The following is a 72,089-nucleotide window of genomic DNA, read 5'->3' as shown; positions in this document are numbered from 1 at the left end:
ACATGAGTTAACTTGGTTCAGTGCAATCCGAACCCTGAATTTGCATCCCCCTCCTGCGGACCCACGAATGAGAGAGATCCTCTCCCCATGAATTTGTTCACATCATCAAAACATGTGAATCAATATAAACCAACCAATATGCCAAGAAACTCCCAATGTAGGACTAAAATCTCATTCACAATGGAGTTTCTATATTCTTCCAGCTCTTCTCCATTCACTCATATTCAACAAACAGCGGCAGCAGCGGCGGTTGGTGGCGACGCCCGGAGGCGGTGGCTGACGACAACGGCAGGCAGTGACACTTGGAGGCGGTGGCTGATAGCGGCGGTCGGCCGGTAGCAGTAGCCAACCTACGGCGGGCAGCTGGTGGCGGCGGGCAGTAGGAATTGATTATCCGTAGCTTTATTAGTGATAGAAAATAAATTTCATTCGCTAATTTAGCTAAAAGTCTTACGAAACCTCCCCCGTTTCGCAATCTAAATCCTACTTACATCCATGATACGATGCAATACAACATTCAACATTACACATTCAACATTCAACATTCACAAACTATCACAGACACATCTGTTGGATCGTGAAACGTCGATAGAGGGGGGGGGGGGTGAATATCGATTCGAAAAACAGCGTTAATAAGAGTTAAGCGCAACGGAATAATAAAAAACTTAGACAAACTGAACACGGTGTTTTTTACTTCGTTCGGAGCCTGTGTCGACTCCTACTCGAAGGCCCGTACTTCGTGAGTACTTTCGTTGGGCAATCACTAGCAGTTCGAAAAGATGATTACAATTTAAAGTACAGGAATGCTTAGCAAAATAAAGAAAATACCGACAAGGATTAAAGAAGAGGAAAGAAGCGTATTGTCGGAGCGTCACTGGAGCGTAGAGCAGTAGAGCAAGCAGTAGAAGACTTTCTTTTTTTTTTGTTGTTGTTCTGAAGCTCCCCTCTGACCCTTCTTTTATATGAGGCTCGGGGCGCCCCGGATCCCTTCCGGGTGCCCTGGTGGGACATGGCAGGTCCAACCAGCAAGCTCCACGTGGCGACGCGCAAGTTTGTATAAAACTTACCTCCAGGCGCCCGGATCCCTTCCAGGCGCCTGGACCTCCGGACGCCCGGACCTCCTATTTCCAGGAACTCCTTCTCCTGCAAAATAGAGTTAGTCCGAGGCAAATATAAATCCTGTAAAACAGATTGTTAGCACAGTTAAAGTTCAACAATGTAATAGAAAAGAGTATGACTTAGATTCCGTCTTTCCGAGACCGGAATCTAGTCATGATCTCGACTTAGATATCTGAAATAGATCTAAGTCGGATCGACGCCTAATGTTCCCTTCCCGGGAACGCGTCCTTGCAGTCACTCCCCTTCAGTGACTTACCTCACTTACCTGTCAGACGTCCGGTCAGCCCGTCGACCCGTCTGGACTTCGTGCCAGCTATCCGGTCAGCCCGTCGACCTAGCTGGACTTCGTGCCTAAGCGTCCGGTCAGCCCGTCGACCCGCTTGGACTTCGTGCCAGCTATCCGGTCAACTCGTCGACCTAACTGGGCTTCATGCCAGACATCCGGTCAGCCCGTCGACCTGTTTGGACTTCTCCTGCACACTTGATCAAAGTGTAAGACAACGACAAACTAACTTAACCTGATTTATCATTCATCAAAACCTGGGTTAAATCATTAGTGATAACCGCACCAACAACATCTATGATATATTAAAAACTCATTCACTAATAATAATTGATACATTAAAAATCATCCATGATACATTCACTGTAAGGAACTAGAGTGTTAAACACGCTTATGAGCAATAGAAACCATCTAGTTCCTCCAGGAGATTCATGCGAAGGGAAAGAAAATATACTAAGTTTTATAAAAGAGCATGAAAGGTTATACCTTTGGTGCGTGCACACGGACTCCAGACAGCTTGGATCTCAACACGATCACACGTTCGCGCCTCTACGGTATCCACACAAATAAGTATCTCCATTTGTCTCACAAACTCACAAAAATGGAGAAGAGAATTACCTAAGGTTGTGCTAGCAACCAAGCAAGGTAATTTCGGCCAAGAGGAGTAGAGAAGAGGGAGTATGAAGAAGATATCAAAAATGAGAGAAAAATTGCTTAAGTATTTTTCATCCAATGAAAACACTTAATGAGCATTAATTTAATCAATGAGCATTCACTCTCCATTAAGGACAATACTTGAAACTCCTCATTTTGAATTCAATTTCAAAAATTGAATGGCTCATTGAATTTTGAAAATTCAATGAATTAATCTCCATTAATCCTCACTTGAGTTTAACTTAAGTCTAATTCCCTTGAGTCTAACTCAAGTCTAATTCACTTGAGTCTAACTCAAGTCTAATTCAATCGAGTCTTACTCAATTATTCTCATGCAATTTCAAATTCAATGAATCACTATTTCATTAATTTGAATGGACTCCTTGAGTCTAGTTTGAATTGGACTTAATACAATAATTAGATCCAATTGAGTCTAACTCAATAAGTCCAATTCGGATTAGACTTAATCCAATGATTCATCATATGAACCCATCTCTAAATCTACTTGTTCTTTGTGAGTGACCCAATAGGTTCTCGTAAAGTTGGTAATATATCCAAATCAACATTTAGATACATAAGCAATGAGTAGCATCTAGCAAAGGCATCATTGCTACCCAAGTGACGAGAAAGTCGAGATCCGACCTAACATGTCTGTGGCTATTATCTTATATGACTTGGTCCCTCTATCCTTGATATCTGGATTGATCAATGAGGCATAGACCGTGGCATCCTCTTATCAACCTTTGTGTTTCTTGATCTCTAAGTAGACACACTCAATCAAATAAGCTTAATATCTCATATTGACTCATTTGAGCATGGTCATGCTTTCTTGTGTCCTACTAATCAAGGGCCCCACAGATATCGCTTCCGTCATATGGAAGGGATAGATCCCATCTACATCATTCACATCCCTCTGCATAATTCATTGCATACCCAGTGATCGACTTTATTGTCCACTTTATTACAGGTGACGTTTGTCAATACCAAAGTACACAACTTCTTATGTAGGGAACAGTAGTGACTTCAAGTCTAAGGATTATTCATACCAATAGTCATATGAGAATGTTTAGAACAGTCATATAACGATCCATAAAACATTCTCATGGCGGGTCATTCAGTACATATTCTCTAATATATACCCATGTGTTAACCTGATATCTCATATCCATGACTTGCGAGATTAAGTCATCTGTTGACCTACATGCTAGTTTCAATGCATTAATATTGTCCTTGTATATTAATGCTTGACTAGGAATAGTTAAGAGTAGTGTTCTATGAATATCTACAATATCTCACTATCAATTCAACTAATTGATAAGTTGTAGATAAGAACCTACTACCCAAGGACATTATTATACTTATTCAATCGACACTGAATTGAAATAAATATAATAATCATCTCTGCCTTTATTAATAATGAAATATGATACAAAATGAGTCCTTTACAATCATATCATAATTTGTACTAGGGCTAATACTAACATTCACCAACATACATTCACAGACTCATTCATGTATCAAAAAAAGTATTTTACATGATCAAAAATAATTCCATCACAAAAATAATTTCATCACAAAAACAAACATATATAGTTTAACAAAGACACTTCCTATCTTACTCATAAACTAGTACATTCATTTCATCTCATCCTGCAACAAATAAAATACAACAGATTATTAAAAAAATAAGGGTAAAACTACTCATATATGAATTTTAAGTTAAAATAAATATACACAAAGGCAAAATTACTTATCAAAAAAATACATGAATTGATAAATACAAGTTTTACATATTTTAAAAAAAATATACCTTCATGAGAGTTTGAATATCTACTTATGGTGATAAAATGTACTATTATCTATATTGTTCCTGATAAAATATAATATAATTAGAGATGTATATAATATCAAAAATAATTTAACAATTTTGCATGTTTGATGAATGATAAACAAAAAAGCTAAGTTGAAGGTCAATACACCTCAAAATGAGCTACTTATCAGTAGTGTTTGGGTATTGAATCTCCTGTGAGTCAAATCATGCAATGTTATAAAAGTAGAACTCAGTAATGGCATACGAGCGAAAAATTCTTACATATGCCACTCTACTATCATCTTGACCCAATCATCAATCAACTACTCTACTACTATGACCAAATCCTTTAATTTTTTATTTTCTTTTAATAAGGCTTCCACTTGTATAAAGAAATTGGATGACCTCTGACCTTAATTGCCATCACATTATCATATACAATTTTTTCCTAGGAGCCCAGGCCATAAAGAGAGTTCTTTTTTCTTCTATCGACGACCTCATAATAAATATCATTAATAGCATCAGCGAATAGATTCTATAACTTCTCTCTCTCTCTAGTAGGTTGAGATGTCTATGCAACTCAATTAGTTATTTAATTCTATGTAAAACAAAATATTATAATTATCTAATATACAATTAATTGAGATAATCATTGTTAAATGTGAACTATATATAGTAAAGTTCATATGCTTATATTTTTGGTCATTTTATCGAGGATTGATAAATGCGTCATCCTTTTTTTTTATGTGTTTTGAAAAATATCTCCCAAGAAGTGGAAGGTCTGTAAAGTAGCTTCCTACATATACATTTTTTTTATAAATTAAAATAAGTTCATTAACAATTAAAAAATTATACTTTAAATTTTATTGTAAACTCACCAAATTTATTTCATACTCTATAATTAATCGTGATTCAGTCGTATGCTTTGTCAATCTGATGCTTGGGCCAACAAGCTCAGTACTTCTATTGTTTGAGCAATCATTGAATTTTGTTACCATTTTTCTACAACTTAATCGTTCCTCCATGTATCCCAAATCTCATCTAATATATGAGATGGTCTTGTTCCCTTCTTTCTCCACTTGTATAACAAGTTCCTGTATAATTTGACACAATAATTATTCTATGTATCTTTAAATGCTACCTTGTGTCCTAGCTCCCAAGTATCTTTTTTCTGCAATAATATGGAGAAAATTATTATAAAAAATATTATATTATATAAGATCAATAATATTCAAATTACTTATAAAAATTCTTGATAATAAAAATCTTTCAGATCTTTGTCTATATGTCTCCATGTAGAACCAGAAGTTATACTCATTCTTTAAATTTTTTTAATGATAGACACAGATACAGATGACCATCTAGAATAAAACTGCATGAAAAACTTTCAATATGGAAAAAATAATAAATAAAAGATCATATGAATTGGAATTATTAATAATATCTATACTTACCGACCCTCAATAATCCTCAACCTAATCTGGTCACTATATATTGCTACAATATCTGACAAGATGATGTCTACAAAATAACATTATAACACTTGCACATTCGAAATAATAATCAAACTTGAACAACAATGGCTTATAAGATAGAACTAGTGAGAGTTAGATCTAAAAAGCAATAATATTAAAATTAATGGGAAAGGAGGAAAATACTACTGAGATTTAATAATCTGAATCATTAACATTAATAGCTTATAAGTCTTTATCGTCAGACTCTATTAGTATATCAAACTCCTCACTGTTGAACATCTCTCCATGATCTATTTTCTCTTAAGTGACATTAACATCTACAAGTAATTGAAATGTGGATTGAATTTGTGAATCAACTGAATGTATCTCCACTTTCTCATTTTGAAATGCATCATAGTTTTAGGTCATGTGAAGTTTAGCATTTCTATAGTCCAGTGAGGCTTCATTCGACAAACTATTAATCATTCACTAGATCTTCTTCTCTTCATTAAGTATTCAACATAAAAAACTTGACCAGCTTGTACCATAAAAATGAAGGATTCAAACTTGTTAAATCTTTTATTTTCATGGACCTTAACTTAATGTAGGGTTTGACCTCATCACAATTCAGGAGTATGCATGTTCTTGAAGCATGATATTCTTTCTAATTTAACATATATAAATAAATGCATCCATTGGCCTATCAAAAAACTTAAAAATAGAAAGCATTTCTAGGTTAATTGGCTATGTATCATTAGAATTTCAAGAACACTTGCGATGTTTGATTTTCACAATATTAGCAAAAGAATATGAGTAGAAAGAAGATCCTTCTTTAACCAAATAAGCATTACATATTGACCCCTCAAGTGTTGCTTTGTTATGTACATTATTCTTTAATCTCCCCAAAAATCATTCAAATGGATACATCCATCTGTACTACACAAGACTAACTAGTTGTGCCTCGTAAGGTAAATGAACTGGTAGATGTTGTATTGAATAAAAAAAGCTAGGTGAAAATATGCGCACAAGTTTATATAATATCAAAGGTATTTTTGTTTCTAGCCAAAGCATTTTCATTGTCATGATAACTCTCAATGCCAAATTTCTAAAAAAATAGAATCAATTCTGTAAGTGTTTGCCAAACATTATTTGGAAGTTAGTCATGAAAAATTATTATAATAAGTCTTCGTATAAATATGTGATAGTTATGACTCTTCATTCCAAATATTTTTAATTTGTTCATATCTACACATCGAGCTATATTTGAAGCATACACATCAGGGAATTTAATTTCTTTCAACCAACTACATAAAGCCTGCTTACCTTCTTTATCCAATGTATTATAAGTGTTTGAAAATTTATTGGTTATTTCATTCTTATGTAACTCAGGTTTGCTAACTAATTCTTGTCAATTACTCACATGATTTTACTGTGTCTTTAATTTTTTCAGGAACATTCATCATAGTATTGAAAATATTATCGAAAAATATTTCTCAACATGCATTATATCTAATTTATGTCAAATGAGTAGATACTTCTAATATGATAATGTTAGCTAGAGCCCTAGAGCCAATCATTTGATGATTGTATTTTGGACTTGTTGTATCATATTCTATATAAATAAAAGGCATTTGTTTTGGTTATTATACTTACTTGTATTGGTGTCAGATAAACTAAGTATAATAGCGTCCTTGAGTAGAAGGTTCTCACCTATATCAATCGGTTAGTTGAACCGATAGTGAGATGATATAGGGAACACTACTCTTAATCATTCCTAGTCGAGTATTAACATTCAGGGACAATGTTAATGCAATAAGACTAGCATGTAGGTCAACTCGATGACTTGATCTCACAAGTCATGGATATAGAGATATCAAGTTGACACATGGGTATGCATTAGAGAATGTATACTGAATGACCTGCCATGAGAAAGTATCATGGATCATTATATGAGTGTCATATACTTTCTCATGTGGCTATTAGTATGACTACTAGTTCTTAGACCTGAAGTCACCATGGATCCCTACATAAGGAGTTATGTACTTTGTGTTAGGATCGATGGACGCGGCTAGAGAGGGGGGTGTGAATAGCCGCCCCAAATTCTTCGCGTTTTTCTACAATTAGGGTTAGCGCAGCGGAAATAAAACGAATAGAAACGTAAAAGGAGAAGCAAACCTCAACACGAAGATGTAACGAGGTTCGGAGATGATACTCCTACTCCTCGGCGTGTCCATAAGGTGGACGAGCCCTATCAATCCGTCGGTGGATGAGTCCCCGGAGAACCGGCTAATAAATACTCCTTGTGGGTGGAGAAACCTCGCCACAAACTCTTGCAACAGCAAGATCAGAGTACAAGTACAAGAAGCACAGCAAGATACAAATATAAAGATGAATATAACAACTCCTGCTTGCCTTCTCGTCGCCGACTGAAATCTGTAGATGAAGCACCAACTTCACAGAATCACAGCAGCAGCTGAAACCAGTCGAAGAAGTCGAGGAAGCTCACGCGAAGCTTCGGAAGCGAGCTTAACAAAGCTCTAGCACAGCACTTGCAGAAGCAAGAAGAAGATCAAGAAGAAGCAGAGGCTTCGGAGAAGCAGAAGTGTGAGCGAGAGCCACTGTAGAAGCCCTTGAACTCCTTTTATAACCTGCACTCAACCTGCACTGTACCTGTGAAGAACAGAAGATAGAAGACTAGCCGTTGTGAGCCAACGGCTAGGGCTGGACCGATCAGGATATCTCCTGATCGGTCCAGGATGACCCTGATCGGTCTTGGGGACCGATCAGAGCTTCCTCTGATCGGTCCAGGGACCGATCAACATGCATCCCTTCCTTTTCTCCCGAACTTCTTGCCTTCTGATCGTTGTTTCCTGATCGGTCTACAGACCGATTAGATAACACTCAGTAGGCTACTGTTTGGTTACTGATCGGTCACCAGACCGATCCAGCTACCCAGTGTATCACTGGATCGATCCACTAATCAATCCAGAGCTTGGTTTTTGCCCAAACCAAGTCCCAAACCTTCCAAACCAACATCCAATCAACCTTGACCTATTGGTACATCATGCTTAGCATCCGGTCACTCCCTTGACCTGCTAAGACTCCCCACCAAGTGTCCGATCAATCCCTTTGACCCACTTGGACTTTTCTTTTCGTGTCAAGTATCCGGTCACTCCCTTGACCTACTTGACCTTCTCAACACCAGATGTCCGATCACCCTTGATCCATCTGGATTTTCCCTTGCCCGGTTTCACTCACCAGGACTTTCACCTAGCTTCACTCACTAGGGTTTTCACCTGGCTTCACTCACCAGGATTTCCAATCTGCCCGGCTTCACTCACCAGGACTTTCCAACTGCCTGGCTTCACTCACCAGGACTTTCCAACTGCCTGGCTTCACTCACCAAGACTTTCCCACTGCCTGGCTTCACTCACCAGGACTTATCCGTCTGCCTGGCTTCACTCACCAAGACTTTCCATATCCGGTCTAGAGAACGAGCTCCCGAGCCCTCTCTGACCATAGTCAGAGCTACCGAGCTACCGAGCTACCGAGCTACCGAGCTACCGAGCTACTGAGCTACCGAGCTCTCTCTAACTTCGTCCAGAGAACGAGCTACCGAGCCCTCTCTGACCTAGTCCGGAGAGCTAGCTACCGAGCTACCGAGCTCTCTCTGACTTCCCATGCCAAGCTTCCATACTTGGACTTCTCCCGTGCCAAGCTCCCTGCTTGGACTTCTCCGTGCCAAGTCTCCATACCTGGACTTTTCCCGTGCGAAGCTCCCTGCTTGGACTTTTCCGTGCCAAGTCTCCATACTTGGACTTTTCCGAGTCAGGTCAACTCACCTCGGGTCAACCAGGTCAACCTTGACCAAGGGTTGCACCCACAACCTCCCAAGTTTCTGTTCTTGTCAAACATCAAGATACAACTTGAGTCAGGTCAACCAGGTCAACCTTGACCTAAGGTTGCACCAACAATCTCCCATCAAAATACAACTCTTCTGTTTTCGTCAAACATCAAAATACAACTCGAGTCAGGTCAACTCGAGTCGGGTCAACCAGGTCAACCTTGACCTAAGGTTGCACCAACAATCTCCCCCTTTTTAATGTTTGACAAAACCATAACCTAACTTAGGTTTTCTAATGTTCTTCCTTGAACATTCTCCCCAAACCTGCACTCTCCCCCTTTTTGACACACATCAAAAAGAGTGAATCAAGGTTAAGAGTTTCTTCTTAATGAAAGTCACATACCTTTCATTGAAACTCTTAATTTCCCCCTTGATACTAAGGTCAACAATTAACTTAGTGATAATCCCATATCACTCAAGTCTTTAGAGTAAAAACTCCCCCTAAAAGTCAACTCCCCCTTGACTAATAGGTAAAACTCCCCCTAAAGGTCAACTCCCCCTTGACCATTGCACCAACAATGTCTTGGAGAGTTTCAAACCTTTAGAACTCTAAAAACACCACTTCCATAGCTGCAATTTCAGACAAACAGTCGAAATTCAGCAGGTTGGCATGCCCTGATCGGTCACCGGACCGATCAGGCTCCCTCTGGATCGGTCCAGTGATCGATCCACACAGACCTGGACCGATCAGGGAACCTTCTGATCGGTCCACGACCTCTGATTTCTGAATTTTTCTTCTCCCGAAATTCAGAAACCTCTAGGAAATCACAGAAAATTTCAAAAATTGTAAAATTTTGAGGATACATTCCTCATAACATATACTATCATGGAAAAATAGTTTTCTATGAAAATAGCTTCCATTTTTCAATCTTGATACAAAGTTCAAAGGTCTTTGAAATAGCTCAAAGTTAACTCATCTTTGTACCACTTTGCTCAATGATGAATGCTATCACTAGAAAAGCTTCATCAAGGTTTTTCAAATCAATTTTGAAATGATTTTAAACCATTTAATTTAGGACCACAATCTTTGGGCTAAATGTACATGACTTGTACATAAGCTTTCCCTATGATCCCCAATTTTGAATTAGGCTCATCTAGGTACAAGAACTATGCACCTTGATCCTAACTCACAATCCTAATATCTCACACACATCTAAGGTGTATCAAAAACACATCCAAGTCAATTTTGATGTGAGATATGGGTTTAGGTTATCTTAGGCTAAGGTCTCATGCATTTTCTAAACATCAATTTGATCTCCATATCAAATTGTGTTTTTAACCTTAAATCAATTTCATTGATTATAAATGCAAGAAATGATGACATGATATCATACATAATAACATGTGCCAATGTCATTATGTCATGGCATAAAGTGTGAAACTTAAATAAAGCATGACATTTAAACTAACCTAAGCATTATCATGACATTTCAAATGATCATAGATTAAATATGATATCATGACATGGCATATGACAAACAATATATGGCAAATAACATGTAAAGGTATATAAAATACCTAATTCTAGCCTTAGTTGCTATTTTTGATAATTTCGATCATTTTGCCATAAATTCTATATTCCTAAGTGTGATAGACCTAAAATCATATCTTCAAGACTTTTAGATCACTATGTGCCAACTAGATTGACTCTAGAAAATTCCTCAAATGTGGTTGGCACATCCTAATTATCTTAGGAATAACTTTTCATTTCATTTTCAAGGCTTGATTACACCTTGAAAATTCCTAAAGTGCCACCTTTTGCCATGATTAGGTTAACTACCTATTCAAGTAAGGTTGGCACATCCTAAACCATCTAGCGTGATGGAATCACGCTCCTAGGAACCCAATACCTATTTGAGCTCATTGGGTTCACTAAATATTCACTAGGGATGACTTCCCTAGCAACCCTCCTAATGACCCTTCTAGGCTTTAAAGCCTTGGTCATTTGAGACTCATCAAGATCAACTCTAGGGGTGACTCCCCTTGTGACCTTGGTGATGGTCTTCCTAGCCCTAGGTCTTGTTCCATAATCGAATGGAACATTGTGGTAAGTGGGCTTGACCACTTGAGACTTAGGTTTGTGACTCAAACCTCTCATGTCCTTGGACATTGGTTTTTGACCCTTAAACCCTAGAGATGACTTCTCCAAGTTCTTAAGAGCCTTTTCCAAAGTATCAAGTCTTGACCTCAAGACTTGATTCTCCTTCTCTAATACCTCAATTTTTAATTTTTCATTTTTCTTTGAGGTATCCCTAGGCATGTGTCTAGTTGTTTTGGGGTTTCTACCTAGGTTTTCCTTAGCCTTAGATGGGTTAATTCTAGGGTTGGCTTTCCTAGTGTTATCCTTATCTAGGCTCACGTGTTTAGCACCTAAGCACATATATTGGTTCCTAAAGTTAACATGCTTATCATTATTAACAATTGCAACAAAACTACTAGCATGTGTCTTATTGCAAGAGTGAGACTTAAATGTTACCTTAGGGTTTGCCTTCGCTCCCCCTATTGACGTGCTCGGTCTCTTGTCCTTGTGAGGTTGCCTCCCCCTCGGACATTGACTCCTATAGTGTCCCCTTCGCTTGCATTGGAAGCACACCACGTGCTCCTTGCTCTTGCGTTTCGGGACTCCGGCTTCCTTGACCTTTGGTGCCGGTAGAGTCTTCCTAATCCTCTTTGGACATTTACTCTTGTAATGCCCATATTCCCTACACTCAAAGCACATTATATGTAATTTACTTGAAGTTAAATCACTTGAGTTACCTAGAGTTGAGGATGGATGTAAGCTCTCTTCTTCATCCCTTCCGGAGGTAGAAGCTTCTTCTTGCACCAATCTTGAAGAAGAACTCTCCTCTTCTTCCATAGTTGTTGAGTAACCCTCAACTTCTAATTCCTTACCTCCATGATGTAAGCTACTTGGCTTACTTGACTCCTCTTCATGACTTGAATTGGAGCTCTCTTCATGGAACTTAGCCAAGTTGTTCCACAACTCCTTGGCATTGCTGTATCCACCTATCTTACACAAGATATCACTAGGTAATGAAAATTCAAGGATTTTCGTTACCTCGTCATTGATTGTGGATTGGTGGATTTGTTCTTTCGTCCACTTCTTTTTCTTGAGAGGTTCTCCCTTTCTATCCACCGGAGGAATAAAACCTACTTGTACACAATTCCAATTTGCTAGGTTAGTCATAAGAAAATACTTCCTTCTTACCTTCCAATACGCGAAGTCGCAGCACTCGTAGAAGGGTGGAATCGTGATGTCTTCTCTGAGTCGATCCATTCTCTAGCTTGTGCTCCCTCGGGTGTTAATCCGGCGAAGAGCGACCTCGCTCTGATACCACTTGTTAGGATCGATGGACGCGGCTAGAGAGGGGGGTGTGAATAGCCGCCCCAAATTCTTCGCGTCTTTCTACAATTAGGGTTAGCGCAGCGGAAATAAAACGAATAGAAACGTAAAAGGAGAAGCAAACCTCAACACGAAGATGTAACGAGGTTCGGAGATGATACTCCTACTCCTCGGCGTGTCCGTAAGGTGGACGAGCCCTATCAATCCGTCGGTGGATGAGTCCCCGGAGAATCGGCTAATAAATACTCCTTGTGGGTGGAGAAACCTCGCCACAAACTCTTGCAACAGCAAGATCAGAGTACAAGTACAAGAAGCACAGCAAGATACAAATATAAAGATGAATATAACAACTCCTGCTTGACAGTGAAATCTGTAGATGAAGCACCAACTTCACAGAATCACAGCAGCAGCTGAAACCAGTCGAAGAAGTCGAGGAAGCTCACGCGAAGCTTCGGAAGCGAGCTTAACAAAGCTCTAGCACAGCACTTGCAGAAGTAAGAAGAAGATCAAGAAGAAGCAGAGGCTTCGGAGAAGCAGAAGTGTGAGCGAGAGCCACTGTAGAAGCCCTTGAACTCCTTTTATAACCTGCACTCAACCTGCACTGTACCTGTGAAGAACAGAAGACAGAAGACTAGCCGTTGTGAGCCAACGGCTAGGGCTGGACCGATCAGGATATCTCCTGATCGGTCCAGGATGACCCTGATCGGTCTTGGGGACCGATCAGAGCTTCCTCTGATCGGTCCAGGGACCGATCAGCATGCATCCCTTCCTTTTCTCCCGAACTTCTTGCCTTCTGATCGTTGTTTCCTGATCGGTCTACAGACCGATTAGATAACACTCAGTAGGCTACTGTTTGGTTACTGATCGGTCACCAGACCGATCCAGCTACCCAGTGTATCACTGGATCGATCCACTGATCAATCCAGAGCTTGGTTTTTGCCCAAACCAAGTCCCAAACCTTCCAAACCAACATCCAATCAACCTTGACCTATTGGTACATCATGCTTAGCATCCGGTCACTCCCTTGACCTGCTAAGACTCCCCACCAAGTGTCCGATCAATCCCTTTGACCCACTTGGACTTTTCTTTTCGTGTCAAGTATCCGGTCACTCCCTTGACCTACTTGACCTTCTCAACACCAGATGTCCGATCACCCTTGATCCATCTGGATTTTCCCTTGCCCAGTTTCACTCACCAGGACTTTCACCTAGCTTCACTCACTAGGGTTTTCACCTGGCTTCACTCACCAGGATTTCCAATCTGCCCGGCTTCACTCACCAGGACTTTCCAACTGCCTGGTTTCACTCACCAGGACTTTTCCACTGCCTGGCTTCACTCACCAGGACTTTCCCACTGCTTGGCTTCACTCACCAGGATTTATCCGTCTGCCTGGCTTCACTCACCAGGACTTTTCATATCCGGTCTAGAGAACGAGCTCCCGAGCCCTCTCTGACCATAGTCAGAGCTACCGAGCTAACGAGCTACCGAGCTACCGAGCTACTGAGCTACCGAGCTCTCTCCGACTTCGTCCAGAGAACGAGCTACCGAGCCCTCTCTGACCTAGTCCGGAGAGCGAGCTACCGAGCTACCGAGCTACCGAGCTACCGAGTTACCGAGCTACCGAGCTACCGAGCTCTCTCTGACTTCCCATGCCAAGCTTCCATACTTGGACTTCTCCCGTGCCAAGCTCCCTTCTTGGACTTCTCCGTGCCAAGTCTCCATACGTGGACTTTTCCCGTGCAAAGCTCCCTGCTTGGATTTTCCGTGCCAAGTCTCCATACTTAGACTTTTCCGAGTCAAGTCAACTCATCTCGGGTCAACCAGGTTAACCTTGACCAAGGGTTGCACCCACAACCTCCCAAGTTTCTGTTCTTGTCAAACATCAAGATACAACTTGAGTCAGGTCAACCAGGTCAACCTTGACCTAAGGTTGCACCAACAATCTCCCATCAAAATACAACTCTTCTGTTTTCGTCAAACATCAAAATACAACTTGAGTCAGGTCAACTCGAGTTGGGTCAACAAGGCCAACCTTGACCTAAGGTTGCACCAACACTTTGGTTTCGTCAAACGTCACCCGTAACTGGGTGGACTATAAAGGCGATTACTGGGTATGTAACGAATTATGCAGAGGGATGTGAGTGATGTAGATGGGATCTATCCCTCCTATATGACAGGAGTGACATCGATATTCTTGATAGAGTGAGACCACGAAGTGTATGGCCATACCCAAATGAGTCAATATAAGATATTGAGCTCATTTGATTGAGTGAGTCTACTTGGAGTTCAAGATTTAGATTGGTCAGAGGATAACACGGTCTATGCCTCACATTGATCAATCTAGATGTCTAGGATAGAAGGACACTTGTCATATATTGTGAGGAGTCACAATTAGTAGTCACAAGGTGATGTTGGATCTCAACATTCTTGTAACTTGGGTAGCAATGATGTATTGCTAGATGCCACTCATTGCTTATATTTTTAAAAGAGTTTAGAAACATTGTCAATGTTACAAGAACCTATTGGGTCACACACAAAGAACAAGTGGATGGAGATTAGGTTCATATGATGAACCAATTGGATTAGGTTCATATGATGCACCAAAGATTGGATTCAAATTAGACTTATTGAGTTAGACTCAATTAGATTCAATTGTTGAATGAGTCTAATTTAAATTTGATTCATTAAGTCAATTTATATTAATGAATTGAGATTCATTAAATTGAAATTGACTTGAATCAAAGGTTGGATTTGACTCAACAAGGAAGATAATTGGTCAATTTGACTTGACCAAATGGAAGTTGAAACATCAAGTTTGACTTGATGCATTGCCACATCATGAAGGTTGACTCATCCTACATGGCATGACTAACCTTGCCACATCATCTCCACCTCATGAGGTGTGCCACCTCATGGAGGTTACAACACCTCCCATTCCATTTAATGTGGCCGGCCACATTAAATGAGGGAGTTATGAGTGTGTGGCCGGCCACACTAAAGGGTGAGAATGTTTTCATTTAGTTGCATTGATGTGTGGTAATCGTATCATCTTCTTCCTTGCTTCTTCCTTCTCTTCTCTTGTGGTTGCCGAGAGCTTTTGATGAAAAGAGAAGGTGGTTGAGTGGGTTCCAACAAAAAGGAAGGGTGAAGGTCACAAAGGAGGATACTACTTCTTGAGTGTAAGAGATTCTTTTGCATCCTCTCTTTTTCTTCCTTTCAAATCCTACCCGAGAGCCCTAGAAAGTGCTAGCACACTTGGGGTGCTCTCCTCTCCATCCTTGAGTGTTAGAGAACACATCTTGCTCGTGTGGATATCACTAGAGAGTTGTCTACGTTGACAACTTCGAGATCCGGCGTACCTTGGACTTGCGGGATTGCGAGGGCACGCATAGAAGGTATATAACTCTTATCTACTGTAGATCTGGAGTGTGAAACTCGTATTCATAGTTTTTAGAAATTTTTCTTTGCATGGATCCGTTGGCTTTGGGGCTTTCGGGGTTTCCGCGACGCGAAAACGCGATTTTCGCGGCCCGAAAAACCCAACAGTGGTATCAGAGCCACGCGCAAAGACGAATACGAGTTTATTTTGTGTTTTATGAAAACTTTTCAGTTCTGTAATATTCTGTAAATTTAGGTTTTTTTATAGTTTTTATGGGTAATTTTCTCGTAGAAGCGAAGCACAAGTGTTTCGGCGCTTGTAGGCTTCCGCTACCGGGAAGATTTTTCTAAAACGGCCAAGTTTCGCCCCAAAACTTTTTGGGACAGCGGGCTAAGGCGCTGTTAGATCGCAATGGAACCCTCGCGATGGTTAGATCGCGGGTAGGGGCGCTGCCCCTGGCCCCGCAAGGGGATTCGTTCCGCGATTGCGCCCGAAAATCGCTAAACGGAACTGTCGGGAAATTGTACTCGTAAAAATTGTAAAAATTATAGAAAAATTACATAAAATTATAGAAATATATAATTTTGAATTATATATTATTTTTGTGATAGTCATGGCCCAAAGATCCAATTCGATTGGATTATTCGTGTTGTAATTCATAATACGACCTGCGAGCGGTGATGTGATGTGCGTGTTGTATGTTTTTTATTTTTTCGCGACCTGCGTGTCGTGCTTTTCTCTTTTATTCTTGTTGTAAATTAGATTTAGACTCGAATGTAACTCAAGTTTCAAAATGTAATGTAAATTTTGAAGCGGTGGAAGGTCCACTCGAGACGGAGTTACGAGGAGGGCGCGAGCAACACGAGGTGGTCAAAGGAAGGAGCTTGAGAAGTTGTTGACCTTAGGTTGACCATCCGATCTTCTCATTGGCTTGAGAAGATCGTAGTAGGGCCATGACATAGTCACAAAATATTTGATTAATTATTTAATTAATTGTTATGTGTGTATGTGATGCATGCTAGTTAATTGAGTAATTAATTAGTGCCTTACAATTAGATTATATCTAAGTCGTGCACATGATGCACCCTTCGATTAGATTAGATCTATCGAGTATATGATACGCATCATCATTTAGATTAGATCTAAATCACGTCAACTCGTAATGCCTATCATGCCGTGATACCTACCACTACCTCGATCGCATGTTGTTGTTGAATCTGTCAAAGCAGAGCAACACATACTATCTTGGTAGGGTACGGAGGGACAATCTTGGTCCCGCCTATCAACGCATGGGTGAGTACAACTCAATTAGATTGAGTATTCCTAGTTAACTCGGTTGGATCGAGTATAACTATAGGCATTCATCCAACGGTTGGAAAGATAGGTCAAAATCACATATATATTAACTCTCGGGCGTATTAGCCAAAGCTAACTCGAGTTTTAATATCAATGCGGATCTTGATCCTATAAACAAGAGTTGCATAGAGATGTAATTGGTAATCGTTACCTACCGATCATACTAAAACTTGGGCGTATTAGCCAAAGCTAACTCAAGGGTTAGTATGATATGGATCTTGTCCCTCATGAATTATAGAATTCAGTGGGAGCATCATTTAGTTAAAGACCTAATTAAATGATTAAGAATATGATACTTATTTCTTCATTTATTTCTGTTGTAGATTACCATGACGTCGAATACGAACACCTTCTCCCTGCGATCTGTCCTTAAGAAGGACAAGATCAACAGAGCAAATTTCCTGGACTGGTATAGGAACCTGAGAATAGTTCTCACCCAAGAACGTAAACTGTACGTTCTGGAGCAGCCCATTCCGGAGGCTCCTCCTGCCACTGCCACGCGAGCAGACCGAGATGCTTACAAGAAGCATCAAGATGACGCATTAGATGTGTCTTGTCTTATGCTCGCAACCATGAACTCTGAGCTTCAGAAGCAACATGAGTTGATGGGCACTTACGATATGGTTGAACATCTTTGTCACCTATATCAAGGATAAGCAAGGCACTGGAAGAGGAACTCCAAAGAATACCTAGAAGATCTTAAGAAGAAGAATAAGATTTCTACTTCAGGTATACATGATTATAGAAGTCAACCTCTCTATTTCTTCATTGTGGGTATTAGATACCGGATGTGCTTCGTACATTTGTACTAATGTACAAGCGCTGAGAAATAGCAAGGCATTGACGAAGGGTGAGATAGACCTACGAGTAGGCAATGGAGCACGAGTTGCTGCTATTGCTGTAGGAACTTACCATCTATCTCTACCCTCTGGGCTTGTACTAGAATTAGATGATTGTTGTTATGTGCCTGCCTTGACTAAGAACATAATTTCAGTTTCTTGTTTGGACAAGAAGAGATTTTCGTTTACAATAAAGAATAAATGTTGTTCTGTCTATTTAAACGATATGTTCTATTGTAGTGCACCTCTGATAAACAGACTCTACATTCTAGACCTTGAAAGCCTCATCTATAACGTAAATACCAAGAGGTTCAAGTCAAATGACATGAACCAAACCTATCTCTGGCACTGTCGCTTAGGTCATATAAATGACAAGCGCTTATCCCAGCTCCATAAGGATGGTTTGCTGGACTCATTTGATTTTGAATCATATGAGATATGCGAGTCATGCCTACGAGGCAAGATGACCAAGACTCCCTTTAGTGGGCACAGCGAGAGAGCGACTGATTTGTTAGGACTCATACATAGTGATGTATGTGGCCCTTTCAATGTCGCTGCTAGAGGCGGTTATAGGTACTTCATCACATTTACTGATGACTTCAGTAGATATGGTTATGTGTACTTGATGACACATAAGTCTAAGTCCTTTGAAAAGTTCAAAGAATTCAAGAATGAAGTACAGAACCAGCTTGACAAAAGTATTAAGATACTTCGATCAGATAGAGGTGAAGAATACCTTAGCCATGAGTTTCGTGACTACCTAGCTGAGTGTGGGATTCTATCCCAACTCACTCCTCCTGGAACACCATAGTGGAATGGTGTATCCGAAAGGAGGAATAGTACCCTATTAGATATGGTACGATCTATGATGAGTCACACAGATCTTCCGACATACCTTTGGGGCTATGCTCTAGACACGGAAGCTTTTATACTCAACCGAGTTCCATCCAAGGTCATGATAAAGACACCATATAGGATATGGACTGGGAGAGATGCCCAGGTGTCTTTCATGAGAATTTGGGGTTGTGAGGCTTACGTTAGACGTCAAGTCTCAGACAAATTAGGACCCAAATCTGACAAGTGCTACTTTATTGGATATCCCAAGGAAACTAAGGGATATTACTTCTACATTCCCAGTCAGCACAAGGTAGTTGTGGCAAAGATTGGGGACTTTCTAGAAAGGGACTTTGTTTCTAGAAAGACTAGTGGGAGCGCGTTCGATCTTGAAGAAGTTCAAGATGCGAACAATAGCACTGAAGCCTCGATGGAAATTGAACTGGAACCACAAAGTGTTGTGAATGATGTTGTTCCATAAGGAGTTGAGGAACAACAACCAGTTCAAGTAGACATACCTCTTCGCAGGTCTGATAGGGTACGTCGTCAGCCTGAGAGATACTCATTTCTCTTGTCTGACCATGATGACATTGTGCTCATAGAGGATGAGCCTACCACCTATCAAGAAGCTGTGATGAGACCAGATTCCGAGAAATGGCTAGAGGCCATGAGATCCGAAATGGAATCCATGTACACCAACCAAGTATGGACTTTGGTTGATCCACCTGAAGGGGTAAAACCTATAGGGTGTAAGTGGGTCTTTAAGAGAAAGACTGACATGGATGGACTTATCTATAAGGGTCGCTTGGTAGCTAAAGGTTTCAAGCAGATTCATGGTATTGACTATGATGAAACCTTTTCTCCAGTAGCGATGTTTAAGTCCATTCGGATCATGCTTGCTATTGCAGCTTACCATGATTACGAGATCTGGCAGATGGATGTCAAAACCGCGTTTCTGAATGGAAACCTACTCGAGGATGTGTATATGACACAACCAGAGGGTTTTATAGATCCACAACATACTAGCAGAGTATGCAAGCTGCACAGGTCCATTTATGGACTAAAGCAAGCTTCTCGGAGCTGGAATCTTCGATTCGATGATGCAATCAAACAGTTTAGTTTCATCAAGAACGAAGATGAGCCTTGTGTCTACAGGAAGGTTGTAGGGGATATAGTTATCTTCCTCATATTGTATGTGGATGACATACTACTCATTGGGAAGGACATCCCTATGCTTCAGTCTGTCAAGACCTGGCTAGGGAGTTGCTTCTCAATGAAGGACTTAGGTGAGACATCCCGCATTCTAGGGATACAGATCTATAGAGATAGATTTAAGAGATTGCTTGGCCTAAGTCAGAGTACATACATTGACAAGGTACTCCTTCGGTTTGCCATGCAGAACTCCAAGAAGGGATTTTTGCCGATGTCACATGGCGTGAGTCTTTCGAAGACTCAGGGTCCCTCTTCTAGAGAGGAGAGAGACCGCATGGATCAGATCCCTTATGCTTCAGCCATAGGATCGATCATGTACGCCATGCTATGTACTCGACCTGATGTCTCGTATGCTTTGAGCATGACGAGCAGATACCAGTCAGATCCAGGTGAAAGTCACTGGATAGCGGTCAAGAATATTCTTAAGTACTTAAGAAGGACTAAAGAATATTTCTTGATATATGGAGGCGATGATGAGCTAGCTGTAAAGGGTTACAGTGATGCTAGCTTCCAGACCGACCAGGATAATTATCGATCGCAGTCAGAGTTCGTGTTTAGCATAAATGGTGGTGCTGTGAGCTGGAAGAGTTCGAAGCAGAACACAGTAGCTGATTCTACGACAGAGGCCGAGTATATTGCTGCATCAGAGACAGCAAAGGAGGCAGTTTAGATTCGCAAGTTCATCACTGAACTTGGGGTGGTTCCTAGCATTGCTGACCCTATTGAGCTCTATTATGACAACAATGGAGCTATAGCACAGGCGAAGGAACCTCGCTCACACCAGCGGACCAAACATATACTACGGCGCTTCCATCTCATTCGAGAGATCATCGAGAGAGGAGATGTGAAGATTTGCAGAGTATCTACAGAGGCTAACATCGCAGATCCCTTGACCAAGGCTTTGGCACAGAGGAAGCATGATGGTCACACTAGGTCATTGGGGCTTAAAGCCTACATTGATTGGCACTAGTGCTAGTGGGAGATTGTTAGCTAGAGCCCTAGAGTCAATCATTTGATAATTATATTTTGGACTTGTTGTATCATATTCTATATAAATAAAAGGCATTTGTTTTGGTTATTATACTTACTTGTATTGGTGCCAGATAAACTAAGTATAATAGCGTCCTTGAGTAGAAGGTTCTCACCTATATCAATCGGTTAGTTGAACCGATAGTGAGATGATACAGGGAACACTACTCTTAATCATTCCTAGTCGAGTATTAACATTCAGGGACAATGTTAATGCAATAAGACTAGCATGTAGGTCAACTCGATGACTTGATCTCACAAGTCATGGATATAGAGATATCAAGTTGACACATGGGTATACATTAGAGAATGTATACTGAATGACCTGCCATGAGAAAGTATCATGGATCATTATATGAGTGTCATATACTTTCTCATGTGGCTATTAGTATGACTACTAGTTCTTAGACCTGAAGTCACCATGGATCCCTACATAAGGAGTTATGTACTTTGGTTTCGTCAAACGTCACCCGTAACTGGGTGGACTATAAAGGCTATTACTGGGTATGTAACAAATTATGCAGAGGGATGTGAGTGATGTAGATGGGATCTATCCCTCCTATATGACAGGAGTGACATCGATATTCTTGATAGAGTGAGACCACGAAGTGTATGGCCATACCCAAATGAGTCAATATAAGATATTGAGCTCATTTGATTGAGTGAGTCTACTTGGAGTTCAAGATTTAGATTGGTCAGAGGATAACACGGTCTATGCCTCACATTGATCAATCTAGATGTCTAGGATAGAAGGACACTTGTCATATATTGTGAGGAGTCACAATTAGTAGTCACAAGGTGATGTTGGATCTCAACATTCTTGTAACTTGGGTAGCAATAATGTATTGCTAGATGTCACTCATTGCTTATGTTTTTAAAGGAGTTTAGAAACATTGCCAACATTACAAGAACCTATTGGGTCACACACAAAGAACAAGTGGATGGAGATTAGGTTCATATGATGAACCAATTGGATTAGGTTCATATGATGCACCAAAGATTGGATTCAAATTAGACTTATTGAGTTAGACTCAATTAGATTCAATTGTTGAATGAGTCTAATTTAAATTTTATTCATTAAGTCAATTTATATTAATGAATTGAGATTCATTAAATTGAAATTGACTTGAATCAAAGGTTGGATTTGACTCAACAAGGAAGAGAATTGGTCAATTTGACTTGACCAAATGGAAGTTGAAACATCAAGTTTGACTTGATGCATTGCCACATCATGAAGGTTGACTCATCCTACATGGCATGACTAACCTTGCCACATCATCTCTATCTCATGAGGTGTGCCACCTCATGGAGGTTACAACACCTCCCATTCCATTTAATGTGGCCGGCCACATCAAATGAGGGAGTTATGAGTGTGTGGCCGGCCACACTAAAGGGTGAGAATGTTTTCATTTAGTTGCATTGATGTGTGGTAATTGTATCATCTTTTTCCTTGCTTCTTCCTTCTCTTCTCTTGTGGTTGCCGAGAGCTTTTGATGAAAAGAGAAGGTGGTTGAGTGGGTTCCAACAAAAAGGAAGGGTGAAGGTCACAAAGGAGGATACTACTTCTTGAGTGTAAGAGATTCTTTTGCATCCTCTCTTTTTCTTCCTTTCAAATCCTACCCGAGAGCCCTAGAAAGTGCTAGCACACTTGGGGTGCTCTCCTCTCCATCCTTGAGTGTTAGAGAACACATCTTGTTCGTGTGGATATCACTAGAGAGTTGTCTACGTTGACAACTTCGAGATCCGGCGTACCTTGGACTTGCGGGATTGCGAGGGCACGCATCGAAGGTATATAACTCTTATCTACTGTAGATCTGGAGTGTGAAACTCGTATTCATAGTTTTTAGAATTTTTTCTTTGCACGGATCCGTTGGCTTTGGGGCTTTCGGGGTTTTCGCGACGCGAAAACGCGGTTTTCGCGGCCCAAAAAACCCAACAGATAATTCCCAAAATATGCTTCTTTTCTTCCAACCATACTTGCACACTATAACAATGTATTTATCTATATCATCATAACTAATCTAAGAAACTGATAGAAATCTACAGTTGTCTATTTCATCAATGATTTCTTTACCTGACTTGATTGATGGTGGTAGTTTTGTGATCATTTTATTCTTTATGAAATCTTTCTTATTTCACCTGAAAGGGAACTTAACTAATAAAAATTTATGATAATTATAAAACTAAGATACCTTCTCACTGTAAACTAATAAAAATACATTAGACTCTATCATTCAATATGGGCACGCTAACTTATCAATCGTGCTTCATCCTGACAACATTGAGTATGCTGAAAAATCACTAATTATCCATAATAAAGCAACGTATAAGGTAAAATTAGTTTGACTTATAATATCATAAGTCTCCAATCCTACATTCTATAATTTATTCAGTTCAACAATCAGAGGTTATAAAAAAAATATCTATCTTCTCTTTCAGTTTATTTGGACCTGGAATAAGCACGGTAAGGAATATGAATTCATCTTTCATGGACATCCATAGTAGTAAGTGTAAGATATAGAAAATTTTAACTAATAAGGTTATTTGAGAAATAGCCTTATCATATTTTTCCAGAATTTTTTTATAAATTTTCTGGGAATTTTTTGAATCTCGTATGACGGGTTTTGAGAGGACGAATTTACGGTTCGGATAAAGCCTGTTTGGGATACCCGTTTAAGTGAGGAAATGTTTTGTTATTTATATTCTTTTTCTTTTATTTCCTTTTCCCCCAAAACGTCGATCCCGACCCGACCGGACCCTCTCTTCTCCGATCTCCCCTCTGCTCATGTGCTTTGCCCCTCTCGCGGATGAATCGGCGCTGAGACTGGAGGAGCACATCACCGGAGCTCGAAGGAAACCAGTAGGCTCCAGGTCTTCTTCAACCGAGGAGTCTTTGTTCTGCGGATGTTGCGACCAATCATCGATGATCGGTGGCTAGGGCACGGTGAGGAGCCAGATCTTGCATCGTCTCTAACCGGTAGATCTTCCCTCTTCTCTCCTCGAGCTGCTCACGGAGTGATTCACGTCTTCTCTAGCCGGATCGGACCGAGCAATGCCATTGGTTAGGTTTGATCTTGGAGGTAAGGTGTCACCGGATCTATGTGTTTAGATAGATTAGGGTTCTTCTCTATATTGACCCTCTCTCTCTCTGATATGTGCCCTAGAGCCATCATCGGAGAGGAATCTTGGCTGTCGGCTATAGATTCTTGGCCATGATTACCAAGTGCTCACTGGGAGCGAAGCCGAGCACCTGATTCCATCTCTGTGGTTTGTTGACCAGGCGGCGTCGATCACTGGCACAGTTGCCACAGATTCATTACTTGATCCGATTGGTTCCAGCATCAACAGAAGGGGCTGGGAATTGAGATAAGGTATAGGGTTTTAATCTTGTTGTCGATGATTGATAGATAGGTTAGTAAATATTGTTAACCTATGTATTTGTGTTGAATTAGGGATGAATTGGATCTCATTGGTTAATTGAATTTAGATTAGAACATGTGGTAGATCATGTTTTAAATCAAAGGTTATAATTAATTGTTTATGTGTAGTTGGATTTAGATTTGGATTTCTAAACTAATGGATTGATTGGGATTAGGGTAACTAAACCTAATTAACCGTTGTATTTAATTAGGTAGATTGATGTTTGTGTTGATTAGGGGTTTACCCTAAATTAGTCTTAGGGATTTTATTTAGTTATTCATATGAATTTAGATAAATAAAATATATATGTATTGTTTAACGCGGGATTCTGATTCGAGACAGGCGTCTCGACTTTGGATTGCTTGACAGTACCTTCTATTTGAGGTGGGTACCCTTTGACTTATCTCTTGATAATGTCTTATGATATGTGTAGTATATATACAATTACTAGTGATTGGTAGATTTATCACTTCCCTGGTTATAGTTTATTTGATACCTGTTACATGCTTCTATTGTTAGCTGTTATAAATTAGACTTATATGCTCTTGGTTATTGTTATGTGTACCGATGCTCTTAGAGGTGATGATATGTTGTGCTTCTGTATACTGGATTAATTGCTAGACATACTGGATATATGATCTTGGATTCATGTTGCTTATATCATGGTTATATATGCGTTTATTTTTCTGGCACATATATATGGAGGAGGATATGTTCAGATATGACATACTGTAGCATCATGCACCATCCCGCATGATTGCATGCTGGGCGATTGACGACTCCATTATTGTTGAGCTCGTCGGCAGGCTACATGAGTCTGCACACAACGTGACCACTGCATGGGTAGTGACACAACACCCATGGTGTGTATGGCAGTTAGCTCTGTAGGGCTCAGTTGGTCCGCTCATGAGTAGTGTGACGCAGCGTGGTAGCAGGACAGGGATCCCTCCCCGTCATCGCGTACCGGGAGATGAGAGCATTGCGCTCCCTCACTATGTTTGAGGTAGGAGGATAGGTGTACTCCAACAGCATCCCGTCCACTTAGTCACTCTTCAGGAGTAGTGAGGGCAGAGTGCACGGTTGTCACAGCCCTGCTCACTTGGTCTCACCATCGTGTGTGAGATGGCTGACTGACGTCAGGGGTGACCAGGACATATCATTTGCATCATATGCACAGATTGCATTTATTGTGATTGTTGCATATTGGATGATGCAATCTGGTGACTGCATATGATTGACATGCATACAGGATACATGCTTATTTGTTCTGACTATTTTTATCTGTGTATGTTCACAGTCATATGCTCAAGCCTCGCAGGTGAGTACAGTTTATTTCAGTTATGCATTTCTTATTATTCTTGTTGTAGACTGTATTACATGCTTATTATTAGTTACTACAGTTTATTCAACTATGCATACCTGTTATACTGTTAGGAGACTGTACTATAGGTTATTGCTGGTAGTTATATGTTACTGTACATATCTATTGGTTACCTGCTGAGTTCTTTGGACTCACACTGTTACATTTCTACTTTTCAAGTTGAGGTCGTCGGGAGATTCCAATCGCTAGCCCCCTTTGTCGCGACGATTTTCGGTTGTAGACTTTGGTATTCGTTTCTATGTCGATATATACATGTGATGTGGGTTCTTGTACTTTGGACTTTGTGTTGAACATTTGGGTTTGCTACTCTTGTTTTTCGTTGCGGATATTTCATTACTTCATGGATTTCATTTCCTTCGTTGTAGTGGAGTAGGATTTACATATATCTGTAATAATTTTTATATCGTCTTTTCTTTTAGTTATATTTATTGTCAGCCGGAGGCTGCATTATAAACTGTGTGGATTGACTATAAATTGCATGGATTGTTTTATTTCTGTATAGTATTGTTCCGGCTGTGTAGGCCGAGGTATGGATATATGTATATCAGGATTCATATTGTCACCCGTACAGGGGAGATGCTGCCGAAATTTTATCGGCAGAGACTACCTGGGGCGTGACAGTAAGTTATATGGTGTTAATATAATTGGGTAAAATGAATATTGCTATCTAGATTGACCAAATGTCTAAAATCCATTTGCTGAAAGTCCTAATCTCATATTACTTGGTTCAATTGCAAAGGAGGGAAATGTTGTATCAAGATGTTTCTATGCAAAGGAGTTATAAGGTTGACACATTATATCTCCTTTATATACATGTTCATGATACCACCTCATGTGACTTGCTGTTACGGCAAATGCATACAAGCATTAAAGTTTAGCAGTTAGCATGAAGTAATACATAACTTTTCATGGTAAATTCTTCTTCTTCTTTCCTAATATGTAACTATGTTGCTCATAATGAGAGTGACTACACATTCTGCATTCATTCAATTCACTGTCTTCATTCTAAAATATCATGTAGTTATTTATACAATAATTAATTTTTTCCACATACAAACCTAAACTCCTAATCAATTTATTTGTACTATAAAAGATATCAATTATTATGTTATCAGTACAGAATAAATTTAACATCAATTAACAAATGTTATCATAGAATCATTCTGAGAAATGATGTTCTACCTTGATGTTCAATAACCTTGCAATAACTGATAATTGAGAGTGACATGAAAGAATGTCTTTCTACACTTCTCTTTCATTAGCGTTTAATATATTATATAGTTTCTAAATTTTAGGTGTTGATATTTTTGTTAGTACAATTATCCTTAGGTCAAAGTTGACCAGTTTGGCTCAAACTTGAGTTTTGATATTTGACAATATATAGAGCTTGCAAGTGCAATTGTTCATTAGGGAGAATATTGGTGCAAGTCTCCTCTAGTTAAAGGTTGACCAGTTTAAAGTGAGAGAGTAGTCAAATAGGTCAAGATTAATTGGATACTTGAATGGGAAAGTTCTAACTAGAGGTTAGGTAAGGGCAAGACCAACGGGATGGTTGGCAGAAGAAGAAAAATCAAGTGGGCCAATGTTGACAGGACACTTGATATGAAAAGTCACGGTAAGTGAAGCCGAGCAATGAAAAAATCTTGGTGAGTAAAGTCAGACAATTGGGAAGCCCTAGTGAGTAAAGTTAGGTAGTGAGAAAGTCCTGGTAAGTGAAACTAGGTAATTGGGAAGCCCTAGTGAGTGAATTTAGGCAATGAGGAAACCTTGGTGAGTAAAACCAGGTGGAAAAATCCTAATGAGTGAAGCTAGGTGATGAAAATGTTAGGGTCGAAATGTGCTAGAGGGGGGTGAATAGCTCATCGCTCTTGTTGATGTGCTTCTTTGATGATTTGTAGCGGAATAAACAACATGAAATACACTCACAACACTAACACTAAGGATTTACTTGGTATCCACCTCAAGAAGAGGTGACTAATCCAAGGATCCACACACGACTCACTCTCCACTAATGAAATACTCCTTCTCGGTCACAGCCAGAGGTGGAGAAGCCTCGTACAAATCCACACAACAAAAATACAATATATGCAAGAAGAAAATACAAAGATACAAAGAAAAACTCTTTCTTTTTGCTTACTTGTTGCTTGTTGTTGCCTCTTGAACCTTGGAAGTGTAACTACACTTATCTCCAAGAACCTTCAAGAACTGGCTGTGAAAGTGTGGAGAAGCTCGTGAGAATCGGGGTTAAGATCGTCTGTTGTCACTGGAGAAGAATATCGAAGAAGACGCTCGCCAACGGCTATAACCTGTGCAACGGTCTGATCCCAATCGATTGAATGACTCTCAATCGATTGGGGAGGCTTTGAATCGATTGACTGATCAATTTAGAGCACTTCTGTGCTCTTTGGAAAGCGCTTGAATCGATTGCCCGATCGATTCAGCCTGATTTCTAGCTTCCCAATCGATTGGCTGATCGATTGGAGGTTTCAATTGATCAACTGATCGATTCAGAAGCTCACTGTTCGCTCAAAAACTCTCCCAATCAATTAACCAATCGATTAGGGAAGTTTTGATCGATTACCCAATCGATCAAGAAGGTTTCTGCATAAAATTATGTTAACCAATCGATTGGATGATTGATTGAACCCCCCCCCCCCCAATCGATTGGTCAATTGATTGGCAAGCAGAAAACTATGTAGAACATGAAACGAGCTTCATTTCGCATCTGAGATCACCTCATTCCGATATCTGATTCAAAAGTTATGGCTTTCAGAAGTTTACTACATCCGAACTTCCTAGTTCCATGCCAACTCCCTATTGGACTTACGACCGCTAAGTTTTCGGTCAACTTTTTACCCATCAGGACTTTCTCTTTGCTAACTTCTCATTGGACTTCTAATCACCAAGTGCGGTTCTCCTTGACCCACTTAGATTTACCGTCTTGTGTCAAGTGTCCGGTCCTCTATGACCCACTTGGACTTCCTTCCACCAGATGTCCGGTCACCCTTGACCCATCTAGATTTCCTTGTGCCAAGTATCCGGTCAATCCTTTGACCTACTTGGACTTCTCAATACTAGGTGTCCGGTCAACCTTGACCCATCTGGATTTCCACGTGTCTGGTTTCACTCACCAGGACTTTCACCTAGCTTCACTCACTAGGGTTTTCACCTGGCTTCACTCACCAGGATTTTCCCATTGCCCGACTTCACTTACCAGGACTTTCACCTAGCTTCACCCACTAGGATTTTATAACTGCCTAGCTTCACTCACTATGTCTTTCACCTGGCTTTGCTCACCAAGATTTCTCATCTGCCTAACCTCCAGTTAGGACTTTCCCAGTTAAGTTTCCAGTCAACCTTTTGACCTACTTGACTCTTCTTCATATCTAACTGGTCAACCTTGACCAGAGGGGACTTGTATCAACAATCTCCCCAAATAGATGATTGCATCTATAATCTCCATATATTGTCAAACATCAAAATCCAAATATCAAAACTCTAACTTGAGCCAACTCAAGCTTAGTCAACTAGGTCAACCTTGACCAAAAGGATATTGCACCAACAATCTCCCCCTTTTTGATGTTTGACAATACCTTTAAGTTAGGCTAATCCCATAGCCTCAACTTCCTTTCATGCCAAAGTATGAATGAGGGTTTCCTTCATTTTCCCCCTTTCCTAGAGGGCAAACTCCCTCTTTAGGTAATGAAGGTCTAACTTAACCCTACATTCTCCCCCTATTGGCACACATAAAAAAGAATTCTCCCCCTAAAGAGTTACTCACCGTTGTTCACAACTTCATTCGTTGTTCACAACATCACAATGAAGGTCCCATACCCTTCATTATCTCCAATGCTCACCCTTAAGCATTAATCAATCCAACAATGAAGGTCTCATACCCTTCATTATCTTCAATGCCCACCCTTGAGCATTAAATCTCTTTATAAACACAATGAAGGTCTTATACCCTTCAATGTATCCAATGCTCATGCTTGAGCATTTTTCAAGCGAAGGATATACCACCTTCCATGGTTTCAGAAAATAATTTCCATGTCCTTAGCTAGTGACTCCCCCTAAAGATATGCTCCAAACTTCTATCATTACACCAACAATGACTTGGGATCCCTAAACCTTTAGGAAACCCAAAATTAGAAGTTTTGAGATTTAAGTATCAATATTTGAATGCAAACCTCAACCTAAACTTCAACTTAGTCTTCCTTAACCAATCCATCCTTGTTTTCATCATGAAAACTCCCCCTAAATGTATACAGGTGTGTGTCAAGGGTTAGGAATGGTTACCTAGACTAAAAATGATTTAAAATGCTGAAATCAGACATTTACAGTCAAAAATAGCTTTCTCAATCGATTGAAGTTGGGACTCAATCGATTGAAACCATTCCAATCGATCGCCTAATCTATTCCGTGAGCTTCTGTTCGTGGAGAAAGTGCTTGGATCGATCCACTGATCGATCCAAACTTGAGTGAATCGATTAGTTGATCGATTCAGTGAGCTTTTGCTCATGGGAAACCCTTCTCAATCGATCTCCTGATCGATTGAGACACTCCAATCGATCGGGTGATCGATTGAAGGTCTAATTTCCTAAAAATGAATTTCAGCCGAAATTAAGAAACTCCTCAAAAATTCTACAAAATTTAAAAAATCATGAAAACTCATGTAGACATTACTTAGGGTATATACTATCATGGAAAAATAGTTTTCTATGAAAATACTTCTTATTTTCAAAGATTGACAGAAACTTGAAAACTTATAAAATCTTCAATATTTTCTTCTAGTTTGTGTCAAACTTTTCAATGATGATTGCTATCAAAAGATAGCCTTCATCAAGATTTTCCAAAGTATATTTAAAATATTTTTCAAAACCAATTTCCAACCATGTTCTTTGGGCTTAATGCACATGACTTGTACATTAGCTTTCCCAATGATTGGAAAACACATAACTATGTATTTTGATGAACCTAAAACTAAAAAAGAATGTACTAAATCAATATCCTGAGTTTTGTTCATCATCCTAACATCTCACTTGTATCTAACGTGTACTAAAACACACACAAGTCACCTTATAGTTCTTTGTAAGATGTAAAGTTTAGTTTTACCCCAAACTAGGGATCATGCATATCTATCTAGGCATTTTAGAAATTTTGAACATCCACCTAGGATGTCACTTGTTAGTAAATGTCATTTGTCCTTAATTGCAAAGAAATTAAAATAATGCATGATGATATATGGCACACATAAAAATGAATAATTTTCAAAAGAAAATTTACTATAACTACATGATGTATGTGTGACATGACATGGTATTTTTATATTTTTCATAATAAAGCATGAATGTAAAATATGATGTCATGACATATGATGGGCAAACAAAGCATGGTAATTTAGCTTAAATAAAGTACCTAGATTATCTATCAAAGTATCCTTAATCCTTAGCTAACTTAAAATTAAATCCTAGATTGCCCATCTTTTTCTTCAAGAAAATGCTAAAACCCAACTTGACATTTTTTTACCTCTTGATTAATTGTGCTAATTTAAAATTAAGCATATTTCTCAAATTTTTGGCACATTTTACTCTTCCAAAGAGCACTCATTTTAAATTAAGGCCTAGATTGACCCTTAACTTTCTAAGAAAATACCCAAGTCCCAACTTGGTATTTTTTATACTTTTCACAATTGTGCCAATTTAAATTAAATTCTAATTCCTCAAGTTTTGGAACATTTTACTCTTCCAAAGAGTAAATGATAATCCATTTCATTTTCAAAGATTAATAATAACCTTAAAAATACTCTCCGAGTGTCAACTTCATCAAGGTTGGGTTAACTACCCTTCCAATTTGAGTTGACACTCTCTAACTAATCTAAGGGGTAGAGAAGATGCTGCTAGGAACCCAACACCTATTGGTGCTCCTTGGATGTTCTAGGTACTCACTAGGGATAACTTCCCTAGATGCCTTCCTAATGACCTTTTAGGTTCCTTAAAAGCCTTGGTCACTTCCTCTAGGTCAACTCTAGGGATAGCTTCCCTTGTGACCTTCTTGGTGAATTTCTTAGACTTCTTAGAAGTCTTAGTCACATTTGTTGTTGCAAAAACACTTCTAGGGATGACTTCCCTTATGTTTTTGACTTTACCACTAGACCTAGAGTTGGTTCCATAGCAATATGGAACCCTATGGTAAGAAATCACATCCTTATTAGCCTTAGGTTTGTATCCCAAACCTCTATGGTCATTGGATGACTTTTGTACTCCTAAACCTAGGTTATGCTCATTTTTCCCTTTTAGGATATTTTCCATCCTTTTTAGGGTCTTTTCCATTTTATCAAGCCTTGACCTCAAGACTTGATTTTCTTTCCATAAATCCGTAGATTTTGGTTTTTCTTGATTCCTATAAGCATTTCTATTTTTAGACCTATAACTAAAATCCTTAGAATTATTGCCTAAATTTTGATCTACCTTCCTAACCCTAGGTGTGGTAGTTTTAGCATGAAGAGCCACATATTTTTCTTTAATTCTATCATGCCTTCTATTTTCATGGTAAATGGCATTAAAATAATACAAATTAGAATTAACATGCTTTTTACCATGATTCAAGGGGATAGACTCAATAAATGATACCTTGGGTTTTACCTTGGAGCTCCCCCTTGACTCGTGCTTTCTCTTTTTGGCTTAACCAACTTCTTCCCCTTTGAACATTGGCTCTGGTAATGTCCTTTTTGGTTGCAAGAAAAGCACACAATGTGCTCCTTGCTCTTCTTTGTTGTGGGGGCAGTCTCCTTGGGCTTCTCCTTGCCCTTAAGTGCCACTTGGCCTTTCTTCTTGGCCAATTTTGGACACTTACTCTTGTAATGCCCTTTTCCCCTACACTCAAAGCATATAATATTATTTTTATCATTAATTGAAATAATTATACCTTTACGTGTAGGGATGACACTGGATCCTCCATTTGACTTTTCTTGATTTGTAGAGGTGGCACCATCTTCTTCTTCTTTGCTTGACCCGAAAGTAGAAGCTTCTCCTTCTTCTTGCTTTGGTGCCATCGAATGTCGCTCCCCCTCAATCCTAGAGGTGGAGGCTTCATCATCTTTATCCTCTTGCACATGAAACAAAGAGTATGCTCCCTCTTTGCTCTTTTGATTGCACTCCTTTGAGGATGAAACGTCTTGGACTTCTTCTTCAGAAGTTGAGCATCTCTCAACTTCGATGTGTTAGTGAGAGCCCTAGAGAAAATCATGTGATGATTGTTGTATGGACTTGATGTATCATATTCCTATATATTTATAAAGGCATTTCTTTATGGTTATTATACTTACTTGTATTGGTGCCAAATAACTAAGTATAATAACGCCCTTGAGTAGAAGGTTCTTATCTATATCAATCGATTGGTTGAATCGATAATGAGATGATATAGAGAACACTATTCTTAATCATTCTTAGTCAAGTATTAACATTCAGGGACAATGTTAATACGATGAGACTAGCATGTAGGTCAACTCGATGACTTGGTCTCACAAGTCATGGATATAGAGATATCAAGTTGGCACATGGATATGCATTGGAGAATGTATACTGAATGACCCGCCATGAGAAAGTATCATGGATCATTATATGAGTGTCATATACTTTCTCATGTGACTATTAGTATGACTATCAGTCCTTCAACCTAAAATCACAAAGGTGATGTTGGATCTCAACATTCTTGTAACTTGGGTAGTAATGATGTGTTGCTAGATATCGCTCATTACTTATATTTCTAAATGGGTTTAGGAGCATTGCCAACGTTACAAGAACCTATAGGGTCACACACAAAGGGCAATTAGATGGAGATTAGGTTCATATGATGGACCAAGAGGATTAGGTTCATATGATGAACCAAATTGGATTAAGAGTAATCCAAATTAGACTAATTGAGTTGGACTCAATTTGATTCATGTGTTGAATAAGTCTAATTTTAACTATGATTCATTGAGTCAATTTAATTCAATGAATAGAGATTCATTAAATTAAATTGACTTGAATCAAAGGTTAGGTTTGATCAACCATGGGAGATAAAAAGGTCAAGTTTGACTTGACTTGAGAGGGAAGATGAAGGGTCAAGTTTGACTTGACCAAATGCCACCTCATTATGACTTGGCATGGGGTCGGCCAATGGTGATGTTCCACATCATCAAGGCTACATCATTGTGTGTCACCTCATGAGGAAGACCAAGAGCCATGACTCTTGATATTACATGGAGGTTTAAGATGATGTAATAAGTAGTCGGCCACTTGATGAGGATGAGTTAAGCAATTGTGTGCTCATTCACTTCTTCTTCTTCCTCTCTAGTTTTTCTCTCCCTCTCATCCTCCATTGCCGAGACTTCTCAAGGGTTCTAGCACACTCTAATTTGTTCTCTCCACCTTTTTGTCCGTGTGGATACGTGTAGAGGAGTGTTCACTTGACACTCTACGAGATCCGACAACCTTTGGACGAGGGAATAAGCGAAGGGCATCGCTACAAGGATAGATCTAGTGTAGACAAACATGTATAAGATTATTTTATATATTTTTGCACAGATCCGTGGCTAGCTTCGGGGTTTCCGCAACACAAAAAATGATTTTTGCGGCTTGAAATGCTAACAGTGGTATCAGAGCCACGTACGAATCTTGTACATGTTTTGTTTTTGTTATTATGAAAAGGTTACAGATCTATAAGTTTCTATAATTTTTCTATTTTTATGGATTTTGTGAGTATTTTTCTTGTAGAGGCGAAGCAACAAGTGATTGGACACTTGTAGGCTTCATCTATCAAGAAAAACCTTCCGAAACGGCAAGGTCTCGCCCAAACAAAATTATTTTTGTTTTGGGACAGCGACTTAAGGCACTTTTAGATCAGTTTGGGACACTCGTGATATTCATTTCGCGAGAAGGAGCGCTTCCCCTAACCCCGCAAGGGGCATTGTCTCGCGATCGCGCTCGAAAATCGCTAATCGGGACCGCCGGGAAGTTGTGACTCATAAAATTGATAAAAATAGTAGTAAAATTATAGAAATTTATGTAAAATACATAATATAGAATTATGTATGATATTGTGATGATCATGGCCCAAAAACCCAATTTGATTGGATAAAATTGCATTGTAATTCATAATATGGCCTGCGCGCCATTTTTTGTGTTGTGCGTGTTGTATATGATATGTGACCTGCGCGTCGTGCCTCCCTTCTTATGTTCCTATTGTAAATAGATTTTAGACTCGAATGTAACTCGAGTTTCATATTTGTAATATACAAAATGAAGAGGTGGAAGGTCCACTCAAGAAGGAGCTACGAGGAGGGTGATTTCAACACATGGCGGTAAAAAGGAGACGCTTGAAGAAGCTGTTAACCCTAGGTTGACCTTCCAATCTTTTCATTGGCTTGAAAAGATCGTAGTAGGGCCATGACCTCATCATAAATTATTTTTCTTGTGTGTATGTGATGCATGCTAATGTAGGGTAATTAGTGCCTTAATGCGTATATGATACACATTCATGATTAGATTAGATCTTAATCAAGTCAACTCGAAATGCCTACCAAGTTTTGATACTCATCACTACCTCGATCATTTGTTGTTGTTGAATCTGCCAACGCATTTGTAGGGTGTGGAGGGACAATCTTGGTCCGCCTATCAAAGCTTGGGTGAGTACAAACTCAATTAGATTGAGTATAACTAGTTAACTCAATTGGATCGGGTAAAACTATAGGCATTTCCAATGGTTGGATAAACAAGAGTTGCATAGAGATGTAATTGATAATTAGTTATCTACCGATCATACTAAGTCTTGGGCGATTTAGCCAAAGCTAACTCAAGGAGTATTATGATGTGGATCTTGTCCCACGAGAATTATAGCTAATTGGTATGAATCTAGTAGTGTGTGATTTGACCACATCCATGACTTGATTCAATAAAAGTCCTATAATTCAGTGGGAGCATCATTTAGTTAAAGGCCTAATTAAATGATAAATAGAATATGATATTTACTCTCTGCTTTATTTATGTTGTAGATTGCCATGTCGACAAATAAGAACATTTTCTCCTTGCGTTCTGTCCTTGACAAGGACAAGCTTAATGGAGCTAATTTCCTGGACTGGTATAGGAATTTGAGAATCGTTCTCACACAAGAAAGAAAACTGTATGTCCTCGAGCAGCCTATTCCAGAGGCACCTCCTGCCACTGCCACGCGAGCTGACCGAGATGCTTATAAAAAGCATCAGGATGATGCATTAGATGTATCATGCCTCATGCTCGTAACCATGAACTCTAAGCTTCAGAAGCAACATGAGTTGATGACTGCTTATGATATGGTTGAATATCTTCATCAACTATATCAAGGACAAGTAAGGCACGAGAGATTCGAGATCTCTAAGGCCCTGTTTCAGTGCAAGATGCAGGATGGGACTCCCGTAGGTCCATATGTACTCAAGATGATTGGGTACATAGAGAACCTACAGAGGTTGAGATTCTCACTTGGCCAAGAACTGGCTACTGACCTGATCTTGCAATCCTTGCCAGAGAGTTACAGTCAATTTGTCATGAATTACAACATGAACGAAATTGATAAGCCATTGCCTAGCTGCTAAGCATGTTGAGAACTGCTGAGCTCAACCTTAAGAAGGTAAAGCCCAACTCCATTTTGATGGTGCAAAAGCATAAAGGCAAGGGCAAGCCCAAAGGTAAGGGAAAATCCCAAGCCAAGGGCAAAGGCAAGGTAATGAAACCTAAAGGAGGGGTTGCCAAGGATGCTACCTGCTTCCACTGCGGTCAGACTGGACACTGGAAGAGGAACTACAAAGTATACCTGGAAGATCTTAAGAAGAAGATAAATGAGATTTCTACTTTAGGTATGTATGTTATAGAAGTCAATCTCTCTATTTCTTCATCGTGGGTATTAGATACCAGATGTGCTTCTCACATTTGTACTAATGTACAAGCACTGAGAAATAGCAGGACATTGACGAAGGGCGAGGTGGACCTACGAGTAGGCAATGGAGCACGGGTTGCTGCTGTTGCTGTAGGAACTTACTTTCTATCTCTGCCTTCTGGGCTTGTACTAGAATTAGATGAATGTTGTTATGTGCTTGCTCTCACAAAGAACATCATTTCAGTTTCTTGTTTAGACAAGAAAGGCTTTTCTTTTATAATAAAGAACAAATGTTGTTTCATTTATTTGAAAGATATGTTCTATTGTAGTGCACCTTTGATGAACGGACTCTACATTCTAGACTTAGAGAATCTCATCTATAACATAAGTACCAAAAGGTTCAAGTCAAATGAAGCCAAGTATTTGAAAATCCAGGTTGATTAAAGGTTGACCAAACACTTATGCTTGGAAGTCCAAGTGAGTCATGGAGGACTGGACACTTGGCACGAGGAGAAAAGTCCAAGGGATCAAAGGATTAGCTTGACACTTGGTGGAGAAGTCCCAGCAGGTGAAGGGTAATCGCATGCTAGGTAATAAGAAGTCCTAACAGGTCATGGTTGATCGGATATTGGGCAGGGAACCCTAAACTTGAGTTAAGTAAGTTAGGGTATCGGAATCACTTAGGCTAAGTGATTCCCACTTAGCTTAAGTGATTAAGCAGGGGCTTAATCACTTAAGAGAGTTATTGACGCGGGGAACAGAAAGTTGATGAATCTCTTAGGGTAAGCGATTCAGCAGGCCTTAAGCAATCAGGGTGATCACTTAAGATCCTTTCTGTAAAGAAACATAAAAGTACTAAAGTAATTACCTTAATCGCTTTAGCTATGATAAGCGATTAAGCAAGGTAGCTTAATCGCTTATGGCCTTTCTCACAATCGAGTAGAAGGGAGCAGAATCGATTAGGCTAATTGATTATGCTCCTCTTAAGCGATTGGGGTAATTGCTTAAGAGATTATTAAGTAATTAAGGCGCCTAAGGTAACCCTAGAAAAGGGTTTTTCGTGACCATTCTCGATACAACTGTTGGTCCCTTTGGAGACCTGCACAAATAAAAACAAACTACCCTTCACAGACTTTCAAAAGAACACTTGCATATAATTTAAAAGACAATAAACTAAAAGAAGAGGCAAGAGAGTTTACTTGGTTACAACCAATGAGGTTGTTAATCCAAGGAAAATGAAGCGCAATAGATATATCCTTTTCGGGCGGAGAAGCCCCTTACAACATTCAAGCATAGAGAAAAGAAGAAGGTAAACTAACAATGAAATCATACAAGTGTTGTAATCAGAATTGCTTGTCTTATCGAGCTTCTTGGACCAAGGCTATATTTATAGCCTTGGTCGGGGCACCTAGAAGAGGTCTGGGTGTCTGGGAGGGGATAAAACTTTATCCCTTCTCGCATAGATCATGTTTGACCGTGATCTGGATAAACTCCAGGTCCGGGCGCCCCGGAATGGTTCCAGGCGCCCTGACCAAGAAAGTCAACAAAAGTTGACTTTCTTTCAGTCCAAGCCCTCTGCTCCGGTTCAGCTTGCCTCGGTCCGGGTCTTCTACTCTGATTCCGCTTGCTTGGGTGATCTCGGCCATCTGGAATAGGGCTCACCCGAACCCAACTTTCGGTCATCTCGAGCAGCCTTCTTCTCCGGCTTCTTGTCCCTCGGAATCGCCGCGTGCTTCCTTCTCGTCCGCCACCGTACTCATCCGCAGCTCTTCATCCCTCGGATGCATCGAGCCCGTCAGCTCTCTCCCGTGCCGACCTTCTCGCTAACTGCGTCTCTTGCTCCCCGAGCAATCTTCTGCTCCGGCTTCTCGTCCCTCGAAAACACCGCACGCTCCCTTCTCATCCGCCGATGTACTCTTCCGCGGTACCTCATCCCTCGGACTCACCGAACTCGTCGGCTCCCTTCCGTGCCATCTTTCTCGCTAGCCACGTCTTCCGCTCGACTTCTTGTGCTTCTAAGCTCCTGCACACTTGACACAAGGTTAAAACACCACAGGACCTAACTTGTTTGATCACATCAAAACAACCTGGGATTTCAACAATCTCCCTCTTTTTGATATGAGCAACCCAAGTTAAGCTAGGGTTAACCAACATAAATTAAAGGTAATAAATTTTGCAAGAAAGTGTAAAAAGATTTAAAAAATATCAAAAAAGCTACCTCCCCGTAGACTTAATATTCCCTTTTCCCCTTTTGATCACCTAAAAAATGGGATTTCTTAAAACATCTAAGGGTACATTTTCAAATCAAAATAAGAGAATTTAAACTCTGAATTTATCAAGCTAAAATCACTTGAAAAAATTGTTAATCTCAAACATAAGTTAAAAAAAAACGATAGTAAAAGCCTCAAGTCAATTTTGAAATCTTGAAATATTTTTTGAAAAAAAAATAGAACATGCATTTTGACAGAAGAAAATATATTTTCAAGATTTAAACAAATTGTATAGAGATAAACCTTTAAAGTAATTGAATAAATTCAAATAGAATTTTTATAGTAAAAAAATGAAAAGAATAATGCTAGCATATTCTTGACAATAAGAGAATTTTAAGTTATTGTCAATTCTTTTCATTTTTCCTTTTAAATTTTCATTTTAGTCTATTATAATATCTCAAATTTAAAGGAGAGAATTTTGAACATACAGAAAATTTTAAACTATGTATTTGTTCCTCTAACATGTCATTTTCTATTTTTAATTTGTTGAAATCCGTTAATCGCCAAATTATTGCTTGAGTTTCTTTTAACTCACTATTTTTTGTTAATAGCTTTTTAGATTTTAATTCGCAAAAATCTTTCACAAATATGATTTCTAATTTGTAAAAATCTTTCGACAACTTAATTTTCGATTCGACAAAATCTTTCAACAATATACCTTTTACTTTGCAAAAATATTTCGACAATTTAATTTCTGATTAATCAAAATCTTTCGACAATTTAATTTCTGATTAATCAAAATCTTTCGACAATATACCTTTTACTTCACAAAAATCTTTCGACAATGTTTGGCTTGAATTAATTAATTGGTCAGGAGGTGAAGACCATACTTGACTTACCTTGTCGACTGTTGATTCTCCCCCTGTTGAGTTGTTTTCTTCCGAAGACTCTCCCCCTTCATTGATGTTCATCTGGGATAAGCTTTCTATGTCCTCGGGATGGACTTCAGTTGTTAGGGGTGTTCCGGTAATTTCCTCGATCTCGGGCTCTTCTGATAGTGACTTGGGGTCCATCGTGGAGTTGGATTCGACTTCGACTGTTTCTTCGTAGAGCTTCAAGAACTTTTCCCAAAGTTCTTTTGTACTTTTGTATTTTCTGACTCTGTCGAGATCCTTGGCAGGTAGTACGCTTAAAAGACTGGACTCAGCCTTACCATTTGCCATAACATCATTACGTTGCTCGTCGGTCCATTGATGCTCATCAAGTTCTTCTCCTTCTTTGCTTTTGGGCACTTCAAAATCATATTTCATTGTTAGTAACATATTAAAATCAATTTTGAAATAAAATTGCATTCGTCGCTTCCAAAAAGCGAACTCCCCCTCGAACGTTGGTGGGTAGATGTTAGCTCCGGTCATCTCGTTGCTTCAGTCGACGGTTAGTCCTCCTGAGGCATCCTTGTTCTGATACCACTTGTTGGTCCCTTTGGAGGCTTGCATAAATAAAAATAAACTACCCTTCACGGACTTTCAAAAGAACACTTGCATATAATTTAAAAGACAATAAACTAAAAGAAGAGGCAAGAGAGTTTACTTGGTTACAAGCAAGGAGGTTGTTAATCCAAGGAAAATGAAGCATAATAGATATCTCCTTTTCGGGCGGAGAAGCCTCTTACAACATTCAAGCATAAAGAAAAGAAGAAGCTAAACTAACAATGAAAGCATACAAGTGTTGTAATTAGAATTGCTTGTCTTATCGAGCTTCTGGGACCAAGGCTATATTTATAGCATTGGTCGAGGCGCCTGGAAGGGGTCCAGGTGCCTGAGAGAGGATAAAACTTTATCCCTTCTCGCATAGATCATGTTTGACCGTGATCTAGATAAACTCCAGGCCTGGGCGCCCAGAAGGGTTCCGGGCGCCCCGGACTGGTTCAAGCGCCCGGAATGGTTCCGAGCGCCCGAACCAAGAAAGTCAACAAAGTTGACTTGTTTTGGTCTGTGCCCTCTGCTCCGGTTCAGCTCGCCTCAGTTCGGGTCTTCTGCTCCAGCTCCGCTTGCTTGGGTGATCTCGGCCATCTAGAATAGGGCTCACCCGAACCCTACTTCCGGCCTTCTCGAGCAGCCTTCCACTCCGGCTTCTTATCCCTCGGAATCACAACGTGCTTCCTTCTCGTCCGCCAGTGTACTCATCCGCAACTCTTCATCCCTCGGACGCACCGAGCCCGTTGGCTCTCTCCCGTGCCGACCTTCTCGCTAGCTGTGTCTCTTGCTCCCCGAGTAATCTTCCGCTCCGGCTTCTCGTCCCTCTAAAACACCGCACGCTCCCTTCTCGTCTGCCGATGTACTCTTCCGCGATACCTCATCCCTCAGATGCACTGAGCCTGTCGGCTCTCTTCCGTGTCGTCATTCTCGCTAGTCGCATCTTCCGCTCGACTTCTTGTGCTCCTAAGCTCCTGCACATTTAGACACAAGGTTAAAACACCACAGGACCTAACTTAACTTATTTGATCACATCAAAACAATCTGGGGTTCCAACAACAACACTCAACGTCAATTCTTGGGAGTTCTTAGAGCTTAGTTCTATTGCATTTCCTTCTACCAAGAGGCAAATTCAAGCAACAAGAAGAGAGCAAGCTAACATTTCATCGTTGTAATCTCGTTTAAGATTTTATTGTATTTGTTATTGCTCTTCTTGATGTATTTTGTGTTGTGAGCGTGTACAAGGATTCTCCGCCTTCAGATTATTTATGAGATAGAGTGTTTTCATAGTGTAGATGTGTGCACTGTGTGGATCCTTGTATTAGTCACCTCAAAAAAGTGAATATCAAGTAAATCCTCGTAACATTGGAGAGTTCTTCGCTTCAAGTATTCCACTGCAACTTATCTTCGTTGAAGCAAGAGAAGCTATTCAACCCCCCTAGCTCGATCGGTCCTAACAATTTCATCTACATTTGAATGATCAACTGTATTCATCGTGTCATAAATCATTGATTGTATTGCATTATCATAGATGATGAAACTAAAGAATCGACTTGAAGGTCTATAAGAAATGAAATGTAACAATATTTTTGATACATGTTTAAGTGATGGAAAACAAACAATATCTTTTACATATCCATCTAATTTATTGATTTTTCAAAAATTGTAGAACATAAAATTTCTTTATACATGGTAGAAAATTTTATCCATGAAGACCTATATAATTTTTTTGTTTCTACCAATGTGCAAAAAAAAGTACAATTTGAGTAATGAATTAATAAGTAGAATAAAACTATTTTTACCTAGATGTATTTTAACAATATCCTTATCATGAAAAGTTAAATTTCTATATTTGTAATGATTATACGGACATCATAATTTGTCACCATTCATATGCTCTAGATGATGCTAAGCAAATTCCACAAACTTTTCAACTATATCAAAATATTTTTTAGTGATAAATTTATTTTCTAACCTCTTGTACATCTAAATTTTATTCATACACATTGTAACCTCCGGTTGTAATAAATTTGTAACATTATTAAATGGGTAAAATTAAGCATGCATAAAGTTTAAACTTAAGATTAATTAAATCATTAAAACATATTCTTAAGCAATAATAAGAATATGTTAAGGGTAATACTTTCTGTAAGTTAAGGATAAAAGTATCATATCAGATGTCAAACAAATAATAAAAATAATCTCAAAAGATGAATAATCAATATAAACATATTCTTAAGCATGTATCCATCAATACAAGAAAGGTACTACAAACATGAATCCATATATTAACTAAGCATGTCATGAACACACAAAGAATAAGTATATAAGAAGTTGCTCAATTACTAATTTAGCGATGAAAACACATTTTCCTCTCGAAATAAATATATTATCTATGTTTTTTTATTAATAACATTAGATGTGGTGATAGAATATTTAATTACATCGCTAATTACTGATAGATAATTAAATCCGCTGTGAATTAACAATGGATATTTAATTCCGTCATTAATTATCAATGAATATTTAATTTCATCACTAATTTAATCACTAAAGGTGATATTTTTTAGTATCAACTCTTGATGAAGCACACACTCTTCAAAATATTTCTCAATAATATGCTTAATTTTAGTTAATATGAATAAATTTTTAAAATATTTTTAATATCATTTTGATGATGTTACTTCTAATACTATAAATATTGACTAATTTAAATTTATATGTCAACTTACTATTTATGATTTATTTTTTTCATATTAGCTGTATATATCATATTTCAAACTATTACCTATCAACAAAAAAAATTTCAAATTTTTTTACCTTTATATTATTTTTTATGAATTTTTTAAAAAAATCAGATTTTTAAAGTTAAAAAATGGTCTGAAAATTATTTTTTAAAAAATTAATTTTTTTGTTAAAATGAGTTATGTTTTCAATTTGAATAAAAAATTTCGAAATTTTTTTAGTTCTTATCTGATTTTTTATAAATTTTTTACCAAAAAATATAATTTTAAAATTTTTTTGGAGATAAATTTATAGAAATCTGATTTTTCAACTATGAAACGTTATATTTTGAATGTTAAGAAAAATTTGAAAGATTTTTTTAATTAAAAATTTATTTTTAATCATTTAAATTTAAAAATAATTGTTTTTTATCAAAAAAATTAATTTTTTTTGTTATAATGAGTTATGTTTTCAGTTTGAATAAAAAATTTTGAAACTTTTTTAGTTCTTATCTAATTTTTTATCAAAAAATATAATTTTAAATTTTTTTTTGGAGATAAATTTAGAGAAATCTTTTTTCAACTATTGAAACATTATATATTGAATGTTGAGAAAAATTAGAAAGATATTTTAATTAAAAATATATTTTTAATCATTTAAATTTAAAAATAATTATTTTTCCTTAATTCTGATCAAAATAAAAAAAAATTATCGTAAAAAGTTTTGTTTCTGATCATACTTTTTTTGTTTGACCATACAAAAACTTTTAGCATTTTTTGAAACTTAAAAATTATTTTTTTTTTCAAAATTGAGGTTTAATTGATAAAAAATTATTACTTTTGAAAATTAATTTTGATAAAAAGACATATAACTGAAAATTCTGTCTTAAATCCCTAGAAATTTTTTTTATTTTTTACTATTTTTTATTCTCCCTAACATGTTTTTGATATGATCAAAGGGGGAGAAATTAAAGACTAAGTTAAGGGGGAGATAGTAAATTTAGTGAATTAATTGTAAAATTTTGATATATTTTGTTTATACTTATTGCAAAATTATTTCTTGTACTTATTGTTAAATTTAAAATATAAATTATTTTATTACTTGTTTATCCTAATTTAATTTGGCTTGATGAACATCACAAGGAGAAATATCCCGGGTTAGTTTTGATATAATCAGCCAGGTTAAGTTAGGTCCTACAGTTTTGATGTCTTGTGTTTGAATGTGTACGAACTTAGGAACACAACAAGTCAAGCGGAAGATGCAACTAGCGAGGAGGATGGCACGGGAAGCTAGTCGATTGGCTCGGTGCATCCGAGAGACGAGGTGCTACGGAAGAGTACGCCGGGCAACGAGAATGATGCGTGTGGGCCATCTGAGGGACAAGAAGTCGGAAAGGAAGCCTGCTCGAGGAGAATGTCAGGTTGGGTTCAGGTGAGCTCACCATCGGACAACTGGAGCATCACCCAAGTGAACGGGATCAAAGAGATCAACTTGGAGGTTAATCTTGAAGACCCGAGGCGGCTCAGATGAAAAGGCACGAAGGCACCTTGATCAAACTCGAAGGCACTTCAAGCAAAGGCGGCGATGCACCTCCAATAAGTCAGAGTGATTGCCTGACTATTAGAACGTGGATAAAATTTTATCCATGTTGCAGATGCCTTGGATGACTTTGGAGGCGACTCCAAGTAACGGTAACTTTTTCAAGGAGACTATAAAAATTCCATGGAGCTTGGAATTAGAAATCAATCACCGTATTTAATTTTCTAGTTATTTCTGAGCTTTTAAAATATGTAAGAGGCTTCTTCAACTTCAACGAAGGAGGTCGTTAGTGAGTTTTCAACCGTCTTGGATTAGCAACCTCCTCGATTGTAAACCAAGTAAAATTCCTAAGCATCTTTATTTTATATTATTTATTTTAATTATTTAATTATCCTTGCTAAGCAAAAGCAAGAGATTTGGCTAACTTTCTTTTTAGGCTATTCATCCCCTTCTAACCGGCCTAACGTGGTCCATCATTAGTCTTGTATTATTTAAAGAATTAAATAATGATAATGTGAAGATCTGGATAGAAGGAAAAAATCTGTTGTCTCTCTATAAAGGTAGCCCTTTCCAACATCCAAGGTACATATACATATCTACATACATCAAAACCCTAATATGCATCTTCTTCTTCTTTGTTCTCTAACTTGAGCGTCAGAGTGGTTATGCTGGGGAACCCTATGGCCATCATTCTAACCATTTTTCTTCTTGCCTATTTTCATGCAAGATCCTAAAATTAGACCATTATCCTCATTCTCATCCAGTGATTAACAATTAGTTGGCAACAAAGTCAACTCACTGATAATTTACTCATTGACATTCACGTATAGGATTAAATTGGCGCTGTCTATGAAAAACTAAGTTAGAGACTTGAACCAAGATGTTAAGATGGATGATACTGAAAGAGTTATTACCATGACAATAGAGAATTTTGACAAATTGGTAGCGGTGATGGTGCAAGCAGTGTTGAAGGAGCAACCCTCGCACCCTCTAACGATCAATCCTTCAACCAAATCATTGCCCCAGTCGATTGAAGCGACACCATCCCACTAGAAGGTATCTTGGTCTATGGGAACACCACAAACTACTTCTCCCATACCAATAGGTTAGTTCGTCACTGAAGAGTATTTTGTAAAATCTTCTGGTAAAACCCCTCATCGAGATTTTCCAAGGGGAAAGGGCACTGGATTTGGCAAATTGAAAGCTCCTCAAAGTCCTCCGTTCTTGAGGAACATCCTCTGAGATGAATTTACAAGGGACTTTCAGGTATTGTAGATCGAGAAATATAATGGTAATCCAGATCCCGATGATCACATTTGCAAATTTGAGAATGCTTCTTTGTTACATCAATATATTGATGGTGTCAAGTGTTTAATTTTGTTGATCATGCTCTCAGGTTCGACACAGATATGGTTTAGTCGACTCCTTGCTTCTTCTATTCAGACCTTTGAGGAGTTTAAAGTTGTCTTCATTCAACACTTTGCAACCAATCAAAGATACCAGAAAATGTCATATGATTTGTTTGCCCTTAAGTAGAAAATCAAAGAACCCCTAAAAGAATACTTACAATGGTTTAATTGGGTGGCTATGGATGCTTCCTAGGTCAAATTGTTGTATGATTTGTTTGCCCTTAAGTAGAAAATCAAAGAACCCCTAAAAGAATACTTATAACAGTTTAATTAGGTGGCTATGGATGCTTCCTTGGTTATCCTAGAGGCACAGGTCAGTATCTTCTTGTAAGGTTTGATTGATGGAGATTTTTTCATATCTTTGGTCAAAAGCCCCCAGCTAATTTTGAAGGATTACAAGTCTAAACACTTAAATATATTCAAGACGCGGATGGGCCACATCTCTTATAAAAGAGTTGGACCCTATTTTGTTTAGTCATGAAACAATTTGGTTTGTCATGAACCAACTTGATTTAGTTGTGAACTAAACCAAGGGGTTAATGAGTTAATTTTGGTTAAGGCATAATGGGTTGAATTTAGACTTTCTAATCTAACTCATTAAAGAAGACTATATATTGATATGATTAAGAGAGAATTAACACACAATTCATTATTGGCTTGATTTGGTTTTGGAAACCTAAACTCAATACCCCTCTCTCCCTCTCCCTCTCCCTCTCCCTCTCCCTTTCTCTTGCCGCCGACCACAACAAGAGGGTCTCCTCTTGTTGCCATGAGCCACCCAAAGGAAGAAGATCTTCCTTTTGCTTCCTCTTCCTCTTCTTGATCCTTCTCCTTTGCTCGTGGCTAGTACCTTCTGAAGACGAAGCTTGTTCTCTTGAAGTTATCATGAAGAGCTTGGCATGGATATGAATAGAGGTAAGATTCGATAACATCACAAAAGGTTAATGCCCTTCTAATTACAAGTCATCCGTAAGGTATACCTAGAATAATTATTATTCGATTTTATTTTATTTTATGATATTATCTGCGTAATTGTATCTTGCATGTGTGTGGTGTGTGTGGTGTAATAAATTAGTTTATTTATCATTAAGTCTTCCGTTGTACATGTTTACGAAACATGTTTTTAGCACACACCGCATCAGACATAACCCAACAAGAATGGTGTGAATGATTCAGAATTTAACAAGCTTTTACTTCAGTACCCTCCCCATAAAGCAATGGTCAAACTGAGCTGGTCAAACAGATAATAGTTTGTAGACTCAAAATCAAATTGGATCATGTCAAAGGTAGTTGGCTGAAAGAGTTACCAAGCATCCTATGGGCTTACCGAACTACACCTCAAGAGAGCACAGAATGACTCCTTTTTATCTTGTTTATGGAAGAGAGGCAATCGTCTTAGTAGAAATTGGAGAAGAAATAATCCAGAGATGCACTTATGGATAGGATAATTCTGAACAACAGCTCTTGGATCTCGATCTAATCACTAAAACTAGAAAGCGAGTGGCTGCTCGACTTAAGGTGTATCGACAACAGATGTGTATCAAGTATAATAAATGGGGTTATTCGTCGTACTTTCAAAGTCAGAGACTTGGTCTAGAAGAACGTTAAACCAGTTGGGGACATGAGCAAATTGGAGCTACAATGGAGAGGACCCTTCCGGATAATTAGTAAGCGGAGCTCAGGATTCTATTATCTAGAAAATACTGTTAAGACCAAAAGAATTAAGATATTTTTATAATAGTATGATATTGTCCACATTGGGTTTAAACTCTCATGGTTTTATTTTTGAACTCTATCTAAAAAGCCTCATGCCCATAGAGATATCTTTCCCTTATAAGTATATGATCTTTCCTATGTGCTTTCAATACAGGACTTTGTTTGCAACCTTACAACCCAACAATCCCCCCCCCCTCCAACAAAGGACCATATCCCCCTTTCAAACGGGAAACTTATCCATTTAACATCTTATCCTTGATCCACCAAGCCTTCTTGCCCCTTGGTATAATTGGCCTATTATGTCTTTCTACCCCTCGGTCCACCCAATCTACTAGGACTTCCTTGCCCCTTTGTTAAATTGCCTAGCTGTCCACCAAGACTTCCTACCTAGTATTTGATTCTCTTGATTCGGACATGAGAGCCCCTGCTTCCTTTGTTCGAGGTCAATATTTTACTCACATTGTTCAATTGAATCATAACTCTTGTGCACAATCGGCAATCAGACTTTCTTACAGTTTGAGCTACGATACCAATTGTTAGGATCAAAATAATTAAGATATTTTTATAATGGTATGATATTATCCACTTTGGGTCTAAGCCCTCATGATTTTATTTTTGGACTAGATTCTACCTAAAAGACCTCATGCTAATGGAGATATATTTCCTTTTTAAACTCATAATTTTTCCCATATATTTTTAATATGGGACTTTGTTTGCAATCTTGTGATGTGCGTAATTTATATACACTTTTATTCATATTTTAATGCACATCTACTTGTATTTCTTGATTACATTATATGATATTGCACCCTATTTTATTATTATTTCAGCATTATTACCCCTTTGTTAGAGATATGTTTTTACTATTTTCTGATTGACAGGTTGCAATTCAGAGAAGAAACGGAAATAAAACACACCTCAGAGCTACGCCAAGAAGGAATATAGGTTGGTCGTGCCATCCTGAGCCATCTAGAGCCCAAAAGGGGCAAAATCGTGTGGATCTACATGGTCATGCCTCCCATGCTGTGAAAAAGACATGACATGATCATGCCCCATGGCACGATCATGTCTCTCAACGGGCAAAGACCTGGACCCAACAGAAGCTAATAGGGAGGTGTCCATGTGGATTTACATAGTCGTGTCTCCCCTGACCTAAAGAACAAGGACACGGCAGTGCTCATAGGCACGACCATGCCTTCTCTGGCCCAAAATTTTAAGATATGGTCATGTCTAGGAGAAACGACCGTGATTCCTCAAATCTGAACTTTCGAGACCAGGCCATGCCAAGTTGGTACAACCATGATAAGTTAGCATGGTCGTGACAAGTTGGCACGGTCATGACATGACCCATGTCTCAAGAGGTCGTGCCTCGCCAATAAATAGGAGAGTTCTTCCCCCTTTGAAAGGGGAGGAGAGTTTCCCCTTAGGGAGACTCAAGGTCAAGATCCACACTCTATCTACGCCACATTTGACGATCCAAGGACATTTCCGACATCTCCACCTTCTCTGGACGTAAAGATTGGATCTGATCACCCAACATCACACTTGGATAAGGTTTCCTTCTCTCTTCTTTCTTGAAATACTTAGGGAGCTTATAATCTTAATGCCTTTGAATTCAATTTTCCTTGTCATGGAGTAGATCCACTTGTTCTAGGATTAAACAAGTAATTATAATGTAAGCTTGATGTGAACTCTATGGATTTGCTAATTTCCTTTCTAATGGCATGTTTATGCCTTGTATCTATTTGATTAAACGTGTGTGTGATGTGTTTGTGCTTAATTTCCATATTGAATTGATTAGATGTATAGATCGCTCTCCCTGTAGAAGGGATTCCTAAGATCGTATGACCGGGGGGCCCCGTGATAGGGGATATCCCTTTAATCGGACTTTCAAATGTGTCACCTTGAAAGTGAGGGTAATTCTCTACATAGATTAATCTAATTAGGCTTAATGGACTGTTCCTTATTCTATATTAATATGTGTATTGTGTAATCTAGGATCGTATGACCAGGGAGCCCTAGGTGACAAAGGGTAATCCTTTAAACAAACATCCTAGGTCATCTCTACTATCTAGGGACATCAGCTAATCAAAAGAGCTACACTCCGACACAACCGTCATGGGGGGAGTGTCAGGATTTAGCTAGACTTCCTACATTGCATAAGGATAGATGATAGGAGATGAGCAACCCATAACACATTCATCAACATTAAATTAAACTAAACCCTAGAAGACTCACCTTTATTTGTTCTCCTCAAAACTCTCTTTCTCACTTTTACTTTCTCAACTTTAGTTCATAAGACTTCAACCAATATTTTGATCGTTTAGCTAGCTAGCCGTGTGAACTCATTAGTGCTCATTAATCCCTGTGGGATTGATATTTTATTACTAATGATGTATCTGTGCACTTGCGATAATGTAATCGACAATTAAACCTTCTTAAAGTCTAGGCTCCGATACAAATTGTTAGAACCAAAATAATTAAGATATTTCTACAATAGTATGATATTGTCTACTTTGGGCTTAAGCCCTCATGGTTTTATTTTTGGACTCTACCCAAAGGACCCCATACCAACGGAGATATCTTTCATTTCTAAATCCATGATCTTTCCCATAAATTTTTAATATGAGACTTTATTTACAACCTTGCAACCCTAATAGATACAAATGATAAAAAGCTCAATCGATCATGGAACACCGACCACCTGAAACCTTAATTTACTTAAGAATAGTTTTATAACCTTAAGATTATTTCTCCTAGGTTTATCTACTCAAATCTTGCCCCAAACTCCTCCAACTCGGACATAGTCAAGATCTTCTAGGCTGCAGTAGAGGACTCTATTCGTACAAGGATCGAGTGAGCACCATATTGGTGTGTGCAATCTATAAGTTCATGATTTTCATCAAGTATAAAAATATTGATCCCACAGAGACTGTTGATTAGAAGAGGTAACCTAGTAAGTCTAGTTAATGGGATACCCATGTCACTAGGGCCCCTGATCATACAATCGCTAGAGTACACAAGACACTTATTAACATAGGATTAGAGAATCCATTAGGCCCAATTAGATGCTTCCTTACGAAGAATTATCCTCCCTTTTAAGGCGATACTCAAAATGTTCAATTAAAGGGATACCCTTATCACTAGAACCCCCTGGTCATACAATCTAGAGTATTCCCTCTATGGAGTGAACAATCAGCACACATATATATATTTACACCATTTATATATTTCATCAAACACATATAAGGCACAACACATATAGAACATAGCATAAACACTTCATTGAATAAGAAAATAATCAAGTACATAGTTCATACATCAACATTACATCACAAATTCTCCTTATATCCTAAGAATCAAAGAATCTAATCCATTATAAGAGAATACAATCAAAAGATAATGAAAATAGCAAACTACAACTCAATATATGAGAAATAGATAGAAGAGAGTGCTTATCCTTGAAGCACGACGTCTTTGGAGGCATTTCCTTGCTCCAAAGGTGGACGGATCATTCGGATCGATGGAGATGGGAGCTCTAGGATTTTACCCTAATGGGAGAACCCTTCTCTAAGGAGAGGGACAAAGTTCCAAACCCAAGATAAGTAAAAAAAATGAGGTTTTTGACACTTTTTATATCTCCTTCAAACTGCCCAAATTAACTAGAATTATAGGGGTCTGATAAACTGAGTTTTTCACCCCTTAAACCTGATTTTCTCATATTTCACCCTGAACCAAAGTTATATCCCTTGAAATTATCTACATTCTAATATTTATATCAAGCTCTGGATCTAACTAAGATGAAAGTTATGGTGGTTCAAAGTTTGGTCTGTAGTCTGGGTGGAGGACCAAATGCAGCCATACCTTTGAGTATAGCTAGACCATAATTTCTCTCTATTTAACTTGAAGCAAAGTTGTAGATATTGAAGTTATCTACATTTTAGTATAAAGAACAGGTCATAACTCCAATCGAGTGTAAAGTTATAGCCATTTCAAAATAAGTTTGTAGTATGCTCAGATTCAACTCAGCCTTATTTTTGCACGACACGACCCCAACTCCATGCCACACGACTCCCTTGTATTTTCTACCACATGGACGTGCTTGGAGGCATGGTGGTGGCATGAATAGTCTCGGGTGGAGAGCCACAGTCATGTCATTTGTCACGACTGAACACTGAATCGGCTCTGGATGGGGGCACGACCGTGTGAATCTACACGACCTACCATTGAATGGCCTCTGGAGGAAGCACACAACCATGTGATTTCACACAGTCTGAGCTTGATTTACCTCTGGTGGAGGGCATGGTCGTGCCTTTTGGCACTGCTAAAGCATGCTTTGCTTCGGGAGAGAGCACACAATCGTGCCAGGAGGCATGACCTATGTTGATGATCTTCACAAGTTACTTTAATATGTGTCTTTTGCTCTATTTTCACTCTAAATGGCGTCCTATCAATCAAAATATGCAAAGAGTAAATATTTAAATAAATAGAATGGAAGTATAATATAATAATAAAATAGGATACAATAAACATAGATTATATGCATGAAATACAAGTAAATGTGCCTTAAAGAATACTTAAAATTATATATAATTTATGCACATCACATATCGCCTTGTCTTTTTCAGGGCCCAAACTCTCCCGAAACATAATCGGGGTCGAGATCCTCTTGGTTGCGATAGTGAACTCCTCTTCGTACAAGGATCGAGCAAGCACTATATCACCTTGTCATTTTTAGGGCTCAAACTCCCCCGGACTCAGACATAGTCAAGATCGAGATTCTCCAAGTCGTAGTAGTGGACTCCCCTTCTTATAAGGGTCAAGCGAGTACCATATCACTTTGTCCTTTTTAAGACCCAAACTTCCCCAGACTTGGAGCATATAGTAGCGGACTAACTGCCGTTCGTACAAGGATCACGTGAGTACTTTATCGCCTTGTCCTTTTCAAGACTCAAACTTCTCTAGGCTCGGACATAATTAGGATCGAGATCCTACAAGATGCAGTAGCAGAGTCTCCTTCATACAAGGATCAAGCTAGTATTGTATCACCTTAACCTTTTCGGAACCCAAAGTCCCCTGACTCGGGCATAGTCAGGGTTGAGATCCTCTAGGCTATAGTAGTAAACTCCCTTTCATATAAGCATTGAGCGAGTACCGTATCGTCATGTCCTTCTCAGGGCCCAAATTTCCTCGTACTCGAACGTAGTCGGGGTCAAGATCGTCCTTAGTCTCTACAATTGTAGTAGAAAGCAAGGTAACTTTCCCAAATTTTCATCATATTCAAAAGAAATTATTATAAAGGATGAATACTAGTTAAATACATCTAAAAAATCTACATCATCTTCATAAGAGATGCTCTCGTTGATCTTCAGAATGTCGATGATTGGGAGGGTGAGTCGGCGGTAAGCTTCCCATTCTCCTCCAGGTGCTTAAGAGTGTCATCAATTCCATTCTACACAATTCAGATGAGACGAGTGCTGACCATATCATAGAATTCCTCTTATCGCATGAATTCTTTCTTCCTAGTAGCCCAGTGCTTATCCTCTCTTGCCTGATTCTCCTCAAGCTTAGACACCTTGCTCTCCAACTGATCCTTTTGGGCTTCAAGTGTCACCATGGAGGCTTGTAGTTATGCCAGGGATGCTTCTTAGCCCTATGCCTCAACTCAGGCATGCTCGACTATGATGAGGGCAACCTCCAAATCACAATGTTGGGCTTCCGCCAGGGCCTTGGCCGACTCGGTCTCCCCTCGAGTGGCTCCCAATTCCACTTTCAAAAACCCAAGCTCCCTCTGTTTGGCATCCAAATCAATCAGAACGACCACCTCCTTGACTATGGTTGCTTCTAATTTTATTTGGTGAGCGGTTGCAGCAACTATCAACTTGTCTATCTCCACCCATAGTTGGCCCACACTGTGCACTAAGCTAATCCTTTCCGCCGTCATCTCCACTATTCCCCTCTTCAGTCGGCTGATCATGGCCTAGTCAGAAGTAGTGTCAGCTTATTGTCTCTTCAAGTGATCAATTTTTAACTGCACAATAATTGTTTCCTCTTGAGCTGCAGTCAAAACTTCCTGAGAAGGGATTGTGGCTAACTTGGTCTCCAACTCAGATATGCGGGCCTATAGGTCTCATTAGTTTTACTGAATCTCTGGGTATCGCTAATCGAATACCATTAGTTGGGACATATGTTTGGACCCATTCAGTATAAGTTCCTTTACTAAACCTCAGATGGGCATGTCCTTGACCACTTCTTCACAATTCTTCCATGCGAGAGCCACTGGACCATAGAAGGTGAGATCTAGCATGTACTCTTCTTGAACTGGGTCTTGGGACAACTCCATAGTGAAGGGAACGTCTTCTTTGCCTAGCGAGTCCTCCTGACAACTTGTAGGACTCGAATCCATGGGAGCATGCAAGGGACCCGCCCCCATGCGACAAGTTTCTAATTCGATAGGGGGCAGGAAAATGAGAGTCCTAATAGATGGTGGAGCTAGGGTGCACCAAGGGAAGATTAGCTATAACCGAGCGACTCTCTGATCGAACTGGCACTTCTAGTGAATAAATTGGTGAACCGATTAGTGAACCTAGGGACCAGGCTATGATTTGTGTGGAGGTAGATGGGCTTGAGTGGTCAGTCGAGGGTTCAAGTGGGTAACACCTCTTCCTTGAAATTATGAGGAGGCCCTCAGATTCCACAAACGAAATCGGTATTGGGGTGTTGGATCGATGAGTAGGAGACCTCAACTCTTTAGTTTGGCTTGGTGCCCTCGCTACTAATTGTGGAGCCACCTTTGTTGGAGTTGTAGCTAGAGTCGGGATGCTCCTTTGACATAGGGGAGAAAACTCTAACTGCGACATTTGAATAGAGGTTGCAGAAAAAGTGTTGGAAGAAGGGCATTCGCCAAAGAAGAGGAGCCACCTCTAGGTTTAAATGAAAATAATTTTTTATTCAAATTAAAATTAAACTTAATATGTTTTTATCAGAGTCCTAACCCTTGTTTAAATAGTCTAAAAAATAAGAAAAAGTCATAATAAAAAGTGAAAAAGAAAATTAATATAAAAAATATAAAATCTAAACTAACTTTTAGAAAAGACAACTAATCCTAAAAAAATTATAAAAAATAAAATAAAAAGTTAAAAGATAAAATCTAGAGTTTTGGTGACCCAGTTAACTGATTCTGTCTTGTCTAGACTCTGAATAGAGTGTAACTATGTCAAGAGGCCAGAGCTAATTATCTTCCATGTCAGTAGTCTCGATCATCCTTCTTCAAGTCCCGAAAGGATGGTTAGTAACCTTGTTTTCTTTTTGTCACAGCTCGGAGGGAAACATAGCTATATCATAGGACAAAAATTTGTCATGCTGCTAGATGCTCCTGCATTAGACGCCTCAAGTTGAAAAAAAAAACTCATCCTTGAGTTCATGGTAGTGTCTTCAAGATCAAAAGTTCTCAAGTGGTGGTAAATCAAAACTCATTTTGTAAGTGGTAGAATGGGACGAAGATCCTCTAACATTAACTCAGTCGAATCTTTAAGCAGTTGTTGTACTTATGATGGAACGTGCACTGCATCCTCATATAATCTTTGATCTGGAATCTAACGAATGACCAAAATCTTACATTCATTATCATAAAGTACCTTGTCATATACTAGCTTGCCAGTTAATTTGGTCTGGTTTTTGTCGTAAATTATATCACTGGTTATTTCAATCTTATCGTTCATATCTTTCTCAAAAAAAAATTATCCAAATTAAAATAAAAGAACTTATAACCTTTAAGATCTTGGGAACTGCAATCACAGTATGATGTTTCCTCAGCCAGAATCTGCTTATCACGACCTCGACCACGTACCTTACAATCTTCATGATCTTGTACCGCTAGATGTTGGGATAACTCCATGACTTGTCTCTATAGATCTACATTTGTAAGTACCCCATGGTAGTTTTGATGTGGTCAACCAAGTTAAGTTAGGTCATATTTTTGTTTAATACCTTGTGTCTAAGTGTGCAGGAACTTAGGAGCACAAAAAGTTGAGCAGAAGACGCAACGAACAAGAAGGATGACACGGGAAAGGAGCCGACAGACTCAGTGCATCTGAGGGACAAGAAGCTGAGGAAGAATATACTGGCAGACAAGAAGGACATGCACAGTGCTTTTGAGGGATGAAAAGTTAGAATGGAAGTCTGCACTAGGAGAAGGTCGGAAGATAGGTTCGGGTGAGCCCAATTCCAGATGGACGAAATCACCCACACAAAGCTGTTGGAGTCTGCTAGCAGTTATTGGAGGAAGGCACCTTCCATGAGCTTGAAGGCGCCTTCAAGCTCATGGAAGGTGCCTTCAGATGATCATTAGCCGAAGATAAAGTTTTATCTTCAGCGATAAAACTTGTCGTTTTGAAGAGGCCTTGGACCACCTTGAAGATGCCTTCAAGCTTCGAATAATATTTTCTAGGAGCTATAAAAATGTCCCTAGACCTAGGAATTAAAACATAACTTAAACAACAACTACTATAATCTTTCCTAGTCTTTTTCTTGAGTTGTCAACTTCTATAATAGGCTACTCTGCCTTCAACAAAGAAGTATTTCTAGTAGAGATTTTTTAACGCTTTGGATTAACAATCACATAGGTTGTAATCAAGTAAATCCAGCCTTCTTACTTTCTTTCTTTATTTGTTATTTTTATACACTTCATTTTACTTATTGTAATTGTGCTATCTAACTAAGTTGAAAGAACTAGAAAGATGTTATTTCTATTTTGTAGGCAATTCACCCCCTCTTACCAGCTGCATAGGACCTACATGTGGTATCAGAGCTAAATAACTTTAGAAGGACTAACCGCCTCTAAAGGAACAAGATGATGGCCAGTTCAAGTATATATCCACCAAAGTTTGAGGGAGACTTCGCACAATAGAAGCGTGATGTGCATAGATTATATACACTTTTAAGTATGTTTTGACGTATATCTACTTGTATTTCATTAGCATAATCTATATTTATTGCACTCTATTTCATTATAATGTCATACTTCCATTATATTCTTTTCGAAGATCTGCTCTTTACTTGTTTTGATTGATAGGATGTGATTTGGAGTAAAAACGGAGCTTAAATGAAGTCTAGAGCTTTCAGAGTGTCTGGATCGTGTGGAACTCACACGGGCATGTGAAAACTAAGTATTTCCATGTTCTAGTTGTGTGAAAACCACACGACCGTGTGGAATCCACACGGCCGTATGAAGGCCATGTGGAATTTTTAGCACTTCAGACTACAACTAAAATGGCCATAACTTTATATTCGGTTGGAGTTACAGGTTTTTCTTTATATCAAGATGTAGATAACTTCAAGATCTACAACTTTGATGAAGACTTAAACCAGAGAAAACCCCATCTTGATGGTATAAAAGACATTGCAATGAGACATAGCCATGCAGAGCCATGCCAAGGGCCATGCAAGGGATGTGTGAGATCCACACGGTCGTGCAACACTTCCATAGAGTAAGCAGTGGTTGGCCGTGTGAGCCACACGGTTGTGTAGCATTTCTAGAGGTCAAAAAGAGCTAGGCTGTGTGAGTCACATGGTCGTGTAGCCCATCTAGAACTAAAGCAGAACATGGTCATGTGAGCCACATGACCGTGTCACCCTGGCTGAGAGCAAGAAGAAGAATGTCGTGTGGAGGCCACACCGCCGTGCCACGGGTCGTGTGGTGCCCGTGTCCTGCTCTATAAAAGGGGTTTTTCTCCCCTTTTCACTCATTTTTGCTTGGGGCTCTTCCCCATTGCTTGGGGAAGGGTTCTCCCCTTTAGGGAGGCCCTAGATCTTCCATCTTCGTCAATCCATCCTCCTCCAGAGCAAGGGAGTGCTTCCAAGGACGTTACACCTCAAAGATAAGCATTCTCTTCTCTCTATCTCCATGTATTGAGTTGTAGATTACTTTACTTATTGTCTTTGGTTGTAATTCCCTTGTAATGGAGTAAATCTCCAAATCTAGGATGTAGGAAGTAGTTGTGATGTGTTGTGATGTATGAACTATGCATTTGGACATTTTCCTATGCTATGAAGTGTTTATATAATATTCTATTGTGTATTGTGTCTTGTATGTGTTTGACGAAATATATGTGAGGACAATTTATGTAGATATAAGGGATTTGCCTTTATGTTAAGGTCGCTACTAGATTGGATAACCGGGGGATCCTTGTGACAGAAGGATACCCATTTAACCGGACATATTATGCCCTTCGTGACAGAGGATATCAATACTTACCCAATTTCTAGAGTCAAAAGATCTTAACATAGGGATTGATCCTTGTTAGAAAGATTAATTAGAGTTTAGAGGGTTCTCCCAAATTAATATTAGGAAGTGATCTGTGTAATCTAGGAACGTGGACCGAGGACACTGGTGACAGAAGGATAGCCCTATAATCAGACTTCCTAAATTACCTCTTCTACTTAATTGCATTAATCTACCGTTAGGACACTTGTGTAATCTAAGAACATGGACCGAGGGCCCTTGTGACAGAAGGATAGCCCTATAATCAGACTTCCTAAATTACATCTTCTACTTAATGGCATTAGAACTTGACTAGACTCTTCGGTGCAATCTTCGTGGGGTTGTATCGAACTTTAGTTAGAACTCCTACACAAGTGTAAGCATAGAGTTAGAGTGATGAACAATGCATAGGGATATTAACTAGCATCGCAACGAAACCCAAATCCTAGTATCTATTCCCCTTCATTCACTTACGTTTTTTACTCTCTCTCCTCTCTTTTCTTTCTCTCTAGCATTTGTGAACCATTTTAAATTGGCTAGATAATTCACTGTGCAAAGTTAACTAGTGCTTAATCAATAGTCCCTGTGGGATCGATAATCTTTTGTATTACTGACGACGTAACCGTGCACTTGCGGTTCGTAACAAAGCACCAGCTGGAAGTATTTTTTAAAACAGACTTTGAAATTCTTTTAATCATGAAATATAGTTTTGTATCCCTCAAGGACCAACAAGGAGCTAAAAAAGAAGAGTACTCATAAACAGAAAAAAAAAAAAAAAAAAGCAAGCCAATTTCATGGCGAATGACAAAGTAGAGTTCCATATGTTGAACGTTCTTCCGCCCCAGGACGTCAATCGAATAGACAACTATGACTCCAACAAAGAGCTCTGGGAGAAATTCCTGGAACTACATGAAGGCACTTTGGAAGCCAAGTTAGCAAGATGGGGCATCCTCCGAACCCAGCTAACGAACCTCCGGATGAACAAGGGAGAGAAAGTAGCTCAACTTCAATCAAGGATCAAAGAACTCATCACTCAACTCAGCAATCTTAGAGAATCAATAATGAATCATGATTCTATCCGGTACGCGCTCAATGCTTTTCCATGAACTCCTAAATGGTCATCCTTAGTAGATGCATACTATATTTCTAAGAACTTTGAGGTAAGTACACTTGAAAACTTGTTTTCAGCTTTTAAACTTCACGAAACTCGATATGCAAATCCCAAAGAAATTGAGAAGTCGAACAACAACCTTACCCTGAAAGCCTAAAAGGATGAACAAGACTCGGAAGCATCAATCGATGAAGAAGAAGAGGCCCTAATGGTAAGAAAATTGAGTAAGTTTATTAAATCTAATAAATTTAATAAGTTGCAAGCGAAAAAAATAGTTTTAGAACAAAGGAAGGTTCGATGCTATAACTACCAAGAAAAAGGGCATATCAAGGATTACTATCCTAACTAAAGAATGAGAAAGATAAGGGTAAAAGACCAACAAGATTAAAGCATAAGAATTTGAAGGTAACGTAGGATGAATCGTCATCCTCCAAGTCAGAGATCGAGACCTACGCCGGACTAACCCTGATGGCAGACCACTAGAGGGATGTCGAAAGTTCATCAGAGATGAGCATCAATGAAGGGAAAGGATCCTCAGAGGAAAGAAGTGATGAAGGGGGAGGAACAAACTGTTGGATCGATATGCACATGAGAAGGGGTGAATCACGTAGTTTTCAAAAACTTATTTCCTCATTTTTAAAATCGCGAGTGCGAATACAGCGGAAAGTAAATAAGAAATCAAAAATAAAAACCATAAGAAAACACAGTCGATTTACTTGGTTTGGAGCCTTTGGCGACTCCTACTCCAAGACACAGGTCCCGTGGACCTACCGATGGGTAATCCACTAAAAACCTCTTTTTAGACCTCCGAAAGAGGGAATCGAGTACAAAAAAGGATTAGAATAAGTGCAACACACTACACTTGTCCTTTTGCAGAAATTAAGTACACAAACAAAATTTGTTACCGACACTTAAGGATCGAAATGGGAGCGCATGTGTGTCATTGTCAATCTACCGGCCAAGATTGAAAGTCCTCGGAACAGTCGTCAGGCGTAGCAGAAGCCTGGAGCAGTCAAAAGTTCAAACGAATACACAATAGCTAATATATCAATGTACTTTCAAAGCCTTCTTGAGACTACCTTAAATAGGGCTTGGAAGGCGCCTCCCATAACTGTTGAAGGCGCCTTCAACCTGGTAATTTAATCACGAGCAACCCGACACTTATCTGAGACTGAGTCCAAAATTTATCCTATGGAAGGCACCTTCCATAGCCATGGAATGCGCCTTTTATGAACAGTATGAAGGTGCCTTAATTTCTTGAAGGCGCCTTCGGATATTATTCATCCGAAGGTAAATTTTCTCCTTTGTCCAGTTATGTGGCAATAAAGGAGAGCCCACCTGTCATGGGTCAATTGACACGGTATTGGTCAAAGTCAAGGTGGTCAACGCTGGGGCTTACGGAAAGAGTCTCAGCCAAAGGTGGTTGTTTCGTTATCCCGATCGGCAAAGGAGTTGCCGAGAGGATCACTCGATCGGTCAGACTAATGGGTATCATGGGCCAGTTGGACGAAGGGACAAACCCATAACTGGTTGTTTCGGTCAGCAAGAAAATGAGTTGGTTGGACTGCCTGTCCGGCACAAGAAATGACATTACATAGGAGGGGACGAGAAAATAAAAGAGAATAATTTGTCTAACATTAAATATGAAGAAGTCAAGACAAAGAAGAACACTCCATCTATCATTAATACATGGAAGTCAAGACAAAGAAGCCTTCCTCTGGCAATAATATCATTAAATAAGGGCAGATGAACGATCACAAAAAAAGGTATAAAAGGGTACGCCAGGTATGAGAAAAGGCAAGATTTATCTATTTCTTGGTTGCTCATTCTCTCTTCCTAATTCTAACTTGAGCGTCGTAGGGCCAACGCCAGGGACTTCTTCCCTGGTTTGGTTTTATTTTACAGTATTGAGGTCTTCTTCTCGTCAGTAGTCACCCCATCCCCGGCTTTCCAGCTTCCTTCAGTCGGACAGGATCATTTTGGCGTCGGGTGTGGGAAAATAGCCTGCATTCGAATAAGAAGATGGAAGACGCTGGACAACTCACAACAGTGATGCTGACGCAAGAGGATATCGATGCACTAATACAAGCTCGAGTGACAAAGATATTGGAGCAACAGCAATAGGTGTTGGCCAATCTGCAACGCATGAGTCTGCTGCCTCTACAGCAGGTCGACGGGCTGAAAGAGGAGATCGAGCAGATCAACTTTCCACTCAGGAGCCAAATAGGAGATCGATCAGCTCCTATGGGGATGCCCATAATACATCAGTCCCCTTCAACTGAGCGCTATCGTGGGATCTCCAGAAGAAAGGGGTCGAGTAGATAGAGACCGAGGATCTTCCTCGGATGAGGCGCTCGTACGGGACGCACGAAAGGGAAAAGCACCGAGGGAAGACAACTCGCCCGAGCGGGTCAATCAATAATTTTCTAAGGGGGATCCTAAATGACCCTCTGCCAAAGCATTACACCCCGTTGATGATCGGAGAGTACAATGGAACAACCGATCCCGATGACCATTTGGCTAAGTTTGACAATGCGGTCACCCTTCACCAGTACACGGACGGGGTGAAATGCCGAGTCTTCCTTACCACTCTATATGGATCGGCACAATGATGGTTCAAACAATTGTTGAACAGCTCGATCCACAGCTTCAAGGACTTCCGAGTGGCATTCCTACATCACTTTTCTAGTAGTCGTCGCCACCAGAAGACGAGCGTGAATCTGTTCTCGTTGAAGCAAGGGCCCCGAGAGGCCCTGAGGGCCTATATCCAGTGCTTCAATCAAGTGGCGATGGACATTCTAGTAGTCTCCTCAGATGTATTGGTGAATGCCTTCACCCAATGGCTCACCAAGGGAGAGTTCTTCCAATCGCTCATTCGGTGGTTGTCGAAGGACTTTGGTCATCTCCAAAATAAGGCTAATGAATACATTAATGTGGAAGAAGCTCAGGCGACAAGGAAGAAGGAGACGACCACCGAGCCCGCTAGAGCATCTGAGCAGTGTTAACCGAGTAGTCATCAACCACTTAAAGGGCCTTGGTCGGGAGCCCCTTCACACCAGGAGACTAGGCCACATGTCGTACAGTAGGTGGCGGCCGCTCATCCAAGGGGCAAGAGGTGGGCACCGATGTTTTGGACATTCCACCAATGGACGACACACAACACCAGGGACTGCTACGACCTGGCAGCTAGTAGGTTGGTTCCGTACAGATACTGCCATCGATCGCCACTTCCAGACTGGCGTTACCGAAGCTGATCTGCAAAATGAAGGAAAGAGGAAAGGACGATCGAGCCACGCCACCACCAACTACAAAGGGATCGACTCCCTACCTGAGTCTCTTCCAAACGGACCAGACCATCTGTAAGGGAAGAAGAGAACCAGAGTAACGCCGCTCGGGGGGGAGATAGGAATGATAGCCGGTGGACCGACCGACAGAGATTCTAACCGAGCAAGGAAGTTCCATGCGCGGTGGCTTGAGATCCACGCGGTTGGCTGCGACAAGGAGAAAGCTCAGGGATCCAAGATTAGCTTTGATCCTAAGGATTTGGAGGGAGTGGAGGTTTCCCACGACGATGCATTAATCATCCGAGCGGTAATTGCCAATTATACAGTCCATCGAACTTTTATTGACACAGGGAGCTCGGTAAATATCATATACAGGAAGGCATTCGATCAATTGCAAATTGACCAGAGTGAACTGCTGCCAATGACGACTTTGCTCTATGGCTTCATGGGTAACAAAGTGTTGTCGATCGGCCAGATCAAGTTGGCCATCTCACTCGGAGAAGAACCCCTTAAGCGGACAAGGACCATAAATTTCATAGTGGTAGATGCACCCTCGACCTACAATGTCATTTTGGGTCAACCGACACTCAATGAGTTACGAGCGATGATGTCCACCTACTGCCAGAAGATCAAATTTTCGATGGACAGTAAGTTAGGAGAAGTCAAAGGAGACCAGTAGCCTCTCGATGATGCTATGTCGAGATGGTCAAGTCTGAAGCAAGAGTCACTCGAAAAAACCCGTGTTTGGAGGTAAATGTCATCATTGAAACCCCCCCCCCCCACGTTGGTTTACGAAGAAAAAAAAAAGTTCAAATCCACCCTAATCGCCCGGAAGCAACTACCTTTATCGTTGTCGATCTAGAGGGTGAGAAAAAGGTGGAGCTGGTAGCCTACCTCAGACAAAATCATGATGTGTTCGCTTAGGCGACACATGAGCTTTCTGGCATTTCGCCAAGTGTGGCTCAACACGAGCTACACGTCTGACCAGACGCTCGACCAGTAAAGAAAAAGAAAAGGGACTTCAGCAATGAATAGAACTTGGTTATATGAGCGTAAATAGAGAAATTACTGGAGGTCGGCCACATACGGGAGGTACAATTTCCTAGTTGGCTTGATAACATCGTACTGGTCCCCAAGACGGATAACAAATGGAGGGTCTACATAGACTTCTGTGGCCTGAATAAAACGTGCCCGAAGGATTTCTATCTGCTACCTCGGATAAACCAAATGGTGGACTCTACGACAGGCGGCAAGTTGATCTGCATGCTCGACTCATATCAAGGTTATCACCAAGTGTCGCTCGCCCGAGAAGATCAAGAAAAAGTCAGCTTTATCACGACCTACGGAACATTCTACTACAACGTCATGCCGTTCGGACTAAAGAACGTCGGTGCCACCTACTAGAGACTCACGAACAAGGTGTTCCGGCAGCAGATCGGCCACAACATAGAGGTATATGTCGACAACATATTAATAAAATCTCCAAAAGTTATTGATCTTTGCACAGACATCAAGGAGACCTGCCAAACTCTGAGGGCTTATGGAATAAAGCTGAACCTGAACAAGTGCTTGTTCGGCACCAAGAGCAATTGATTCCTGTGATATATCATCATCGAGTGGGGGATTCAGGTGAATTCGAGCAAGGTCAATTCTCTACAAGATATGCCACCGCCACGCAACTTGAAGGAAGCCCAAGGGCTGACCAGGCGTATTACCGCTCTGTCCAGATTCATATCCAAATCTTCCGACCAGAGCCTACCATTCTTCAAGGTGCTACGGTGGGAGACAAAATTCCAGTGGGATGCAGATTGCGACCGGGTGTTCGAAGAGATCAAAGATTATCTCAATTCCTTGCCTATATTAGCTAAGCTGAGCATAGGAGAGCTGCTCTAGATCTACCTGTCGTCCACCCAAAATGCGGTCAGTTCGGCATTAGTTAAGAAGAATGGGCAAGAGCAATAGTCAGTGTATTTTTCAAGTCATATATTGAAAGACGTCGAATCCCGCTACACTGGTCTGGAAAAGTTAGCTTACGCTTTGGTACTAGCCGCTCAGAGACTCCGCCCGTACTTCCTCTCCCATACAATCGTCGTGATTACCAACAATACCTTGGGAAGAATCCTCCTCAACCCAGAAGCATGCGGTCGGCTAATTGAAGGCGCTGGAATTCCGTTCTGTTTAAATTTCCCTGTACAAAAAATTGTACAAGAACATAACTTTTCCTAGCAACTCGCATGTTCGATCAAACATGTATTTGATTAATCAAGCAAGTTCTTGACGGATCAAAGCACACCTTGATCGAAGTACAAGATCGCTAGCCTCTTGTGTTGGTATTCAAAAATGATACAAAGAAAACTAAACTAATTACGCAATGAAAATAAGAACTAGTTGTGCCTTTCCTTTGTAGCTAAAAACCTCTTAATCTTCTGCTGTATTCCTCTTCTCTTCTTGGGCGTTGTGTGGGTGACGATCTACCAAGACAACAACCACCCTTCCTCTCTTTAGATCCAAACCACCGGCCACCAAGGAAGCTCTAGGATGGGGCGCCCTCTAATCTTCTTCCTCTTCTTCCTCTTCTCCAAGCCACCGGCCACCAAGAGATCTAGGCAAGAGCCGTCGACCCCTAGCAAGGAAGGGGCGCCAGCCCTAAGCAAAAGGGAAGGGGGTGCGGTCCTAAGCTAAGGTGAAGGGTGTATCGGCCCTTGGCAATGAGGAGGGGCGTCGGTCTTAAACAGTGGAGAGAAGGGGTGCCGACTACAAGGAGGAGAAAAGAATTGTAAAATTAGGTTTTAGGGGGCACCGCCTACTCCTTTTATAACCTTTGCCGTCGGTTACAAAGAAAGAAAAATAACAGAATTCTGTTAAGAAAAAATCTCTCTTTTTATAACCTTGTTAAGTCAAACCAAGTTAAACCAAACCAAGTTAAACCAAACCAAGTTAAGTCAAACCAAACTAAGTTAAACCAAACCAAGTTATGGATGGGTGGATGCGAGGCTTTATATAGAGGCTACAACAGGGACCTAGAGGAGGAATTGCTTTAGGCCTCCTGATGCGCTTGGGCTTTCTGTGTTCGGCCCGAACACTCAACCCAAGTCCATCAATAATAACTCATACCACTAAAGGGTTATTATTGAACTACCGCATCAATCCCATATTATAATATGGGCTCCTTCTTATCATGAGTGTGTTAATCTCTCTGTGTTTAAGATATCGTATGTTCGTTAATTAATTGAGTTACTGACAACCCAATTAATTAACATCTGATTCCAAGAGTAGTACCACTCAACTTTATTATCATGCTGGACTAAGTCCACCTGCAGGGTTTACATAATAATCTTTATGAGCTACTCAAGAGGACATCATCAGCCTAAATAATTAGGACACAAATTCCTTCTATAATCAACAACACACCATATAAACAGTACTATTTCTCAACTCATCGAGCTTATTGATTTAATGAATAAATCTCACCCATTGATAAGTTAAAGAAATAAATACTAAGTATACGTGCTTGTTATTATATAGAGATTAAGAGGACGCACATCCATAATAACAGAGGTTCTGTTCTTTTATATAGTCAGTATAAATCGAACAACCTATAATGGTCCTACTCAATACACACATAGTGTACTAGTGTAATTTTATAGTCAAGATAGACTAATACCAAATTACACTACAACCGTTCCAATGTTTGTCCCAATCCATCTTGGTTGTGAGTCACTATTTATAATTTATAAAAAATCGATAACATGATATTCTGTTTGGCACCACACACCATGTTATCTACAATATAAATTAAATGGACAACTACATATAAAATACAAACATTTGATCAAAGTGATTCTCATTTCAAAATATTTCAAAATAAATATTCATACAAAAGCTAGGCTTATAGTATACATCCCAATAATCTCCCACTTATATTAGAAGACTATGCTGATATAAATGTTGCCATACATCTTATTCCTATCCCCTCAACATGCCTATCAAAATCTCTCGCCGGAAGGCCTTAGTGAAAGGATCTATCAGGTTATCTACTGATATAATCTTGGCGACAACAACCTCTCCTCACTTTTCGATGTCTCGTATCAAGTGGTACCTGCGCTCAATGTGTTTACTTGCCTTATGGACTAGTGGTTCCTTCGAGTTTGTTATTGCACCATTGTTATCATAATAAATTGTGATAACTTTGGGCAAACCAGGAATCACATCTAAGTCCATCAAGAAGTTTCTGAGCCATACAGCTTCTTTGGTTGCCTCAGAGGCTGCCACATACTTAGCTTCCATAGTGGAGTATGAAACGTATTTCTACTTAACACTCCTCCATGCTATGGCTCCACCTACCAAAGTAAACACATACCTCGAGGTTGATTTACTGTTGTCCCTATCTGATTGGAAGTCCGAATCCGTGTAACCCACAGGGAGCAAATCATCTGCCTGGTAAACCAGCATATAATCTCTAGTCCTTTTCAAGTACTTTAATATATGCTTTACGACATTCCAATATCCCTGTCCTGGGTTACTTTGATATCTTCTAACCATGTCCACGGCAAAATAGATATCCGGTCTCGTACATAGCATCGCATACATTAGGCTTCCTACAGCCGAAGCATAAAGTGTTGGAACCCCAAGGTGTTTTGATGTGATCAAATAAGTTAAGTTAGGTCCTGTTTTGTCTAACCCTTGTGTCTAAGTGTGCAGGAGCTTAGGAACACAGGAAGTTGAGCGGAAGACGCCGCTAACGAGAAGGACGACACGGGGAGAGAGCCAACAGGCTCGGTGCGTCCGAGGGACGAGGTGACCACGGAAGAGTACACGAGTGGACGAGAAGAATGTGCACGACGTTCGAGGGACAAGAAACCGGGAAGGAAGGCTGCTCGAGGAGAAGGCCGGAACTTGAGTTCGGGTGAGCCCTATTCCAGATGGCTGAGATCACCCAAGCTAACGGAACCGGAGTTGAAGACCCAGACCGAGACAGAGCAGAACCGAAGTAGAGCTACCGGACGAAAAAAGTCAACCATAGTTTACTTTTGGGGTCCGGGGCGCCCGGAGCTGACTGGGGCGCCCGGAATGTACCAGGGCGCCTGGAACGTACCGAGGCGCCCGGAGCGAAGATTTTGACCAAATCGAGTTTTGACTCGATCTGATCGTTGGGGGATAAAATTTTATCCCCCCAGGGCACCCAAACTCTTCAGGGCACTCGGACCAGTGCTATAAATATAGCACTGATTAGCACAGATTATAGAACTCACTTGTAATCAGTTTCTTAGTGCTTTACATTTCTGTCTGTGCTCTCAACGCTGTAAAGAGACTACTCCGCCCGAAGGAGATCGTCAGATAGTGCACCGTATTTGTCTTGGATTAGCAATCTTATGATTGCAAACCAAGTAAATCTCTTGTGTTTGATTTCTTTAATTAGTCTCTATTTCTTTTATTACAAGTGTCTGTTATTAGTTGAAAATTCGAGAAAAGTTAGATTTTTATTTCAGGGCAATTCACCCCTCCCCTCTTGCCGGCCTCCAAAGGGACCAACAAGTGGTATCAGAGCAAGGCGCTTCAGGAGGATTAACCGCCGATCGAAGCAACAAGATGGTCGGACCAAGCATTGTTCCACCAAAATTCGAGGGGGGCTTCGCACACTGGAAGCGTCGTATGGAGGTATTCCTAAAAACTGATTTCGAAATTTGGTTAATTATAAAGTATGGCTTTGTAGCTCCGATGAATCAGAATGGAGAAGAAAAAGAAGAGAGCCAGTGGACAAAGAAGGAGCAGAATGATTCCGTAGCGAACAACCGTGCGGAATATCACCTGCTCAGCGTGTTATCGCCTCAAGAAGTCAACTGCATCAGAAGTTACTCATCGGCCAAAGAACTCTGGGAGAAGTTCCTGGAGCTCCATGAAGGAACATCCGAAGCTAAGCTAGCAAGAAGAGACATCCTTCGGAACAGACTGACGAACATCCGTTTGGAGAAAGGTGAGAAGGTAACCGATCTACACGCGAAGGTAAAAGAATTGATTACCGATCTCGAGAACCTCGGTGAAACGGTAACAAACCGGGACACCATACACTACGCTCTCAATGCGTTTCCCAGAACTCCAGAATAGACGTCAGTCATCGACGCCTACTACATTTCAAAGGACCTGGAGGTAAGTACCTTAGAAGAATTATTTTCTACTCTTGAATTACATGAAACTATGTGTGCAGGGACAACTAAGGAATTAAGCCAGATAATGGCGCTGAACGCAACCAAAAGGGATGAACCCGAGTCAGACTCAGAAGAGGACCAGGAAGCATACATGGTAAGGAACTTTAAAAAAAAATAGATCTAATAAGTTTAAAGAAATGCAGAATAAAAAGAATCCAAGAAATAGAAGAAGGATGCGTTGCTACCAGTGTCAAAAGGAATGACACCTAAAAGAGAATTGCCCAGAACTGAAGAAGGACAAAGGCAAGATTCCCAAGAAGCACAAGAACCTAAAAGCTACTTGGGACGACACTTCATCATTTGAGTCCGAGATTCAAGAATATGTCGGGCTGGCGCTGATGGCAAGTTACGAAGGACAAAGTAGATCAGAACCCAGCATCGATGAAGGAGGAGCGACCTTAGATGAGAGCAGCGAAGCAGGGGGAGATTCAGGCTTCAAGTCTGATATGGTAAGTGAGGTATGTCTCTTACCCCCTGATCAACTTTACTTTGGAATTAAGTCTATGGCAAAATCCATGTTTAAGTTAAAAAGTAAAAATACTGAATTAAAAAAATGAAAACTTAGAAATAAAAAGAACTTTAGCAAAATCTTATCTAATAGAAGACTTTGATAAAATAAAGTTTGAAAATGATAAATTAAAAGAAGAAATAGAAAAATTGAAAAACTCTACCTACTCAAATATTTCTACTTTTAGAAATGATAGAGGTTTAAATTGGTACTATAGGTTTCATCAAAGTCAAATCAGAACAATATCAAAAGCCTATATACCTAGAAAATATTTAATTAATCCTATAGGTAGGAACCTCTATTGGGTTCCGAAAATATGTTTAACTTGAATTTAAAAATAAACTTAGCATTTTCAGCGAGAAAGTTAAACAGATAGTTTCTTTATGAGGCTTTGTCTAAGGAAGTGGTTGTTGCTCCAATAACCAAGAAGGCCTAGTGCCTTGCCACGACCTGGAAGCCAAAATACCGAAATCAAATGTTTAATTAACTTTCTGAAAAAGTATTAAAGTTAGAGTTAAATAATGCTTTAAAGTTTTTAAACATTTGTTTTGAAAATTTTGTTTAACTTAGAAAATATTTCTGTTGCAAATAATGCTTTAAAAGCGTTATTCAATTTGTTTTAGAAAATATATTCAAAAATATTCATATTTTCAAAAACTTTAAAAAAAAATTTAAGTTAGAAAATTTTTACGTTGTAATTTTTTTAACTTAAAGATTTTTTTTAAGGTATCTATTCTGTTGCATAAAATTTTGTAGAAAATTATTGTTTTACTTAGAAATGTTTGCAAACACTTAAAATCTTTGAAAAATTATCACAGTTTCTCTAACATAATTTTTTATAAAACTTCAATTTCTATTAGAAAGCTAATTCTGTGGCACATTTTTTAACTTAGAAAATTAAAGTTCGAAATTTTCTTACTTAGAAATTTTTTCCTTAAAATTTTGTTTGAAAACTTTGATTTATGTTAAGAAAGTGTTTAAAATTTGATTCCTTAGAATTTTTACAAAACTTAAAATGTTTTTTCTCTGACTTCATTTTTTTTAAGTTAGAATTTACCTTAGACTTGTTAAAAGGAATCCCATTTTATATGTGATCAAAGGGGGAGAAGAATGTTAAGTCTAAGGGGAGGTATATATTTTAAATATTGAAAAATCTTTGGACTTATTTGCATATTAACTGTTTTTATTGCATATGTTTACCCTAACTTAACTTGGGTTGCTCGCATCAAAAAGGGGGAGATTGTTGGAACCCCAAGGTATTTTTATGTGATCAAACAAGTTAAGTTAGGTCATGTTTTGTCTAACCCTTGTGTCTAAGTGTGCAGGAGCTTAGGAACACAGGAAGTCGAGCGAAAGACACGGCTAATGAGAAGGATGGCACGGGGAGAGAGCCGACGGGCTCGGTGCGTCCGAGGGATGAGGTGACCGCGGAAGAGTACACCGGTGGACGAGAAGAACGTGCGCAGCGCTCGAGGGATGAGAAACCAGGAAGGAAAGCTGCTTGAGGAGAAGGCCGGAACTTGGGTTCAGGTGAGACCTATTCCAGATGGCCGAGATCACCCAAGCTAGTGGAACCGGAGTTGAAGACCTGGACCGAGACGAGTCGAACCGAAGCAAAGCTACCGGACGAAAAAAGTCAATCAGAGTTGACTTTTGGGGTCCAAGGCGCCCGGAGCTAACCGGGGCGCCCGGAACGTACCGGGGCTCCCGGAGCGAAGATTTTGACCAGATCGAGTTTTGACTCGATCTGATCGTTGGGGGATAAAATTTTAGCCTGGACTCTTCAGGGCGCCCGGACCAGTGCTATAAATATAGCACTGATTAGCATAGATCATAGAACTCACTTGTAATCAATTTCTTAGTGCTTTACGTTTCTATCTGTGCTCTCAACGCTGTAAAGAGGCTACTCCGCCCGAAGGAGATCGTCAGATAGTGCACCGTATTCGTCTTAGATTAGCAATCTTCTGATTGCAAACCAAGTAAATCTCTTGTGTCTGATTTCTTTAATTAGTCTCTGTTTTTTTTATTACAAGTGTCTGTTATTAGTTGAAAATCCGAGAAAGGTTAGATTTTTATTTCAGGGCAATTCACCCCTCCCCTCTTGTCGGCCTCCAAAGGGACCAACATAAGGAACTGCCTTCATCTCCTCTATCTCCTTTGGTGTCTTAGGACATATTTCTTTAGATAAAGGTACTCCATGCTGAAAAGGTAGAAAACCTTTCTTAGAGTTTTGCATGCTAAAACTAGCTAGGATAGTATCGATGTATGAAGCTTGGGATAAACACAACATCCTTTTCTTCCGATTCCTTATTACTTTGATCCCAAGAATATGTCCACATTCTCCCAAGTCCTTCATATCAAACTTCTTGGACATCCATACCCTTACATCTGACAACACTTTGACATTGTTGCCAATGAGCAAAATGTCATCTACATATAGTACAAAAAATACCACCACATTTTCGTCACTTTTCTTGTATATACAAGACTCATCCGGACACTGAATGAATCCATAAGACTGGATTACTTCATCAAACCGGATGTTCCAAGATCTCGAAACTTGCTTCAGTCCATAAATGGACCGATTGAGCTTACATACAAGATGCTCTTTGCCCTTCGCAATGAATCCCTCTGGTTGCTTCATATAGATGTTTTCTTCAAGACTTTCGTTAAGGAAAGCTATCTTGACATCTATTTGCCAAACCTCATAATCCATATGAGCAGCAATAGATAAAAGAA

The sequence above is a fragment of the Zingiber officinale genome, chromosome 7B (genome assembly GCF_018446385.1).
Source record: "Zingiber officinale cultivar Zhangliang chromosome 7B, Zo_v1.1, whole genome shotgun sequence".
In the NCBI taxonomy this organism is placed as follows: domain Eukaryota; kingdom Viridiplantae; phylum Streptophyta; class Magnoliopsida; order Zingiberales; family Zingiberaceae; genus Zingiber; species Zingiber officinale.
The sequence above is the reverse complement of the archived record's forward strand: the minus strand, read 5'-3'. Positions refer to the sequence as shown.